At 40.4% G+C, this 72,089-nt stretch overlaps 2 protein-coding genes across 2 annotated transcripts; one reads left to right on the top strand and one right to left on the bottom strand.

Moving 5' to 3' along the window:
* Positions 1-3,130: 3,130 nt before the first annotated feature.
* Positions 3,131-30,290, bottom strand: LOC112111325 (transmembrane protease serine 3). Its single transcript, XM_024206706.1, is given in 13 exon segments — positions 3,131-3,253; positions 5,752-5,904; positions 8,580-8,722; positions 9,820-9,915; positions 12,351-12,520; positions 14,427-14,592; positions 20,142-20,185; positions 21,034-21,159; positions 23,057-23,180; positions 25,031-25,147; positions 26,336-26,446; positions 28,960-29,104; positions 30,273-30,290. Coding segments are annotated over 13 exon segments (1,536 nt in total).
* Positions 30,291-32,654: 2,364 nt separating this feature from the next.
* On the top strand, positions 32,655-70,471 carry LOC112111332 (ubiquitin-associated and SH3 domain-containing protein A). The gene is made up of 14 exons (XM_024206714.1): positions 32,655-32,767; positions 36,479-36,532; positions 38,694-38,880; positions 41,354-41,552; positions 43,988-44,157; positions 45,208-45,416; positions 57,646-57,772; positions 59,857-59,965; positions 61,528-61,650; positions 62,608-62,700; positions 63,867-64,011; positions 68,599-68,705; positions 69,213-69,319; positions 70,334-70,471. Exons 1-14 carry the CDS (start codon positions 32,655-32,657, stop codon positions 70,469-70,471), a joined length of 1,881 nt encoding a protein of 626 aa, XP_024062482.1.
* Positions 70,472-72,089: the final 1,618 nt, after the last annotated feature.

The following is a 72,089-nucleotide window of genomic DNA, read 5'->3' as shown; positions in this document are numbered from 1 at the left end:
TATTCAGGTCAGTTTCAGCTCCCTAGAGCCCTGTAAAAGGTTGGTTGAGGCTTCTCTGCCCTTTTTAAAAAATCCACTATGCAGTTCTTGCATCTGTGTTCTCAGGCTAACACAGAACTAGACAAGTGAGAAGTAATTCAGCACAAGCCCCCCCTCCCCCCCACACACCCCGAAACATTTTCAGGATCACCTCTGCAAAAACATGTGTATGAAGGGTTTACCAACATAGAATAGGAATAGTATGTAAAACCAGGTGCTTGTCTCAAAACTCCCTTATTTGCTGGAGTATCAAACGTGTACATTCTTATCTTTCTTTCTTTTTTTTTTTTAAGGAAAAACAACAGCAAAACAGCTGTCATTCATTAACCTAAAAAAGAATCAAACACGTGTGTCTCATTTTCTTTTGAACATCTTAAGCCAAAAAAAATGAATTCTTGATGGGCCAAAGGCAAGTACAATTTTCCATTTTATAATTACTAGATCATGGTAGCACATTTTTAACCTTGCCTCTTTTGGTTTAATGAAGTCTGTGGTTCTCTCCTGCCATCCACTGATGATGGTGAAAGATTTTTTTGAAACATGCTTCACATTTAACTCTAAAACCAGTAATCAGTTTGCTGAGACTGTAGCCTTTTTTTTTTTTTTAAGGTGTTGCTGTCTGTGTATCCTTACACATAGCATGTCACACCAAGTGTGTCATATATCTAAGGGATACGTTGACTGTAATGTAATCCTGTGTCAACCCCAGTTCTTTCAATTGTGAGTTACCAATTTTTAAGTTGTTTAATCAGCTTGTTTAATAATGTAACAAATATACATGTCTTTAGTACAAAGATTTTCAAACACCGAGGCACTTATCAGGAAATTATAGAGAAAACCTAATTAAACTGAAGCCTCTTCACCCCCAGCCCCCTTTTTGGGGGGGGGAGGAGGGGGGCGGGGAAGGGTTGTGCATATTTTTCAAATAGCCATTGGAGTAAAAGTCATAGAAGTCATGGCGAGAGGCAAGAACTGAAAACATGCCAGTACGGTATTTAGATGTTTTACACATATACAATATGGTCCTAAAATCATCCTGCAAATTAGATTTTAACCACAACTGCAAAACTGCACATGTAAAGACTAGAAATTCAGTTACCTCGTGGAGAATTTTCAGTTACTAGAATTATTAGACCATATCTTGAAGTCTTTTTCTCAGGCTAGCCCCCATCCCTTAAAGTCAACCCCCTTCCCACTTAACCCATCCTTATATATTTTTTTTCATCTTTACATCTCACTTTCTCTTTCAAGGATTGTCATCTGAACGTTGTATTAGTATATATTTTTTAATTTAAAGGAAAACTGCAGGGATTATTATATGATCTTACTTAGGCCTGGTCTACACTTACCCCCCAGTTCGAACTAAGGTACGCAACTTCAGCTACGTGAATAACGTAGCTGAAGTTCGAAGTACCTTAGTTCGAACTTACCTCGGTCCACACGCGGCAGGCAGGCTCCCCCGTCGACGCCGCGGTACTCCTCTCGTATAGCTGGAGTACCGCAGTCGACGGCGATCACTTCCTGGTTCGACTTATCGCGTCCAGACAAGACGCGATAAGTCGAACCCAGAACTTCGATTCCCAGCCGCCGAACTAGCGGCTGGGTGTAGACATACCCTTAGTAAATAAGAATAGTTTAAAAGGAATTTCAAAGCAGTTTCTAGAAATATATCACTGTCTCAGTTCAGTGAATGGTACTGGTATGTCTCTTGGTGTTTGCCATTTTAATAATACATCAGACTGATTAGATCTATTAGAATAACCAAATGAGAAATTAATAACAATTAAACCATAAAGTAACTTTGAAACTCTGATTCACAATGAAGTCTGAATTCTTTCCGTCCTAATTTCCCACTAAATGTCAAAATAGCAGCTTACAGTTGTTTTTATTTCTGAAACTTAATATATTTTAATTGAATAATTTATTATTCTTTGTAACTAAATGCGGTCTTTAGAAATACTATTTCTGCTGCACTGCAGTTTTCTTTTATGTACATTTAGTCCTGGTGAAAGTTACTAGAATAGCCACCTTTGAAATTAAAGTATTCGGTGCATCCACAGCACAATATGGGCAGTGACAGTTCAAACTCCCTCACATTGTTTTACCATTGTCTCTCAACTTTGACCTAATCTCCACAGGTGACAGGGTAGTTCCGATTTCATCCTTTTGCTCTCTGCTGAGATGGCCAGGAAGGGTTTTTGTGATGTGGATAACTATCCGCTGGCAACTTGCCTGTGACTAGACCTCATTAAAAACATACCGTCCTGCAGTCAGCCATCCAGTGGTGGTATTAGCTTGGACCAGCTTTGAATCAGTGACTAAAACTTCTCTATATCATTATCATCTACTTGAGCTATCCAGCCCCCCACAACTGCTTTCTAAAATAAGAAATACCTAGTTTGCTATAATTTTACAAAGAGCGGATATAAAATACTGGGTATTTTGTAACATAACCACAAGAGGCAGCTGTTTAATAGCTTGTAAGTCAGGAAACCACAGCAGCACTTTATATGCCTTTCCCCCTCATAAGCTGGTTATCTTCGTGAGACCGATTCATGCAGAATGCTATTTTGGGTAAGGTGCACAAACAATACAAAACCTACCCCCTCTCTCTGGAGAGAGCTTTTGTGGGCTATCTTGTGTAATTTCTATATATTGTGACTTTGAAACACTAGATATATTTATAGATGGTCATAGATGGTCTGGGTTTACTTAGTCCTGCCTCAGTGCAGGAGGCTGAACTAGATAATCTCTCAAGGTCCCTTCCGGCCAGACATTTCTGTGGTTCTGTACCATACTGTGTCACAGCATATGCTGTGCTATCGTGCTGTATGGCATGTTTTAGTTGTAGCAACATGTGTGTTTAATTTAATAACCCATCAAAAAGCAATAAAGGAGACTCTGATAAACTATCTTCAAGACAGTCTCAGAATTTATGTGCAAAATTCAAAGCTGTGTTTTGCTGATTTCAGAGCCAATCATTTACAACACCATGAAATATCTGAGTCAAACTAAGGTATATTTTCAGCAAGATACAAGTGGATCTGGCCTAGATCTCTCTTAATAATGAGAATGGAGCATACTTGAAAAATCACCGGATATTTGTTTCTGTCAATTTAGTTAACAAAGAAATCTGATGATAGCTGTGTAGTGGCGTATTTAGCTTGAATGTGCACAGATCTAGGAGGAGAATAAACTTCTTGTACTCTGATCCCTGGAAAGGAAGTATAAAAATAGTCACTGATTTGAATTTCCTCCTCTGCAATTTTTCTGCTAATATCACCCAAGTCAATTTTTAATCCCGGTAGCACTCTGTATTATCGGTCTTCTTGCTGCTTTTTCTTTACATGAGACATGTAGGTGCCAAAAAGCATACATGCACATCATCCCAAATCCTACTTGCCTTTTACATCTGAAAGGGGCTGAATGCAACCAGAAGAGACCATTGTTCTTTTTCATTAAATACAGTAAGTTCTGAGTACCAATGAAGAGATGATAGAAAGTAATTGCTGTTAATATAAAATACTATATAAGAGTCCGTGGGATGGGTACATGATTCTGTGGAGCAGGAATTTGAAATCAAGTTTCAAAAGTTCAGTGATTCAGTGCTATCTTCAGGTTCGCAGTTCTTCTCTCTGAAAATAAAAACCATTTTTGCATCTTTTAAAATATTCATCTTACTGCTTCATGAAATGATTCTAAAGTCACATGATTTCTTTAATCCACATGGCACAGTAAATGACTGCTGAAATTACCTCTAATTCTAGATCGTAGTAAGAACTCTTCAGAAAAATATGCCCTGCACTGAAAGAAGGTACAGACTAACTCCCATTCTATTTACTGAGAATCTGAACAAACAACATTCTGCTCACCAAATGTCATTGATACTTTTGAATGCTTTAATTCAGTGGTTCTCAACCTTGCTGGGGACTGAAGGTGGGGGACAGAACAACTGGGGCTAAATGTGGGAGCTCTGGTGCTGTATGAGGAGGCTGAAGGGCACATTAGTAGGGCTGATGGAAGTACTGTGTATGGGTGCAGGTGGTTGGTATTAGGTGCTAGGCAGGGTTTTGGTTTTATTGCTAGGGTGGGGACACTTCTCACTAATTCAAGTTTAATTGGCAATGTGTAATATTCCTCAGGGTGTAACTCATTCAGGTTAATAATAGATCAGCTACATTCTGACAAGGCCTGATGTGGTTTCATTTCCTCCCCATTGGGATATGTCATTAATAGGGGTGAGGGTGCGGGGTGGAAAACCTAGTCTTAATGTTGAGAAAATACCTTATTAAACAACACAACTGACTCTCCTCAGGTAGTATAGGGTTATTTCATTATGACTACAGCCGACAGAGGTTTAGCAAAGCATGTGTATGCCTCTAGAAATCTGAGACCGAGTCTGACTGAGTCTAAATGAAGTTTTGCATTAGAAAATGGAATGTACATGCAAATGCCACATCCCTAGACAGTGCATGGCTTCTGGCCTTGCCATGTTTAGCCCTTTAAAGGTATCGTCTTTGTGACAACTTGGGGAATCTATGTGCAACTTAATAATTCTGGTTGATTTTATGAAATTGCTGGATCATTGAATCCCTCTGTGTATGCAGAATCCACCATCTGCCATCAGGGCTGTAGCACTTCTCTCCCAGACCAGGGACAATGTAGGTTGTTAAACCTTGATGATGCCCCATTCAAATGGGAACCCTTAGGAGAATGGATTGGATGAAGCTGTGAAAAACAGCAAAGGGGGACATTGGGAGCACAGGAGAGACAAGCTATCCACTCTCAAGTGTTCAGGTGTGTGGTACCCAGTACAGCCCACAGCCATCCAAAGCTGCAATTGTGGGGAAACTCCTGTGCTATAGCATGGTCAGTGCAGATGGAATCTTCAGGGAATTTAGCTGCTAAAATCTGAGGTCTCTATTCAGCATGTGTGAACTATGATTTTTCTAAAGCTAAACTATGATTTGGCCAAATTTGGGCAGAATTTTACAGGGATAGTAAAAGACACATCCCTGACACAGAGGCCACTCCTCTGCAAATTTCAAGTTCCTTCTCTAAAGCATGGGCGTGATCAAGCAGTTCAAAGAAAAGGTCACCAGAATTTTTTAACTTGAGCAAAACAATGATTTTTTCCCCCTAGCCTTGTTCTCCGAAATGGTTGAACTGTTTTGGCTCAAATGTTCCAAAAAATTCAGCCTGAGGCAGACACCCAGCATGGATAATTTCAACTCAAGCAATTAGAGATTGGCAAAGTTATAAATTACTGAAAAACAGGGTCTTATAATGGAGAGTGTTGGGCAACCTTAATCGTAGGCAGTGCTACCACCCCCACCAATAATATATCAAGCTATTACCGAGGCACAATTATATCAGATTTAAACAAAGTCCAGAAACTGGTAATCCACTTTGTAAGAAATTATAAAAGTGAAATATATACTTTATTGCTAAAGCTTATTTTTCTTTTTGAGAAATAAAACATCTTCACATCATCAGCTACCACTAGCAATTGCCTGGTAGTCATCCCTAAGTGGTCATCCCTGCCGTTCTCTTTGTGTCTCCCAGATACAACTAAAATGTTGACTGACCCAGTAAGATAGCTGCACTGCCTGTACAGGCGTTGTTGGAGTCCTCTCATTCTGAGCAATAGACCTACTTGAAGGAAGAGCAAAATCTGATTATCAGACAAAAGATGGGAGGGGAAAAACAAACCTCCATTTGTTCATGTATCCAGCCAAGAAATGAGGTGGTACGGCTGTAGACTCCTGGTTTATTTACTTCTGCACAGCCCATCCCAAAGCTGGTAGTTCCTACCAGCTTCCAGGTGTTCATATCTTTACAAGCTAAGGGTCCCCCGCTATCTCCCTGAAGGACCAAAGAAATAAAACAAATGGTCAGCATCTCCAAAAAAGAAACAATTAGAGGAGCTATTTATTTTGGAGTATAGCAAGTAAGACTGGTTAAAAGAGTTTCTTAATTCCTCTCCCTTCTGAATCTTACGAAAAACATACACTACTGGGACTTTGATTTTCACAGACAAGTGGCTTTTCTATAGGGTAGACAAGTACACATGAAATTACCTCTCTCTTTACTGTGAAAAAGTGTTATCTGTCATTTCTCATTCATATGTGCAAAGATGTAGTAGGTGTTAGAGCTGGTAGGGAATCTTCCATGGGAATGATTTTCTCACAAAAAATGCAGTTTCCATGAAATCAAAATTTTCCTATGGAAATTTTTTAGTTTGTTGAAAGTTTTCATTAGGAAAATCAAAATGGCATATTTTGTTTTCAGTTGGTTCAACTTGAATCAAAATATTTTGAGTTGTTGAACAAACCCAATGTTGAACAATCTTCATTTAGAGTCAGTTCAACATTAAACTGCATTTCCCTATTGTGATGCGTTGCCTCATGGGAATTGTCATTCAGGCCCCCAGTCTCTCTTATGGGCTGAGTGTCCTGACTGGATTATATCTCCTATGATGCAACGATGTTCTCACTGAGCGGCATGGTGCATAATGGGAGTCGCATGACTACAGGAGCCATAACAGAAATGTAGTCAGGCCAGGGAGCTTGGCCCATAGAGAAGAATCTGGCAACTTGAACTACAATTCCCATAAGAAAATGCACCATAATAGGGAAATGTAGTTTAATGTTGAACTGACTTGAAACAAAGTATTTTGGGTCAGTTCAACAAACCAAACTATTTCTATTTGGGAACACTGAAATGTTTTGTTTTGATGTAAAATGTTGAAAGTGCCAAATCAAAAATTTTCAGAACTTCTTTGTTCTTTGAAAAATTTTGATGTTTCAACTTATTGTCCCAATTCAAGACAAAAACAAATATTGAAAGATCAGAATTTCTCATGGGATGGCAATTCTGATTTTTGCTCAGCTCTACTAAGCATTCACACTACATTCGACAGTCAAATCAAAGACTCCCAGAGCAGATGTCAGCAGTGTTCAGTGCTCCTACGATTGTGGGGCACTGTCGCCCCATGATTTTCTCACTGTTTAATGGTTTGAGAAGTAGAAGCCCTGAAGGTCTTTATCGGGTTGGAACAAAGATTACTTGAGGATTCTTTGGGATAGATCGATAAAGTGTCTATTTAGAGTTGCATAGGGATTGGGTATCTGCTTTTCCTAACTGTTCATGGGAAATCCACAAATATCAATTTACATGTCGGTATGCTGAGGCCCAAGAGGACCTATCGTGAATGATTCACTTCTGGAAATGCCATCCATGAAGTTGCATTGCTGCACCTGCCAACCAGGGCTGCCTGACCCAGTGATTCTGAAGTACTGCTTTCCGGGTAGAATTTCCTGTTTATTATGGTCATGTCTAGGAACTAACCAAGATTGAAGCCCCATTCTGCCATTAACTGTATGAACACAGAATAATAGATGTGAATAGTCAAATTCCTGATCTACAGTGCTACTAGTATGTCCATGGTTCGACAATGATGACAGCACTTGAGGGCATTCTAACTATCCCATATCTATTAAGCCCATCTCTTTTTCTATTTAACTCAACACTGTCAACAGTTCCAGAGGGAGCTCTTTACGTCAGGGGATGCTACTTCCAAACATGAATATTCAGTGCAAACAGCAGGGCTAGTAAACTGGTACATTTTATCCCTCTCCCTTGCCTTTCATTTGTGAGCTTCTTAGGGCAGGGCAGTATTACTAGTATTACTCTATATTTAGACAGCACACAGTAGTACATTGTGGGTGCTCATCATCATCACTAGGGCAAATCCCAAAGGGATGTACCCTCCTTGCAGATCAAGGGCCATCCGGATCAAACTCTAGCTAGGTCCTTAAGATAGCCTGGCTGGATGTTCAGTTTATGTCCATCACTGGTGATCTTACTGCGCCAACAAAGCTTTCGGTATCCCTATGATCACTGGCCACATAGTGGCCCTCTTTGGTAAAGACACTTTGTAATTTATTGTTTTTGTGGGTGCTACCATAATACAAATACTTAATGACTTTTGATCACTAACCTGGGCTGGATTTGAGCCAGTGATTTATAGATATTGTGAAAGACTCCATAGTTCATTACCAATCCTCTGAGTTCTCTAGTTTTAGTTTTTTCCAAATCTAGTTTTCTTCCAGATTTACACATTTCCATTTCTCAAATGCTCTTGTTGCTGTATGTTAACCAAGGAGTTTCTGCACCTTGCAGCTCTTATGAACTGTTTTAAGTGAGAACTCTTCACCTTGCCAATGGTTGTGAGCAGGGCACAGAGTGGATGGCACCATGCTTAAGTACATAAGAGAAGATTGAAAATATCTTAAGTACATTTTTCTTTGGAACTGTAAATTTACCTTGCCCTGTAGCCGGTAAAGTACACAGATTAAAAGAAGGAAGGGAGCCATACTTTATGAATGCAAACAGTCACAGTATCTCTTATACACACATAGTAAATATCTGCAAATATTTCCTGAGAAAAAGTAAGGGAGTTGTCTCCTGATAATGTATTACTCTTATTTTTACAACCAATGTTAACCAATACAATTGTAGTTAAGAAACTTCCATACCTGGCAGGTGTCCACACCTCCCTTTAAAAAACCTGCACAAAGCATTGAAGAAGTTATGATTCCCCCATAGACGTCCCTGTGATTGCAAACCTTATTAGAAATCAAAGGAACACCAGCAAAATTCATGGTCTCTGAAGTATCACCTGTTTAAAAACATAGATAATTCTCTTTTTTTAAAGTCCTACAGTTTTTCAGTGCTATTATTTTCTTGAAACCAATGTCTTATAGTAAAGAACAAAAGTTTAAGGATATGAAGAATTAGCAAGACAAGGATAAAAGAATATGGTTTAACCTTAACATGATAATACACAAACAGGAAATCTAGACGTCCTGTCACTTGCCTACGTTACCCAATAACGAGCTACAGCATATAGCCATGAAAGTTGTGCATTATGTGGCTCTACAAACTTGACAACTGATGATGATATAAAGAACTTCAGAGCTAGTCAAACTATTCATTACACACAATACTTGTTAATTCAGCCCCCTGTTTAGTTAGCAAATTATTTGCAAATAAGTCTAATTTTCTTTGAGTGTATACATAATTGGTAACTATTGACCAAATTGTTTGGATAAATCGTTTCCACAATAGGTGTTGTTCACAAGCCTTTTGCTTTGACTGTTTGCTGTTCACGTTGTGTGGTTGGTTGCCTCTCTCCCTTCCTCTGATTTTCCTAGGGCACCTCTCACCTTGGCTTTACCTAGGTCCCATAGTGTTTCTGCTCTCTGACTGAATGATTGAAACATTTTAAATAATGTGTGAGTATTCAAAAACATTCACTTTCATGGAGTGATTCATCCAGTGGTTGATGAATATGATGACGCCCATGATTCATTGTAAATTCACATTTTCTTTGTTATCCAGCCAGCTCTAAAGTACATCAATGTAGACAATGTACATTTGGTTCTTGGATCATGCTGTACTTCCTCTACTTGAGGTTAGAAACAATGAAACCAATCAAATCAGGTAAATTAATAATACTCTGGGTAGTATTTGCTAGAGATAAAATTCAGCCCTGTGCATAACCCTACTTTGAGGCTTTAAGTGTGCATATGCCTTTTTTGGACCCTCTGCATATGGGTGAATTTTACCCTAGATTATTGCTATATTTAGGAATAGCTTTGATTTCCAGATTTTTCTGAAGATTTAATGCTGTACACTGCAACTGCCAAACACTGTACTTACTCCAGATGACTTTTTTTAGAGCATATAATTTATAATGGACATTAAAATACCCACCTCCTTCTTCTGTAGCTCCCCATCCTGATATCCAGCACATTTTCCCTTCTGGAAAATGTTCACCAAAATTAGGCAGACAAATCGGTTCTATCAGGCCTATTTAAAAAGAAACAATTGCTCTTAAAACACGCAGAGGAAGACCTACATGGGGGCAGAGTGGTACTTGTGTTCAGATGTGTATTATTCCGTATATCTGATACTGACCTCCTTGGTAAAATGCTTTGAGATCTACTGATGAAAAGCGTTATATAAGAGCTAAGTACTATTATTATTACATATAAAGTAATTGGGTCAGATCCTCAGCGGGGGATATGTCTTGAAATGTTTAAAACAAGTGTAACTTCAGAAAAGCTGTAGCTGCACTAAATGGGCATTTGATAGGAACAGCTCTAAAGTTGCTATAATGCCAGATCTGGAAAGGTTTTTTTTTAATTATTATTCAGCCTTTACTTTAATGAGAGTTTTATGCATGAGTAAAGGCTTCAAGATTTGTCTCAAAGTAAACATGTAATGAAAATCAATCCATCTAAAAAATAGAATAGTCTCCTCCCACGTGCAAAATCCAAAACAGCATCTAAAAACAGTATTATACCATTTCATTTGCTAAAGTACATATTTAGTAACTTATGTAGAAGTTATGGGAGCACACCACTGCCCTCTACTGCCTAGACTGCCAGGGCTCTGCAAGGGCTTTTATCTTTCTTCAGTCAGCTGAATATATAGGGTTAGGATTTGGGGCACTGAATGTTGTGCAATTTATTTGATGCACTTTACCAGTGACTGTGGTATCACTGTATGTCTGCAGCTGCAGATCACAACATGTTTAAATGAACTGGCAGTAAGAAAGGGAAGTTCCATTGCACAAATACCAGTAGCACTCAGGGGCTCACAAACAGTTCAGTTCTCCAGCATGAAATTATCTCTGTGCAAAGCATCTGGCCACAAGTATGTAGCCTTCCAAGTTCCCTTTAGATACATTCCAGCTGTTCTGATCATATTGTGAATAAATTTCAGAGATAGTCATGTACTGCAGAATGCTTATAAACTTGATAGTATCCTAATTTTTTTAAAAAAAATATGGTAGTTGAGATTTTGAAAAAAAACTGAAGCTTAATTTTTATTTAACCACAGAGTAGATATGGTTTCTAAAGACGAGCCAACTGGGGAACTAGAAATCATGGCAATGAGAAGTGAGAACATTTGTAGAACTACTAGAAGAAAGGTGTCCTCTTTGGGGAGATATTTGTAAGTTATTTGAAAACAGCACAATGCTCTTTTTACCAATGGTTCTGTATTTTGGGTCACCAGCCATGTCAGTTGAAGTTGGCATCCTGATCTGAAAGTAAGAGTGATGTTTGTTTTGTTTTTAATTTAAATGCATCACTTTATTTTAATTGTCTTGACTTTTCTTTGAAATATTAATACTCTTGAAAAGTGCCAGATTCAAAGTCTTGGGCACTGCACACCTCCATATATTCACAGACATTAGTACACCAGGGGCACAGGCAGCATAAACTTCATACTTTAGTCTCAACTGTGAGCTGGAAGGGTGAGAGGCGAGCTCATTTCTACCAGGGATGGAAAACTAGTTTGGAAGAATAAGAATAAATGGTTCAGATAAGTAGCTTCCTCCCTCTGTGTGATTTCCAACAGCCCACATAGCTTTGATATTCATGTGTTAAAATGGTGACCACTGTAAGAAGTATATAAATGGACTGGCTATGTTTTTAAAGACTAGTTTGTGTCTTTTAATGATATTAATTTCTATGTGAATTAGATCTATTAAGTCAGTGGTTCTCAAACTTTTGTACTGGTGACCCCTTTTACATAGCAAGCCTTTGAGTGCCACCCCCTCCCCTTATAAATTAAAAACACTTTTTTATATATTTAACACCATTATAAATGCTGGAGGCAAAGTGGAGTTTGGGGTGCAGGCTGACAGCTCGTGACCCCCCATATAATAACTTCACGACCCCCAGTTTGAGAACCCTGTATTAAGTAGAGGATATCTCCTAGTATTAGGTATTTTGGGACTAGTCCATCTATACTGTGAGCCTAATCCAACACCCATTGAAATCAGTGGGACTTTCTCCATTAATTTTAATGGGCATTGAGTCATGGCTTATGAGATGATAAAGTGTGAGCAGACAGTTCTGCCTTGCAACTGCTTTGAAGTAGAAAGGAGTTTGCCCTTCAAAGTTCAGATCCAGTTTGGATCCAAATCAAAACTTCTCCAGAAGTTTGACTCGGGGTTCCTAAATAAGGCCCATTATAGACATACGCCTGAGCTGCAGTGTTTGGATGTGGATTGGATCTGAACTTCCTCAAAACTCATTGGGGATTCCCCATTGAAGACAACAGGAGTTTTGCACTGACTTTGGAGGAGCCAGGATTTCTCCCTAGTGTTCTGATTCAAGCCCATCTGTGCTTCAGAGGCTTTTCTGGTCTGTATCACTAGAAATTACTCCTAGCTTTTAATTTAATAAAAAAAAAAAAAAAGAGAGAGAAAAAACAAAGGGGAAAAAAATTACCGTTGAGAGCAAGTGGTGCTGCCAGCTTCATCAGTGCAATGTCATTCCCCATTGTCTTGGGTTTATAATTTCTATGGTATATAATTTTTTCCACTGAATATGGATTAACTGAAGTGTCTTGTTGAGTCACAAAGCCCACCTGCACGCTCCATGAGCTAGGCAAGTACAAACTGAAACAAAGAGGCAGGAGGGAGAAAACTTTAATAAATGTCAAGTTTTAAAATTGTCTACTGTGCCTGCATACAAAATTGAATAGCTATAGGACTTGGAATATTTATAATCTATGCTACTTTTCTAGCTGTCTGTTAATATCAGCCATGTTTTAAACTTCACTTCATAAATAAACATATGTACAGTCGTAGGCGCTGACTCCATGCTCCAGCTCTGGAGCACCCACGGAAAAAATATAGTGGGTGCTCAGCACCCACTTGCACCCTCCAATTAGCTCTTCCCCCCTCCCAGCACTTCCCGCCAGCCACGTTCAGCTGTTCAGCAGCGTGCAGGAGGCCCTGAAGGGAGGGGAAGGAGCGAGGGCAGGGCACACTCAGGGGAGGGGGCAGAATGGGGTGGGGCGGAGCGGGGGTGGGAAGAGGCAGGCGGGGCAGGGGTAGGAAGGGGCGGCGGTTTGGGGGAAGGGGTAGAGTAGGGGCAGGGCCTGGGGCGGGGGGTCGAGCACCCCCTGGCAACTTAGAAAGATGGCGCCTCTGCATACAGTGACTAGCTGAGTACACATACACATATGTGTATATATATATATATATACAAGTGCTCGAAAGGCTGCACTGGCTCCCTATCAGTTTGATGCAGTTTAAGATCTTGATTCTCTCTATAGACTTATGCGGTTTTGCATCCTGCCTACTTGAAAAACCACCTCTTTCCCTGTGTGACACCAGAGTGGTTGAGACCAGCTGGGGTGCTCAAAGTAAGTCACTAGATTTATTTAAGAGGGTAGTAGCAGGGCATTTTCAGTGGACGGACCTTCATTCTGGAACTCAGTTCTGTCACTGGTTCACCACCATTCATGTCTGCTGGCCTTCAAGGCATGCGGTAATTCCAATCTAATCTTCCAGGATTTAGCCTGTGATGCTAATTATGGGTTAGCTAAATTGCTGGATGGGGGCGCAGGAGACATGTGTTCAGTTCCTGGCTCTACTATGGATTCTCTGTGAAATATTGAACAAATCACAAATCCTTAACCTGTGAGTTCCTAGGAGTAAGGATGGGAGCCTTCCGATGCTGGCATGCAAACAAGATCTCTCACTGGGAGACTATTCTCATTACACATAAAGAAGGGGAACAGGTTTAATGTTACTCTAAGAAGAAAAATCTAAGCAAGTCTTTACCCATTTACAGTTTGCACACTAGACTGTAAGCAGTCCTACAACTAACTGATTTTGTACAAGCTAAAATGGTCTCATAAAATAATTTGGAGATTGTGAATATAAGAATGGTCAGGTACAAATTCTTCCTAAATTATTAATTCATGTGCCATACGGTTTCTCAAAAATTTTTCAAACTTGAGTGCCTAAAGTTAGGCACCTAAATGAATACTTAGGCTTGGTTTTTCAAACATACTAAAGATGACCTCACTGTTCAGAAGAACATGACTTCATGCATGTTCAGAATCTCAGAAAATCAGGCCATTTATTTTAGGATTGATTAGATACTTAATTTCAGGTGTCCAAGGTTAGCCATTTTGGCCTACGGCCTGATTTGTTCAGAGGTACTATGCACCCACAGTTCTCATTTATATCCAAAGGAGTTTGAGCGTTCAGAACCTCTGAAAATCAGGCCCAATCTCCCAGATGTGACCTCAGATTTTGATATCACAACTGTTGGACCATTATTAGTGCTTGCATTTTTTCAACAGGTGCCTTCTTTATACAGTAACATGTGAGATACTTTCACTGGAGCAAGTGAAATAAGGATAACACTTCACTCCTGTGCAGAACTGTTCTTCAATGTCATTTGTCCTTCTGTTTCCATTATCCTTCCCCTGCGTGAAAGCAACTATCCCTCAAGTTGTCACAGCCTGGTATATGAAAGTTAAACAAGGTAAGTAGATAAGATACTTACTCCTAAACACAGTGGGCTGCTGTGACAATCCACCATGGGGTGATGATGGATCCTCCACACAGATGGAATCCTTGAAATTGAAGGCTGACCTGCCATGGCCATTGCCAGGGCGATGATGCATTTCCACCGACTATACGGGAGGAGTACCTGGACCTAGTACCACACTCTGCATGGATGGGAAGAAAGAATGGTTGGGAGAGTATTATAAACATGGTAAGCACAATCCTATCTGTGTCAAATGCAACTTTATTCCTTACTTTCTGAATTCCAGCTATTCTCAGTCCCTTCCATGTCAGACAGTCTTCGCAGTTGATGTTCCCCATCCTCCAACTGGAGGCGGACCATGTCTTGGCTCTGAGCCTGGGATTAGGACCACACCTCAGGAAGAACTCCCCAGAATTCTGTGCCTCCAAGCAGTACACACAGCAGACTCCAGGGCTCCCTTTAGAGCAGAGCTTTCACAGGATTTTTAAAAGATTTTAACTAAATGTCTCCCAGTAGTTTTTTTCTCCATCATTGGCTTCAAGGTTGTTCTCCTTAAAACTGCTAAACTCAAAAAACCCCAAAACAAACAAACTACCCCCCCCCCCGTTCTTTTGGTTTTCTCTCCCCTCAGAATGGCAGACATCCAGCAGACCACAGGAGGTCAGCTCCCAGCTGGGCTGTGGGTGAGATCCAGGCTAAGGCAGTAGAACAGGCCACCGTGAAACCAGTTTCAAGCTCTCCTAAGGGTGAGGTCCCCACCAAGATAGTAGAGCAGGCCACATCAAAGCTCCCTTCACTGAAACCAGACCAAAGTCTGCGTTGTAGAGCATTGTGGGTAAAGTTCAAAGTCCCCACTGCCTCTCCCTCAGGTACTGGACCCCTATTCCCACAGCTTGCAGATGAAGCAGGAAAGTTTCATTGGAGCCTCCTGAATTTCAAGGGAAGGCAAGGCTCCCCCATCACAATCAGGAAGAAAGAAACGCCTGCTCATAGACAGGTCTATGCCCAGGTGATTGAGAAGGCCACAGGACATCCCCCTTCCCACAAGTGGTTGTTAACATAACATATTAACTCTTTCCTTTCTGTATTGTACTGCTTTGTCTTTAGACAATAATTTTGGCTAAGCTTGATTAGCTGGTCTCTTAAACATTCTTAATAATGAACCACAAGTATAGTCTAGCAATTTGCTATACATTTAGCAATAATAGAACCAGTTCTGTGGAGAGACAGATATTTTGGTAAGGTCACAAGATTCTTTATGCTACAAAGAGAAACCGTGACATACCCACAAAGTGATAAACATTCCAGCTGGAAATACTGAAGTCCATCATTACAGCATTATCTTCCCAAAACTTCAGAATATGAAAATAAACATCCTAGAGAACTACCGAAGATACGATCAGAGAGTATCACCCAGAGATACTTTAGCTCAGTAGTTCTCAAACTTTTGTACTGGTGACCCCTTTCACATACCAAGCCTTTGAGTGCGACCCCCATTATAAATGAAAAACACTTTTTAAAATATATTTAACACCATTATAAATGCTGAAGGCAAAGCGGCGTTTGGGGTGGAGGCTGACAGCTCGTGACTCCCCATGTAATAACCTCATGACCCCCTGAGGGGTCCCGACCTCCAGTTTGAGAACCCCTGCTTTAGCTTCTGCTACAACAAATAATATTTTCAATACAGAGTACTCCCTTTTTGGATTCATAATGTCTACATGGTATTCACAAATGCCATGTCATCCCTTCCTTCAAGTGAAAGAGATACATGCCTATCTTTGTCCAATAACCTTCTCATCATTGCTAAAAGCCTTCAGAAACTTGACTTTGAGCAAACAAGTGGAAGAGCCAGTTACAGCACTCACAAAATTTCAGCATCTATGGGATTTCAGGCATAGCGGTCGGTGGGTTTTCAGTATAGGGTGGTGTTAACGTGACCGTCACTTATTTGTACTGTGGTGTCTAGGAAGTGGACCTTCATCCATTCTTTGTACATGCCCATACCATCACAGATTCCTCTCTTGCAACTTCTCTCTGATATTGCAAACCTTGGTCTCAGTACTAATTACATCATTTTGTTCATGGTCCAGCAATGTCCCCCTCTCACTGCCCTCAAATATCTCATTTCAATGGTGTCAAGTCTTCTCAAGTGCCGCTCTTTGGTCACCCATGTCTCTGATCGGTACAGACGAACTGCTCTTCCCCAGGTTTTGTATAGTTGTCCCTTAAGTAGTCTGAGCATCCATTTATTACAAATCACTTCACTTATCCTGCATTAGACTTCCCACACATGCAGCAGCCTTGCTTACAGTTCTCTGTCAATCTCTCCATTTGCTGTTAAACAGCCCCCAAGATACTTAAATGCTGAAATCTGATTTAGGCCTTGGTTCTTGATGTTGATATTCATCTGTCTTGGTTCCTGCGGCGGACTTGGCACCGCACTGCCCCTTTGTGGCGGGGGCGGGGATGGGGTGTCAGAACCTCGCCACTCCCAAGTTTGCCTGCTCGCCTCTCTGTGGGCAGCCCAATGCGTCCTAATGTTCTCTCTCCACGCAATCACCCCTTGGGCGGGGTAGTGTGCCCTGATGGCCAGAGTCCATATAAATTGCTCCCAGCATTGGAGCAGTGCGGCCCAATGGCCAGAGTCCATATAACTCTTCTCCAACGCATCATCAGTGATCTCCAACCCATCCTGGACAACGATCCCTCGCTTTCACAGGCCTTGGGAGACAGGCCAGTCCTCGCCCACAGACAACCCGCCAACCTTAAACATATTCTCACCAGCAACCACACACCGCACCATAGTAACTCTGACTCAGGAACAAAATCCATGCAACAAACCTCGATGCCAACTCTGCCCACATATCTACACCAGCAACACCATCACAGGACCTAACCAGATCAGCCACAACATCACCGGTTCATTCACCTGCACATCCACCAATGTAATATATGCCATCATGTGCCAGCATGCCCCTCTGCTATGTACATCGGCCAAACTGGACAGTCCCTACGTAAAAGGATAAATGGACACAAGTCAGATATTAGGAATGGCAATATACAAAAACCTGTAGGAGAACACTTCAATCTCCCTGGACACACAATAGCAGATTTAAAAGTAGCCATCCTGCAGCAAAAAAACTTCAGGACCAGACTTCAAAGAGAAACTGCTGAGCTTCAGTTCATTTGCAAATTTGACACCATCCGCTCAGGATTAAACAAAGACTGTGAATGGCTAGCCAACTACAAAAGCAGTTTCTCCTCCCTTGGTGTTCACACCTCAACTGCTAGAAGAGGGCCTTATCCTCCCTGATTGAACTAACCTTGTTATCTCTAAACTGATTCTTGCCTGCATATTTATACCTGCCTCTGGAAATTTCCACTACATTCATCTGACGAAGTGGGTATTCACCCACGAAAGCTTATGCTCCAATATGTCTGTTAGTCTATAAGGTGCCACAGGACTCTTTGTCGCTTTTTACAGATCCAGACTAACACGGCTACCCCTCTGATACTTGAAACCAATGGAATGCAATCTAGACCATCTGGCCTTTTGGCATATCACAGGCCAGGTGTGAAACCTAATGATGAACCTATTTGCATCCAAGACCCGCTAGAAAACCAAAAGAAGTACTACATGAGGAAGAGACATTCAAAAACAGCGGCTATGGTCCCCTTATCTCAGAAGTAGGCTAAAAGGCCTCCTTTATGTCTTCCCACTCCCTTCCCCTGCCACCGAGAGTAAAGATGGTAAAGGAGATTGTGAAGGTATAAGCCACTGTGAAAATAATCACCTCCTCATTAACTCTCAGGTCCTGGTTCTCAGACCTGATTTAAATGTAACTGGAACGTCTTCTCAAACTGCCAACACATGCACAAACAAAACACAGTGCAACCAGGACCTAACCTAAACTAAAATCCAGTCCTGCCTAATTCATCAGCTGAGAGGAAGGAGCTACAGTCATTCTAAGAAGGTAACCAACACCCTTCTACCGTCTTGGCAGAAATTCTGTCTGATGTCTATGTATCACTTGGGATTTAGATGTTGGTGTTACAAGGGACACATATCAGAGCAAAGTAAGCTGAAGCAAAGGACATTCTAGTATTTTTACAAGATGGCCTGACCATGAGGCTCAAGAACAATTGTTTTTGGAAAGACAAGTTAGTGACTGTGGGCATATTGCACTGTAAGAAACCCATGAGAATCTCTTATTACCATCACATAAACTGATTCTTGAAGACTAACTACTCTTATCAGTTCTCTAGCAATCGGCAGATTCATGTCATGATCTTAATCTGTGTACTACATGTCCTAATTAAAACCATATTTCAGCTTCACAGTCGGTAGGTCTCTTCCTCTTCTCACTGAAAATATCTTTTGGCTATTTGCCACCTCTTTGACAAAGGGGATTTTGGAGCTTGGCGTGCACAATGAAACACTCTGTCAAATATGGTAATTAAGGAGGCCTCGATCCACAAGATTATCACCCCAAGGTCAATGCAATCTTCTTCATATAATAGGAAGCGGTATTGTTGCCCTTCTGGTTGAATCCAAACATCTTAAGGAGGTAGAGAAGTTAGATATGAGCAGAGCCAAGTAGGGAATAAGGATATATAGCACAGGCATTCAAAGCCTCAGGTACAACTCTTCTCATTACTATGCACTCTGAAAAGAATAGTGATTTTGTGGAGTGGAGAGATCACATTCATCTTATGCAGAGGTCTGTAAGAGTACTGCAGAATCTTCCATCCACATTTTCTACAACACTATCAGGGCAAATTCCTTCTCCCAGATGATGCAGTGTTTGATAGAATGTTATGGAAAGGGGTGCCCCAATAACCTTTAAATTTCTTTTCAGTTCCTCCTGGGTAAGTTGAATCCTGCCTCCCTTCCAAGAGATGATTTATTGCTTTCTGCATCCCACTGTGAAGTCTGACATGGAGGGGTCTGGAAAAGGGAAAATTCTGTCTTACCTGTGAATTTTCATTTGAGGGTGCTCCATGTCAGACAGCCTGACCCTCCTTCAGAGGATTGCATTATGTCCAAGTTTTTTTCTGGCTATTACTCACTTTATAAGTAGTTTGGAAAGGGAAGGAGGGTGCTCCTCTAGGAAATCCCTAAATTTCATTTTAAGACTGCTGCAGATGGTTTGAATTGAATAGCACTTTTAAACTTGTATAGTATTTTTCAGCTTTGGAAGCTGTTAGAGTGAACACTTCCTGAGGGGCGGTTGCACACCCATGCTTAGAGCGAAGTCTGGTCTGCTTCTATTTCCCATGGAAATGGAGAAGGCCCCACTCTAAAGACTCTCTGATATGAAAGGTCCTAGAATGAAAATTCACAGGTAAGACAAACATTTCCCTTTTCTCCTCCCCAGTGACAATTAGCTGGAGTTATAATATCCATCCACTGACTGAACACATTCAGTATCCTTAAATATTTGCTTCCTTGCTTGTACGTAAATCCTCCCCATATATGCTCCTGTACCCCATCACTTGCCTCCTCACCCCACATCTTCATCTCTGACCTTCTATAATTCCTTCCTTGAAACTTTATTTACAGAAGGCAGTTCTTCTTGGACATCACAAAAACACTACTCACTGTTTACAACGTGGCAATATACTCCTGGATTTTCTTAGATTCATTCCCCACACATTAGCCAACTGAAATGAATCTAATTGAAGATAGTTTTTGATCTGTTACTTTTAACTTTCACAAACACTTACCCAAACATTTTAGGATGATTACATTGCCTGAAGTACACTCTTCTCTAAGATGAAAAGACAGTAATATTAGTTCCTAAGCATGCTCTTTGGTTTCTCAAATTTCTGGGATATATATCTGGTTTCATATTTAGGGTCTAATTAAAAGAAAAAACACTGAATGTTGTATGTGAGCACATATATATATATATATATACATGCAGAAATACCCTGTGTGTGTAGGTATGTGCATTTGTATGAGTATATAGATCTCAGAATATATCTACAGATGAACGAAGGGCCTGATCCAAAGTCCATGGAAGTCAATTGGAGTCTTTAGTTTGATTTTAATGGGCTTTGGCTCAAGCCCCTAATACACATGAACTCTCATTCTTTGGGGAACAAGTAATGAAGCTGCCACTGAACCTGGGTCTCTGCTATCTGACAGTATGAAACACTTATGAAGGCCTGCATGCCTGAGAAAAGGTGTAACTTATTGAGAAAATAAGCCAACAAACTTAATCTATTAACAATTCTTATTCTGTTACTTAGGGTATGTCTACACCCAGCCGCTAGTTCGGCGGCTGGGAATCGAAGTTCTGGGTTCGACTTATCGCGTCTTGTCTGGACGCGATAAGTCGAACCAGGAAGTGATCGCCGTCGACTGCGGTACTCCAGCTAGACGAGAGGAGTACCGCGGCGTCGACGGGGGAGCCTGCCTGCCGCGTGTGGACCGAGGTAAGTTCGAACTAAGGTACGTCGACTTCAGCTACGTTATTCACGTAGCTGAAGTTGCGTACCTTAGTTCGAATTGGGGGGGTAAGTGTAGACCAAGCCTTAGACCATTTCTATCAACATATATACTCTGATTTGCTTAGTAAGTTTCCTCTATTTAACTAAACAATCTGAAACATACCTTAAGTATGATGCATTGTGTAAGGCTGTCACTTGTTCAGCTGATGACCAATGACTGACAGAAACAAAATATCTTTTAAACTCCTCTTCGATTGCAGCCACAGGCAGGTAACCAGAACTTATGTAACTGCAAAAAAATAAAAAAAATAAACTCAGCTTGCTGATACAGAATTTCCAATAATACTTTTAAATGATTCAGTGGGGGTATTACTAAAAGATTCAAAGTAGTAAATATGATAAATAAAGTCTGATACTAACAGCATATAAAGCAATACAGTCATCTCTCACAAAGGAGGCTATTTGCCTTATCATGCCTGCATGGAACTGCCATTAATACATATGGAAGTTACACACACACTGAGAACCGAACAGACTCCCTAAATTGGCAGAGAAAATAGGTTTTACTTCTAATTTTGTACTGAACTTTTTATCTTTAATTGGTCAGTACATTTTCTGTAACACTAACATACATTTCTTCTTCTCCCTCTAGAATAAGACATAGTTTTTATAGTAGAGGAGGTAAAAAAATTGTAACGAGTTTTTTTTTATTCAACAAATTTTGCTTTTCTTTCAGTTTACAAATTTTCCCAGAGAAGAGTGTGAATTTTTTTTCAGATTTTTTCAAATAATTCTTGGTCTGTAGATCACTTGTGACTAGCTCATTCTGAATAGTTGTTACTGAAATTCAAGCTGTTTTGGTTATACTTAATTGGACACTAAGTCACTTGATATTTATGTACCGATCAGATATGTGTACATTTTAGAATCAGTTTTCTGGTGCAAATACTCACTTATTTTCAAATTTTACCTTTAATAAATATTCTCCAATAGTCACTTAAATTTTTCCATCAAGTAAACACATTTGCTAGGATATTCATGGGAACACAATCAAGGTGAGTTACTTTAAATTTTGAATCAATATTCCATGAAACTCTTTTGCTGTATTTTCCCTAGTTCTAGGCTGAAGTTTGTTGCATGTGATCTGGCTGAATAGAGGTGGACAGTATCTGCTGCATTACAGCTTATAGGAAATATCAGTTCAGTGAAAAAACATTTTGTGGTGAAATTTGAATCTGGGGGTGAACATTCCAGCAGCATGGCACAGCAGGCTCTTATTTCCTTAGGGCCACATCCTGCTGTCTGCTGTGCAGGTGTGCTGGGGAGCAGCACAGAAGCATTAGCAGCTAATAGGAACTTGTTACTGTGCCGGTTGGTACATCACAGCCCCAAAGGGGCATTGTCTGACAAATAAGGGCATGAGCAGATCCCTAACTGGTTAGCTTGCATGCTACCTTCTATCATATCTGCCAGCCAGGGACCCTGCTCATGAGAACGTAAGAATGGCCATAGTGGGTCACACCAGTGGTCCATTTAGCCCAGTATCCTGTCTTCTGAAAGTGGCCAATGCCAGGTGCTTCCGAGGGAATTAACAGAACAGGGCAATTATCGAGTCATCCATCCTCTGTCATCCAGTCCCAGCTTCTGGGAACACCAATTTGCTCCCCAAGGTGCAACACAGTTGCATATCCTGGGCCATCCTGTCCTATGTCAACAGGAAGTATAGCTCTGACCACTCCACTATCCCCTTCCTAGCCCCAGCAGTGTGGCTCCTATCAATGAGAGGAAGATTTTCCTATTCAAGCAGTCTCTTTGGTGCTGGTCCGTCCACTCCGTAGTATATTTTGAAAATAAAACTTCCCGACTTCACCTCTTTTATGTTGAATAGTGAAGTAGTATTTTATCCTAATACCTGTGATCATTTGTTTTAGTCATCTTTACATTAATACTAACACTGTGTAAAAATCAGAGTAGATTCCTTATACAAGATAACTTAAAGCATTCTGGTCACATTATAGAGAATGCCATTAAAATGTCAGTACTGAATTGTCTCCTGCAAGAATGAAGCTGGTCTGTGCAGTAGATAGAGCTTTCTCAGGCGGTGTCCAAGCCTGGCAAGTAGCACTTCCCACCATAGAAGTTTATTTAAAATGTCATTTAGAGACTCCGACATTTTTATTCAATACCTTGAGAAACCTAAGCGTTTACATGTAGCATTTCCATTCTCATCGTTCCAGTCATCTGAGCAGACAGTCCTCCAGGAACCAAAAGTAAACACCTGAAGCACTGCCTTCTTTCCACTCAGCCTGACTGAGGGATTCAGAAAAACACAAAAAGCACCAATAAGAAGTTAATAAAAACCACTGAGAAATCTATCAAGTGCAAAACAATGTAAGCAAATCACCATGGCTTCTGTATCTCTTGGTTCATTCTGTCTGTATTACTTGTCTCTTCTGAACACTTGTTTCTTTGAGATAATTCACCTGTATCTTTTTCCAAATAGAAAATTGATTTTCCTTTACCTTCTTCACTACTTGACAATATACCCAGCGACACCCAGCAAATGCAGCTTCACCAGTGCAGCCTGACGTACCTGGCAAGTCCCCACATAAATGGACATGGATTCAGAACGTTTTCGCCAGAATTCTAGCAGTAATAGAGAGATTAATGGCCTGACTTTCAGAGTTTCTTGGCAAGTGAATGCCATTTGAAATCAATGGGAGCTGCATGTGCTCAGAACCTCCAAAAATCAAGCCCAAGCTGAGTAGCTTTGAAAAATGTAATTAAAAGTAATTGTTGCTGTATTAGCAGCATGACATAGTTGTAGGAACATAGGATTGGACATGTCTGATCATCACTTCAAGCCTGATCTCCCAAGGATCCCTTTGTGGAGATCTCTTTGCATTATCACCTCTGATGGAAGGGATCTTGGGGACTGTGAAGGGAAAATGGAGATACAACTTTGGGAGCTGCAGTGCTCTCTCTACTGGCCACCTGCCATGAGCCAGCACAACTTCCGCTGGAGCAGCGCTTCTAAAGGCTGGGTTCTATGGGCAGAGTGGGCCCAGAGGGAGATAATACAGCTCGGAGTTTATTTTTTTCCTGACCAGATTTTCAGGGAGAAGTCCCACATACTGTGTACAATTCTGGTCTCCCATGTTTAAGAAAGATTAATTCAAACTGGAACAGGTGCAGAGAAGAACTACTAGGATGATCCAAGGAATGGAAACTCTACCTTATGAGAGCAGAGTCAAAGAGCTTGGCTTGTTTAGCCTAAGCTAAAGAAGGCTGAGGGGAGATATGATTGCTCTCTATAAATACATCAGAGGGATAAATACCAGGGAGGGAGAGGAGTTATTTAAGTTAAGACCCAATGTTGACACAAGAACAAATGATATAAACTGGCCATCAACAAGTTTAGGCTTGAAATAAGGTGAAGGTTTATAACCATCAAAAGAGTGAAGTTCTGGAGCAGCCTTCAAAGGGGAATCAGTGGGGTGGGGGGGAACCTAACTGGCTTCAAGACTGAGCTTGATAAGTTTATGGAGGGGATGGTATGAGAGGACTGCCTACAAAGGCATGTAACTGATCTGTGACTGCTCGTAGCAAATATCTCCAATGGCTGGTGATGGGATACTAGATGGGGAGGGCTCTGAGTTACTACAGAGAATTCTTTTCCAGGTGTCTGGCTAGTGGGTATTGCCCACATGCTCAGAGTCTAACTGATCGCCATATATGGGGTCAGGCAGGAATTTTTCCTCAGTTCAGATTGGCAGAGACCCTGGGGTTTTTTTGCTTCCTCTGCAGCATGGGGCATAAGTCCGTTGTAGGTTTAAATTAGTGTAAATGGTGAATTCTCTGTAACTTGAAGTCTTTAAATCATGATTTGAGGACTTCAGTAACTCAGCCAGAGGTTGGAGTCTATTACAGCAGTGAGTGTGTGAGGTTCCATGACCTGCAATGTGCAGGAGGTCAGACTAGATGATCACGATAGTCCTTTCTAGCCTTGAAGTCTATGAGCCTAATAGATCAGGGGATGATCTGTAGAACACAACACCTCCCCTGCTTCATCCATTCTTATCCCCACATTTTGCTATAACATGGCACACGCTCTGCTGCCAAGAAAAGTTAGTAGTGACTCATAATAGAATAAAAAATACCGCAGCTGTATTCATCCTCTCCTCCTTTACAGTTAAAGACACCATCACACCTTGCTGATTGCTGGATACATTTGAAGGACGATCTGCATCGAAACTTCCCAATGCAGTTGTACTGGACTGCCAGGAATTAAAGAGAACATACTAACATGATCACATCAGGATAGTAATTTGTGTGCTTGAAGTATTTTTTTTTCTTACTTTGATTATATAGTCCCACTTTTGTGTTGTTTATGAAAAGACAACCCTTGTATTCTGGGAATGTTGAAATACAATCTGGAGGTTGCTACACAATGCTGTTAAATTTATGCATTAGTAATGGCAACTACACCTCTACCCCGATATAACATGACCCGATATAACACGTATTTATATATAACGCGGTAAAGCAGCGCTCCGGGGGAGCGGGGCTGTGCACTCCGGTGGATCAAAGCAAGTTCGATATAACGCGGTTTCACCTATAACGCAGTAAGATTTTTTGGCTCCCGAGGACAGCGTTATATCGGGGTAGAGGTGTATAGTGAAACAGCATTGTTGTCAATTATGGCTCCTTTCCAACTTCTCTAATCCCCAGTTTATGTTTCATTCTAGGGAGAGATTCTGGGTCTGGTATATATGACTGGCTCCACATCAGCAAAGAAGGAAAGGAGAACCTCCTCAGAACTGCAGTGCAGAGTTGTTTCCTCCCATGTGTATCTCAGCCTTGTAAGTCTATGAATTTTCTGGATGTGAAGGCGTCGCTATAGCACTAACAAATTCTGCGTCTGCACTTGTGCAGGTGTGACCTTCCAGTTGCAACTAAGCTCATTCTTTTTCCTGGTCTCATCTTTTTGGGTTGGGGGAAAGGATGTTAGAGCACTCAAACACAGTGATGTCAGTCTTTTGTTAGTATATAAGAGACATACAGGACAAAAAATGACATTGTCTGAAGCCACATCCAGTCTCTATTCCTCAACCACACAGGCTGCTTAAATGTTTGGTTTTTGAATGGGGATCATTGTGTCGAATCACTGACGTCTGTGTTTTCAGTCAGTTATGTCTTCAATTACAGTATTTGCCTTGAAGGTTTCTTACTGTTTCAGGTTTCCCAGTGTTGTGAATGTAGGTTATGCCAATGGTCTCTCTTGTGTGCCAGATCAATTTTGTTCATACAGGTAAATAAAATTTCAAGTCATCACACCAAAAGGATTTTTTACTTCAGTAAACTATTTTGGTGGCAGTTTAATTCCATTCTCAGTAAGAGACTCATGAAAAATTAAGTGCTTGAATGGTTAATTGAGAACCTAATAAATAACTAATTGTACTCACCACCCAGGCCAATGGCAACTGCTAAGATTACTACAAGTAATAAAACAAGGATAAATGGAAGAAACCTTAGTGAGACTAAAACATGGCACTTCGATGATGGCTGGATAGCTCCTAGAAACCAAAAAGAAAAGTGAGAAACAGCAGCTTCTATGAAATAAACACACTTGGATTTTTAGTGAAAACATTTTTTAAATTTAAAGTAGACTCAAGTAGTAACAGCTCCGTTCATTTCATGGCATGGCCTGATCCTTTGAGGTGCCAGCTAACTTGTGTAAAGAGTTGAGAGCACTCGGAACCTTGCAAGGGGTGGGCTGCACATTAGGACTGGACCCATAGCCCATTGAAAGCAAAGGAAAGACTCCCTTTGCCTTTGATGGGTTAGAATCAGGCTCTGAGTGGTTAGGCCGGGGTAGGCAACCTATGGCACGCGTGCCGAAGGCGGCACGCGAGCTGATTTTCAGTGGCACTCACACTATCCAGGTTCTGGCCACTGGTCCAAGGCGCTCTGTATTTTAATTTAATTTTAAATGAAGCTTCTTAAACACTTTAAAAACCTTATTTACTTTACATACAATAGTTTAGTTATATAATATAGACTTACAGAAAGAGACCTTCTAAAAACGTTAAAATGTATTACCGGCACGCGAAACCTTAAGTTAGAGTGAATAAATGAAGACTCTGCACACCACTTCTGAAAGGTTGCCAACCCCTGGGTTAGGCTAAGCCCCAGTGAACTCAAAACTTGACTTCTAAACCTTCTGATTTTCATGATCAGGAAGATAAAAAGTATATGTCTCTCTCTAAAGAGTGAAATGACTCTGAGAAAAGAAAATTCAGAATTGTGTGTAGGATAAAGTGTAGGATCTACTCAGAATTTTAGAATAGATTATAAAACTCTCAGATGGAGGGGAAAAAATTCTCTTCAAAGAATTAATGGCTCTGAATGTCACTTTTATGAAAACTTCTGCCAAAAATGTCTTCTGAATCTCTCCTGTATCAGCTTAGTACTTCTGAGGCTCACTGTTACCATCATCTCTGGCTGAATGCTACATTGTGTGCTGTATTCAGGACAACTGAAATCCAGTGAAGAGGAAGGAGGTGGTATGGCTCCACTTGTGACAGTGAGGAAGTAAGCCTAGCTGCAGCACACTGCATTCCCTACAGTTTGAAGAATAAAGATTCAGAGCAAAAGACTGGAAGTGAATAAGAGATGCTAAAGATTGAAACAGAGGCAGGACAGAATCAAGGGAAGGACAAAACTGGCCAGTGTTTTGGAAGAGTTGATAGACAGGCCCACATATAAAGGAGATGGTAGAAGAAAGCAAAAGTTCAGGGCAAGAATAAAGCTCTAATTTTTTGGCTTTTGAAACCAGGCTAATTGGAGCAATAGAGTTAGAAATGTAGATGTAGAAAACTGCACCCAAAATTAGAAGCGATTTTTTGCAAATTTGAGCCTTATTGACTTGGTCAAAGTCACACAGTAAATCAATGGTAGAGGCAGGAATAGAGGCCCAGCCTATTCCTGTGAAATGGATTAAAGAACAGGAATCCATACCAGTGGATCAACAAGAGAGGCAACAGTTTCCACTGAACATAATGGATGGCTTTGTGTAAAAAATATATATATATAATTATTCTGGTTTGACATACAAAGGCCAAAGCAAATGTAAATAATAGAAAGGTGCCATTTACAAATACAGGAGGTCTTCAGTTTTGATTCATGCAGCTGTGCCCACCCTACCCCTAAACTTACCTTTGAATTTTGGATTTGCAGAAACTTGAAGCTCAGACAAAACTGCTGAGTTTCATCCAGTTTCATGTAAAATCACAAACAAATCCAATTTCACTCAAACCTGTTCAGTAGAAATTGAGCGAATCTCTTAGACAAACAAAATGTGAAATCAGGTACATTTTATCTGGCTTCTGGTGTCATAATGAAGATTTTGCAGAGCTGTCATAAACAGTCTATGCATAAATTAATATTGCTTTACCTATGACCTTAGGTCTGATTCTGCTCCCATTGAAGTTAATGTGTGTTTTGTCACTGGTTTCAATGGGAACAAGATCAGGCCTGTAGAATGTAACCAAAATGCATACTATGCTATCCGTGACCTACTCTACTGCATTGCCTTTTTCTAATGATATGAATTTCCAGACTTGGAAGGTTTCATATAAAACATTCAGAATTGTGTCATATCTGAAGTAAGAAACAAATAATCTACAACCTGGATGAAACTTTATGAATAATGCAGCCTTGCAAAAGTGTCATGGAAACATATCCGCCCAGGCAAAAAATGTCCTCTCCCACTCTCACCCTGAGGAAGCTAGTGAAAAAAATAAGTGCTACTTTCTCACCAATAAAAAAAATGTACCCTGTTTGTGTAAGTGTCATTTTGCAAGGCTAAATTACTACATAAACCAGGGGTAGTCAATAGGCAGACCACAGGCCAAATCTGAACAGCCAGATGCCATTGAAAGGACCCTGAAATCTTTTTATTTACTTATTATCATTGTTATTATTTTTTTCTCTGGAGTCTGGACCTTCACCAATACATTTGGATGATGACAAAAAATCATTGATTACCCCTGACTGTACACATTACAAATGTATGTAGAATCCCTACCAAGTCCATTTGCACTGGGATCTACTTTTGCTTGTTGTATGCTGAAAAATCTTTTGTAGAAAAAATGAACTTCAGCTACTGGCAATTTGTCTTCAGTAACAGAGGTGATTTCAGGATTTTCAGTATTGGGATTAGTCTCCAGTACCTGGACCAACAAATAACAGAAGTCACTTTTAAAACCAACTGCTCTTTCTCCTCATACCATGCCCCAGTGCCTTTCTACTGGTGATGATTTTTTTTGTTGAGGGGCCCTGCTTTGCGCACACTTTTGGAATGAACCGCTGATACAAAGCAAATCCAGGGACAGCTTTCAGGCCTGCTCTCTGTTTGCCTAAATATGGCCTCATCCTGTAAAATGCTGAGCACCTCCTGTTTGTTACTGAGGAGCTCCTGCAATTCCCATTGACTTCAGTGAGAGTCGGGGCACTCAGCAACTTGCACAAATGGACCTCTAATTAGCAAGCATTGACCAGCAATTTACTGAAACTAAAATGTTGCTTGAGTCTGCCTATAACCACAGTTATTTAGAGTAATTCATTCACCACATCAAGAAATTCTGACAAGTTCCTTCTTGAAATGTCAAAGCATTTTCCACAGGGTGCTTTTTAATTGCTACTGTAAGTACTGTAAAGGAAAGTACAAGTTACGAACTGTGCAAAGCCTGCTCTGATCTGTCGGACTTCCCATTTAGCTTATGCTGAAGAACCTTTGAATGTTGTATGCAGATCACAAACTGAAATTAAAATGTAATTCTGGGTAAATAAACCTTATGTTTTAAAATTAACATGAAGGTATAGGATACAGATAGGATACAGCAAACTTCGGTATCTGGTCCAGTAGGCTCTGTATAATCAATGACATAGTGGGTCTGATTCTGCACTCACACTGGTGTAAATCGGGAGTAAATGCATTAAAGTCAGAGGAGCTTGTGTGCTGTAAATCCAGAATATCAGGCCCAGGAAATTTTTGCCTTAGACAAAGTATAATTCAGCTTTGTCACCAACTTTTAGGGAACATAGAATATCTTTTCACCATCTAGCAAGCATTACCTATCAAAATACAACTTTTCTCTTATTTTATCAGATATACTAGACATTCCTGGTAACTAAAAATGTCAAGAGGCATTATATAAACTGCTGTTTTTAGGGCAGAAATAAGGAAAGAGCATCCTTCTGCAAATGATTTCTGAACCTAAAGAATACCTTCATTGCTAAATGTGATGCTGCTCTGGAAATAAAACAGCATTAAGATGCATGACATACAGCTACAAAATGTTAGAATCATTATTTACTCTGGCCTAGGGTGTTACTCACCTCTTCTTGAGACGTCATGGTTAAAAACAAAAATATGTTGTCTTTTCATTATAGTAATAAGCCAGAGGGAAATCTAGTTGTTATTAAACCAGTCCACTCAGGAAATATTTTCATCAAACCACCCAGAATTGCCGGCTCAACTACTGTAGCAAATGACATTATTACTGTAGTCTGTGTAATTCAACCTGGTCGTAGATATCAGGTAGCCTAGGATGACAAAGCTATGGATACCAGGAAGGCAAAAACTCAGCAACCCTTTTAATCAGTGTAATCAGGTAAGGTAATATTGTGGTATTTGTAAACCTTTTCATGAACCTGTCTGAGAGGAAACTCTCCAAAGATTAAGTCACAGGTATGCTTGCTTGTTCCATTTATACTAAATAAAGTGGCTGGAGAAAAGCATGTGCCAGAATTCTGGGCTCTGGTGAATGAGCCCCTCAAACCTAGTCAGTTTGGCAAACCAGGCCCTTTACCTGGTTGCATTGCTCTTTGTGAATTTGGTGTGCTCATTGCTAAATGCACCCACCAGGCATGAGGCAAAGAGCAAACCAAAAGAGAGTTCCCAGGATAGATCTGCATTTTAACTATGAAAGAATTCCACCTCCATAATTCTGAAAATTGTGCACTTGAGCCAATGGGAAAATTCCACCTGCTCTAAACTCAGAAGCTCATGGAGCAGCTGAAATGAAAAATCCTGGTCAGAATAACAGTATAGTCATGATCTTGTTTTGATCTTTTTTTTTTTGAGGGGGGGACAGGAGGTTGTGAAGCGAGCCAAAGAGCCATGCTGGTATGTATAAGTGAAGACAGGGCTACTGAGAGACTGTGGCTTCTCCAATGAGAGTGCTAATATTTTAGAGTAGGTTTGTGGCATTTACTAATGATGGGAGAATCTCGAAAGTTTCAGAGGAATCTTATTCAGACTTGGCTCTGCAAGATGGGAGTTGAACTCTTACAAGAAAAGGAGGTTGTACAATATTTCTGATACTTCCTCCTCTTAGCCAGGACAGCTTTGTGACAAGAACAGCTTTTATTACCTTATTTTGGCAGTTCTGCTTCTGATCATTGCAGGAATTAGGAAGCGGAGGCATTTAAAAAAATGAGAAAAAAAGAAAGAAAACTGATCAAAAAGGTTCAGTCTGAGGCAGGAGTGAAAGCAGAATTGGCTTGTCTACACATGGAAATGACTAATATTTCTCTTTTTTCCTAGTGTACTGAGCAAGATCATGGGTTTGACCCTCAGCTGCCCTGAGCTCAGTCTCGGAAGACCTGGGTTTGATTCCCCACTATGCCTGAGGGGAGGCTGTTAGGTAAACTAGTCACAACTCCCTGATTCTCAGCCACTAGGACCTGGGGTAAGTTAAAATTTCCAGGGTGAGGTGTGGAGGCATCTTCAACTGACATAAGGGCCCTCGGGAACCTTACAGCAGTGGAGAATCAGGCATAGCAAAGGTTTGCTTTACCATGCCCTCTCCTGTTCCTTGATAACCCTTTTCCTCTCCCAGCCCCTGATATGCACCCTGCCCCCCACTCCTTGTGCCAGGAGGGACATAGCAGTACAGGAGGCAGGGGAGATTCAGGGGAGATTCCCCTCACATGGGGAATTTTTCTGGGCAATCTCTGGCCATTTTAAACTTGCTTTGTAGTGTGTAAACTGGAGAATCTGACATCCTGTCTCTCCCTGCTGCTGGGTCATCAAGGGAATGCTTTAGTTTATCCAGTACATCATTGGTCTTAGTGCTTTATTGCCAAGAGCAGCACAGGCTGGAAGTACAACTTTTCCCATACTGCTTAACCTGTGTGCTTTGAACCTGACCTGGAGGGGCCACCTTTAAAGGAGAAATCATATTTCAGCCTCCATGCTCATTCAGTTCTTAGCCTCTTTGATGGAGATGCCAACAAGGGGCCCAGTTGTGGTGCTGGCTCTGTGAGGAGGAAATGTGTCCACTAAGAACCGGGTTCAGACCACCAACTGATTTCACGTATGCCACTGAACAACCAATGCATGACAATAGCTCATGCTCACTGACTCATTACTGCCTTGGGGTGCATTTAAAATGATCTGAAAGTGAGAGATTCAGTTCCCTGCAATTAGCAAATTTGCACTGACTATGCATTGTGCTATACTGTGGACATATACTAGGTTAATCTTATTTTGCTACAGTCTATGGCGAGCAGACAAAGACTGCATATATTTCTTGCCTTTCAACCACCCTAAAGTAAAAGTGCAAAGACTAACATGCTATGAAAACAGGATATCAGCTTTTGTCAAAAAGATCACAAGGGGTTTGAGGTTTTTTATCTTAGCAGCCTCTCTCTCTCTGTCTCTCTCTACTAATTTCTGCCTGTACTGAACATACATTCACAGGAGGAGTGGAAGAGATGGCAGTGGCTGAAACACAACTATATTCGAAGGTCTTGAACAAAGTCAAAAACAGAAGCACCTGCGCTTTACTGGAATCCCTCTTATCTATGGGATTCCCTGCACATATAGCGTGAGTAGTATTTTTAAGTTACTTCAATATATTAAAAAAAAATTCTCATAAAAATTTGAACATAGACAGCTTGCATTTTTAACAGAGAAAACAGACAACTGCTTGACACAGATGTTTCTGTATGTGGATAAGATATCATGCTTTGGGCTTAATTTATAGCATTTTGTGGCGTATTGATTTTATCCTAAAAAGAACCTACTGTGCATCCATTTTTTAATATCTAAATCTAAAAACTATCCACTTTTGGGTTGAGAGATTGTAAAACTTGTTAAACACTTGACGTGCTCAGTTATCTCCCACAGTATTACCAGAAACAAGTCACATTTTTCATTCATCAATTTTGCTGTAACACAGTTAAGTTTAAAGACACCTTTTAGCCTATGCTGGCTTCTACGACACAGCAAAGGCATCTTACCACATGTAGGACATTAGAGACTGGGTTTACTTTTCACAAAACATCATTTTCCTGTTTATAAATATCATATAAAACTATTCAACACAACTGTCATTTTTACTCTTTTTATTCCATAAAGAATTTTTCTCAGTTTAGGATCATGTTAAAAAATTACATGCCAAAGGGGAGAGGGGAAAATAGTATCTCCATGAAAACTACGAAAGCGCCAAATGCTGTCCTCAGTTGTACTGGCAACCCCTGTGAGGGAGCAGTGTAACTGGGGGCAGAATTTGACTCTGCATTAAAGAAAAATTAAGTATGCAGTATTAAGGTATAAGTAATACTCTGCAGTATTAAGGTCACTTGTTTCCTAAACATCTTCAGATGAGATAAGCACATTTTATGTGAGATTTTCAAAGGGACATGGGGGAATCTAGGGCCTCAACTCAGTGGCAGTTGGGCAGTTTAATTTTCCTATGTGCCTTTGAAAATCTCACCCTTCAAAAATTTACTCCCTTTCCTGCAAATTCTTAACATGTGTGTGTGTGTGTGAGAGAGAGAGAGAGAGTGAAATAAGGATCCATCAATGTGAATTTAAAACTGACTACAATACATCTTCATAACCTGATTTTATATATATATATATATATATATATATGTTGGCTTCTTATTGAAAATAAAACCAACCAGTGAAGCAACTATGTCTGAAAAGGTTCAGTATCAAAAGTATTGAATTAATTTTCTAAAGAGCCCTCTATTTTTGGGTGCCAAATTTAGACACGTTGGGCCTGACTTCACACGTACTGAGTTCCCGTTGCTCCCATTAATGTCAAATGAAATTTTGGGGACACAGCTCTTCTGAAAATCTGGCTCACGGTCTCTCCCATCAGGCATCCCAAAACTGAGACACCCCAAATGAGTGGCCAGTTTTGAAAATTTTTGGCTCTGAGGTCTAAATTCTTCAAATCTTCTTTAAAGCACAGTGGTGCTACCTATGCAGTGTATTTGTGCTTTCTAGTGTAAAGGAAACAGTTAGATAAATAGTCAAAGTGCTGAGCAAGTTTGGATAAAATTTAAAAAGTAGCCTGGATGTTTGCCTAAAATTTGAACTGAACAACTTTCTCGGCTTAGAAACTTTGGTTATTATTTTTAAAACTTTTGCATGTGTTTTCAGTTCCTGATTTCAGCCATTCAGCATTCCTGGCCTGGCCAAAACCAGGTTGTGTTGGAAATATCATAAGATAGCCTGATCTTACATGATTCAGAGCTGCAGTGCCATAATCTCTTTTACACTAAGGCCCCTTCACATCTGAGCAGTTTAAAGGTGCATTAGTGTAAATGGGAATCAGGCAGAATCTCAGCAACACATTAACCCCCAAGTCCAGGCTTATACAGTACTAATTGTTATTAGCATTTCCAGACAGGGATCTGGTAGTTTATTCTTCTTCTAAAACAGTACTTTAAAATATATATATATAAGAACTCTTCTGCTTTTTGTTTGAGAGAGATTTGTAGACATAGGATCCATTTTTGCATTAAATTGCCTTATTGTCTATTATTTGCTTTGTGGAAGTCATAAGCCAGGATGCCACCATGCATGGTGCTATACAAACACAAAAAAACCCCCAGTCACTGCCTCAATAAGCTTACTGTCCTAATATGAGCTGAGACAACTGGTAGATACAGACTGGCACAAGGAAACAATGGGACAGTGCTGATTTGGTATAATAGGCAGAGGTCTCAGCACCCCAGCTGCCTAGCCATTTGTCAATTTTTTATAAGCCTAATGGCAAAGGATAGTTTTAAGGAGGAAAATGAAGGAGAACAATGATTTGGCTTTGTAGATGTTGACCGGGAGCGTTCCCAAGAGTTGGAGGTTGCATGGGAGAAAGAACAAAAGCTCGTTTGAAAATTGACGGAGGCTGGCATTGGCAAAGAGAAGGCAGGAGTCGACCTCTTGATAGTATATGGGAGATGATAGGTAGGGTAGGGATAGCTGGTGAAGGGCCTTGGAAGTGAAAACAAGCTGCTTATGAGTGATGCTATGGAGAAAGGGGAGCCAGTGGAGGGAGGCAAAGAGAGGGGTGACATGGTCAAAGCAACCAATGATCTTCACAGCAGCATTCTGAATGGATATGAGTGGGTAAGACTGCATTTGTCAAGGCCAGAGAGAAGGATGTTGCAGTAATCAAGACACGAGATGATGAGAGCCTGGACGAGAGTGTTAGCGGTGAGGATGGATGAGAAAGGCCATACCTTAGAGATGTTGTGCAGAAAGAATCAGCAAGATTTGCACATAGTTAGGACGTAAGGTCCTAGAGACAGGTCTGAGTCATTCAAAGTTGACACCCAGTTTACTGGCCTGAGTGACAGGAAGGATTGTGGTGGTGTCCACAGTGCTCAAGAAAGAAAGTAGCGGGGAGGGCTTGGGGGGGAAACATTAAGAGTTGTATTTTGGCCATGTTGAGCCTTCAGTAATAAAAGGACACAGCACGTCGTATGTAAGTAATACATTTAATTATTTATTTACAAATCCACATACAATTTTCTCCCTGGGGCGAGGAAGACAGAAAAAAGTACATGAAACCAGTCACACTGTTTAATGCGCTGCTGGAAGGGGCACAGATATCACAGGGCTGGATGCAGTATAAGAACTTGAACAGAAGGGAATTAAATGTTACAAATTTGGCTTCAAGACCCCAACAGGCAGAAAATCTTGTTTCAAGTGTAGCAAATGTTGTCTCTTGGGTGTAGCAAAAGAAACACATGAGTCATAGTGAGTTTCAGCATTGTGGCCAGGCTGAAATGTCCAGTTCCTCTGCTGGACTTATTCCCACCTCCCCCACCCCAAGAAACTCAACACTTGGTCTCAAAGATGTGTATGTGCAGGAACATACTGCCCTGATAGAAAAAGATACTGAATTCGGGTATAATTTGGTTCCATAGAACGGTAATTACGTATTAGAGATCGACCTGAACCAAAATGCCAGACCTGAACCAAAATCCCTGACCTTGTGGCTCAGATCTGTCTCTCTAATGGGCAGAAACAAAACACTGACTCCTTTGGGAAAATTTGGATCCAGATTTCCAGATCCCAAGTATAAGAGTGTGTGGATCTAAGGTTTTGGTTCTGCCCACTATAGTGTTTGGAGCTGGGATTTTGTTTGGCCCCATCTCTAATAATAATGTGGGCCCATATACTGTACAAATCATGCTTATACAGTGTATTAAGGAAAAGTTTCCAGAACTCAAAGGAGAATTTGCTGTCTTACTGCATCTATTCTTTTCTCCTGGTGAATCCACTTTATTTTTCTTAGGCAAAAAGCTTTGGCTGCTACTGGACACAAGACAGCAGACGAGGCTTCAAAGTGGTAAGAATGAAATAATTTACGGTTCCCCCAGGAGTACTTTCACATGAAACCAAATGAAATGTAGTTGCTTATGGGCTGTTTCCCCACTGGATTTGGATTTAGCAGACTTCATGGTAAAAATGAAATCAAATCTGAGCTCATCTTTATTTTGCTTTATGGAAATAGTTTTATTCGATCATGTTTCTTGTAGGCATAAAATTATTTGCACAGAGTGCAAAGTAAAGTAAGAGCAGAGTTACTGCTTCCTAGACGATGGTTCTATTTTATGGAATGTGAGAGAACATGTGGGTGTGGGGGATGGATACTGTCATGATCACCTAATTTTGACATAGTCAAAGAAGGGAGGATTGTGAGGAATCATAATGTAATAAATGTCTCCAATTTCTCACACCTCCACTTGTGCACAAAAACCTCTCCCTCTCACAGAACTGGATGATGACTATAGATCAGAGAGGAAAGTTTAGATGCTCAGCCCATGAGGCAAAGGTAGAAAAGGAGGTGTTAAAGATCCGAGAGATTACAATTGTAAAGGAATTTGGAACATGTTAAGTTAAAAGGCATTGACTGGAGGGAACACAACTCCAGGTGGGAAAAGGCTATAAAATCAAGCTGAATGGCTAAGAGTTTGCGGTTTTAAAAAATAAGAATCCAGCATAGGCATGACCATGGGTATTGTCAATTGCTACTCTTGGGTCATCTGAATTTTTTCTCCAGCCTGAGACACTGATGATGGAGTATGGAGATGTTGCTGATGCTGATTTATTTTGCAATTTAAATCCCAGATCTAAGGGTATGTCTACACTATACCCCTACAGCGGCACAGCTCCAACACTGCAGATGTGCCAGTGGAGAGTCGTAGTGTAGATGCTTCCTACGTTAATGGAAAGGGGGTTTTCCATTGATGTAGTTATTCCACGTCTCTGAGAGGCAGTAGTTACACTGACAGAAGAATCCTTCTGTCGACCACACAAGGGATTGGTTTGACCCAGCCACAGCATTCAGGCCACAAAAATTTTTTCACAACCCTGAGTGACGTAGCTAGGTCGATCTAATTTTTAGATGTAGACCAGACCTGAGTCAAATCTCAAACCCACGCTCTCTGCTGATATTTGTGAGACACAGAAGAGATATAAAAGAGCACCCAGCAGCAGCAGTGCCTCCTACGAAGCAACTGATGTTGCTCCAAATGGGGCGATTTAAGGCAAATACAGTTAATCATCCAGATACAAAGGCTTAGAATGAGAACATTGCACAATTGAAATATGCATTATTGTATATTCCTCTTTGTTGTGTTTCCAGCAAGGCTGAGATGACACAAGTTATGACTTTTACTTAGAGTTCATACTACAAGGAAGGTGGTTCTGGATTTTTTGGATCTGGGTCCATCTGTTGCAAAACATGCTGATATGTGGCATGTACTTCTGACATCCAGAGTGGTGATCAAGTGGTGGATTGCATGTTCATCCCAGCGCATATCCAGTTCAACACAGGCTACAAAACAAGCTCCATCAGAAATTATTTCATGCTGTGAATTGAAAAAATCAGAAGCAGATCATGCTGCAATTCCCAAAGCAAAATGACTTGTTACAGATTGGAGCATGACTTATTAATTTCAGTTGATGTGTTTTCTTTTTTGTTTGTTTTTTTTTGGTGGGAGTGTTTTGTTGTTGTTGTTGTTGTTTTAACTAGAGATGAATAAAAATGCCAATTGTTTTGTGAAGGATTTTTTTTAAACCTATATTTGCAAAATTACCTCCCAATTCCCCACCCCCCATTTTTTGGTGGTTTCCTCCCCCTGCCCCTTTTCCTCCCTTTTCCAATGGCAAAATAGAAAATGGGGGAGAAAATCAAACAAACAATACCACAAGTTTTCTGTTTTCAAATACTGAAAATTATGTTTTCATTTTCAAATTAAAAAAAAAAATGAAAATTTTCATTTAAAAACCAAAAGACTTCATCCTATCAATAAATATCACAAGGGGAACTTTTTTGACCAGCTCTAGTTTTAATCTGTTCTTATTTCATTATGAGTTTCTGCTCATGTAGCAACGGTTTGTTTTTCTTTCTCTGCTTTTATTGTGGATGTCTTCAACAGAGCGATGGAGGAATGTGTACACAATTGTGCCTTAACTTACCCTGTGCGATGCACTCTCAATTTCAGGTTGCACTCTCACTGTAATGATCCTTCTTTGGATGATCCAATCCCTCAGGAATATGCTCTCTATTTATGCCCAACTGGACCCTTGCATGACAAACTGCAGGAATTTTGGAAAGAGAGCAAGAACCAATGTGCAAGAAACAAAGCCCATGAGATTTTCCCACACATAACTCTTTGTGATTTCTTTACGGTAAGAAAGCCTTTAACAATTCCATTGAGCACAAAAAACATGCTAATGTCAAATTCAGATTGAAATCTGGGCTCTCTTGATCGTGTATTTTCACTTGCTCTTACAATTATTTTGCACTAATAATTCCTTGCATAATTGTAAAAACTCAGCTGTGATTGTTTTCTATGTGCAAGCAGGAGCACAAATGATAGTGTGCAAAAATTATATGGATGAGGGATTCAATATGCAAAGGTCAGTGTGTTCAAATAAATGCCATGTTTTGAAAATCCAGCAACAGTATCCCATCACAGAGTACGCTGGGACACAGGCTAAGGTAATTGCATTTATTCCCCTCTACATTTACAAATATCAATAAAAATATTCGGATGGTGGATATTGAGGAATGATCAGGCCAACAAATGTTATGGACTGGAAGTAGGGATTAGAGGGCGATTTTTAAGTCTCATGAGAGCAGAGGGGCTGGATTTAGGCTTTTTTGAGGTCTGATCATTTAAACTCTATGTATGAATATGTCAGTGCAACTGCATACCTAATCTGTACATGCAGCTAACATGGCTGTGTTTGCGAATCATGTATTTGTATGTGCAAGTGGTCAGTACTATCTCTTTTTGCCTTCTGAGCATGCAAATTAGGCAAGCAGTTGCATATGCAGTGTGCACAAAAAAGCAAACCCTCAGACATATCATCTACTTAACATCCTCTGTGCATTCATTTCTCACTGCTTTTGGATGCTGACTGGAAGAACAGTAGTTGCTCTCCGTTCACTGTTGAGAAAGTTCCACATACTAAAAATAGCTATAGAAAACAAGTTGGTTCTCTTTGCTTTTTTCCCCTGCTTTGGCTGGTGCTGCATTTGCTCTCCTGCCCATTGTAGCTCACGTTCTATACCTTAGTATTGCCATGGAGTAAAAACTTCAAAAGTGTGTAAGTGACTTAGGAGCCTAAATCCTATTTTCAAAAGTACTTTAGAGACAGATTTACATATTTAGGTGCCTACAGATGCAGATAGGTATCCAGGGGGATTTTCAAAAGCTCCTAAGCAGGAAATTCACCTAGATGCTTTTGGCACCAAAATATCTTTGTAATGCCTAAACTACACAGGGGGGTAATTTTGCACTGAATTTTTGTGCACTAACTGCTGCATATTAGATAGTCGCAGTAATTACATACACACAGTCAACTGTTTTCTGTTTCAATATAATTCAGTGTGTCTACACCTGTTGTCTACAATGTCTACATTATCTATGATGTATCTTGTCCTTTGGCAGTTAGTAGCCTAAGTCTAAGGCTATGGCTACACTACACAGCTTTTAGTGACACAGCTGTGCTGCTACAGCCACGCCGCTAAAAGGCACACAGTGTAGCCGCTGTTTGTCGGCAGGAGAGAGCTCTCTTGACGGCAAAAAGATTCCGCTCCCGACGAGCAGCAGCAGCTTTGTCGGCAGGAGAGCGCTGCTGCCGACAAAGCTCTGTTCACATCGGCACTTTTTGTCGATAAAACTTTTGTCATTCAGGGTTGGTTTTTTAAACCCCTGAATGGCAAAAGTTTTGCCGACGAAGTTCCAGTGTAGACAAAGCCTAACTGAAAATCAATGGGACTTAAGATCCTAAGTACCTAAGTCAGTTTTGAAAATGAAACTTAGCTTCCTAAATAACTTAGGCACTTTTGAAAATTTGAGCTGTGATCAGGGTGTTTTCTGAATCTAAAGATAAAATAATCTAAATAATACGCCCTATGAATGTCGAGATATTCTCTACAAAATGAGTCTTAAACAGCGTAATGAGGTGCTGCCTCCCCTCCCCCTAAAGGATCAATGTGTACACTTCAGTGGAAGAACGGTATGGGTATCACTAAAACTATATTGATCTGTAAAAGTTTTAGAGACCTTGCATTGCTGGCGAAGTTGCACGTTAGCATCCTTGCAGCACTTCGCCATTCGCTTTGTCAGAGATCTACTGAAGCAATATGGAAAGTGCAGTGATGGAGCAATTGGACAAATGAATTATATTCATTATAATTTCATACTCTATAATGCTGCTGAGACTACAAAATAAAGAGAACAAGTTTCATAGCAAAATGTCAAACACCGTGGTACTAGTTGGCCATTAATAACATTTTATAGGAAATAAACATTTATTAGTTTGCAATGAATGTAGTGCTCTTGAAAGGTGTCAGATGTAAAAGTCTGAATTAACCACAGAAAGTATGCATAGGCAGCAGCCTTTTCAAGCTTCCACACAATGTATCTCAACCCTGTTCTAGGTGGAATATTTCAAGGGATAAGAAAGTAATTTAATCTCTGTGAATATTCAGTACTTGTTCTTTCTGCTGTGACTGCCAGTCGGAGTGCCAACTAATACCGAACTATGGTAGTGGTTTTAAAGTTTGGATACTGCCCAGTAGGAATTGTTTATGAGGCAGTAGGTGCCACTGATGGTTTGTAATGCATGCTCCCCATATTTTTTCTTTTAGTGTGAAGATCGGAAAGTGGAATTCTTGCATGAAGCCCTAAAGAAAGTTGGTGACAGGTTTTTTAATTTGTTCCCACCTGCCATTTCTCTATCACTACATTCGTCTGTCAGCTACCTTGGTTTCTTCATGAATGATGCCCATGCAAATGTCATCAAAGAGTTTGCTGTGGCTTTTGCTACTGAGGCTTCGATCTTGGCAGGTACCGTCAATCTCAATTGGAAACTGTAGTAATTTAAGTATCTCCTGAATTTCTGATGGGGCTCCAATCAGATTCTGTTGTTCGCTTCATGCAACCATCCTGCCCCAAAGTTTTGAAAAAAATCATGCCTGGGGAAAGTGGGCCCTGCTTTCTCGCTTATTTTACACATCAGACATAATGTATTAGCCTAAGATACCTCTTCTTCCCAAAAGCCAGATGCATAAAATGGCAGTTAGTAAAAACACTTCATGGTGTTCTTATTATCTTTGAGAAATCTAAGCAAAGCCTTCACTTTGTAACATTCTGTAGGCAATTACTGAGTAGAATTATCTGTAAAATATATATACTGTGTATCTCTCTCTATTTAGGCACTTAACTGTGGTCATCTCCATGGTTTCTGAGGCAGGCTTGATGTCTGTTCAGTGTTGCATTGCTAAACAGCAGTTTCAGGTCAAGGGGTTACCTTAGTAGGTGTCATGGGGTTTTTGTAAAAATAAATTAATGCATACATTGGAAGTATTAATGTTCTGAGCCTCCAAAATGGAAAGGGACAGTGAGTATAAAAGGTCACCACCCCTAACTTGAAGCCTGGCACATAATTTAGGATAATGGTGAGTTTTATGATCATGGATGAGGAAAGGAGAAAACAAATGAGTCCAGAAGGAATACATCAACCAAAGCCTTATCATGTCAGATCCTCTAGCTCTATACTTTAGTTACGGCAGTGTGGGAAGGTGATGGGACCCTTTGGCTTTTGGTGATGTTCAGGTTACTATGGTGATGCTGTGAAGAAAGGGAGGCAGGAAGAAAGATAGGCATCCAAACAGATCTGTAAATGTCTGGAATTCCTGCAATGCCCACATAGACTAGTCAGCTCTCCTGGTTTGTTACTGAGTCACAGATTTCCCTTCAGGGACCTGTGCTTCGGACTGATCCTTGAAAACTGCATGTCTGAGACATGAAATATTGAAATAGAAGTTTACTACATTGATGTCACAGATCAAATCAATAAATATTGCTAAGAATACCAAAGAGTACATTTAAGCATCTGTAAGTGTAATTAAAAAGACAAAAGGCCAAATGCTGGGTCCATCTTACACTGCAATAAGAAGAAGAAGAGGGAAAGGTAGGGATATATTCAAAGCAAGGTTTCTTATGCTGGGGAAGGGAGAAGAACCAAAGACTCTATGAAATCCACTAAGGACTTTGCAATACAGCTTTGGGATGTGCTTGGATGTTACAGTGATGAGTACTATAGATATCCTTATAATATACAGACAGTAATGGGTGCAATAAGGCTCGATACAAAAGAGGTCAAAGCAGGGATCGATCTGTATATTTGTCTGTCTTAGAGTTTTCCTTAGCACTCATCACATCAGCGTACAAGTGTTCTACAGATAGGTGCCATGGATTTCCCACCAAGCAATCTCCATAGATCCTGACCTCCTTTCTCCTGCCCCTGGGATAACAGAGGTTACTGCAGGCCTAGGGCTCCAGTCACTCAGTACTGCTCCTGTATGAGGAAGGGAAAGAGATAGCTGGAACCCTTAACCCCAAAACTATCTCCTCATGGGAGGGTGAAAGGTGGACTGTGGGGGGTGGGGGGGGCCTGTTTCAAAGCCATTATCTAAGCAACCTCTTCTTGACCATGTGTCCCATTCATTCTCTCCAAGCTGTAATGCCATCTCCTCCTCACACTCAGTCAGCTTGCTACCCTAACTGGGAGGCACTGCTTCCCCATATGCAGGGGTGCTGGAACAATTTATATAATGGGGTGCTAAGAGCCATTGATCCAAACTGTAAACCCTGTATATAATGGAAACCACTTCAAGCCTGGGGGTGCAGCAGCACCCCCAGCATCCCTAGGTCCAGCACCTATGCCCAGATGTCATCTTCCAGCACTCTGATTTCTACGTTTGGCAGTCAGGACAGTTGCAGGGAAAGGAGAGGAGTCAAGTGTGCAAAGGAGTTTGTGGTGGGGCCATGAGGCCATGGAGCGTAGGCACTATGCAGCTGCATCAGAGAGAGAGAGAGAGAGAGAACACCTCTCTCAGAGTCTATGGAGTTATATTTAACTGCAGAGCCTGAGTGGACTGCGCACCAGCTGATGGCTTAACACCAGGATTTGGTTGATGGTATTTTCATTTCTGAGAAGTAATATTTTGTAGAAGAAAATAAGGGAGTATTCATTGGTGAACCAGAAAGAATTAAATATTTTTTTTTTTAGAGCAAGGGTGAACTGTGCACATCACCAGATTAAGAATGTTCACCTGGAAATAGTGTAATAGTCTGAAAGATTGCCTTTGATTACTACATTGTTTCATATACTGCGCAGAAGTCTGTGGAATAAAATTCTGCATCATGGTGCTAAATAAACAGCCTAGATAAACTTCACCTCATTTTGTGACCTTGTAGGATTATTATTTTATTCCTAGATTGCCGCGTGAAACCCTGCACAAAGCAGCTGCACCTTACCCTGGCTCATAAGTTTTATCCTCACCATCAAAAGACTTTGGAACAATTGGCCAAATCTATCAACCCGGGACAGAGCTGCCTGTGGACAGCTGCTCTGTATTCTAGAGATATGCGCTTTGTAAATTACCAGGTACAGCGTTCAACATTACTGAGTCTTCTGTAGTCATGTATTTAAAAGCAGATTTGTTTTTTATTCATGAAAAAAATATGCGTGCATAACTCATAGTTTCAGTATACATTACAATGCAGGGTGCTTCTTTTGGCTGAAAAATTGTATTCTCCAATCAGTGGAAGATAACTGTGTGACATTGTATGGCTGTTGATATGCAGACCAATCAGATCTAATTCCAAACTCAAACAGGAAAACTTAATTTTAGACTATTATGGAGTGTGAACATAAGAAGACAGAAAATAAGCAAGAAATATTTGAAAGTACCAGCATTCTTCCAGGCAGATCACTGCATAACAGTAAAAACATAAGTTAGTTGACTGTACCTACCTTGGAAAAACCTGTAAGGGCTGAATACCCTAATGTAGAGCATGACTATATCCCTGATGATTTTCTGCTCAAAGGATTCTTGATTAAAATTGGTCAACATTTTTCAACTTTTCAATGAAGTTTTTTCATTAAAAAGTTTAAACCTTTTCATGACATTTTCACCATTTTTCAACCAGATCAGTACAGCATATTATTATTTGAATTACGGACCAGGACCCTATTGTGCTAGGTGCTGTGCAAACTAAGCACAAAGGCAGTCCCTGCCCCACAGATCTTACAATCTAAGTATAAGACAAGAGATAACAGCCCAGAGTGCAATACTATGAAACTTACAGTGTGATTTTTTTTCATATGCCAGATAATTGTAAATTATGGAAAACATACCTACAAATATTTCTATCTTTTTTAAACTATTCTACACTTGTTACAGAAAATAAGATTTTTATAAACAACAAATGTCTATTTTTATATATATTATAAGAGTCCACTACACTCTTTTTCTCTATGATAAAGAAAAATGTCATTAAAGAATAAGCTACAGTATAAAAAAATAGAGAAACAATTTATGGCTCACAGTTAAGCAGCTCTTCTCTGAAATGCTCCATCACTTATAACATTAATGTTCTGGAAATAAGACCTGACATGCATTTGAAGACGTTTTCTTTTTTAATCCCCCACCAGATCTTGCAAGCACTCTTCCAATACAAGCCTCAGAACATTGATGAGCTAATGCTGAATACTGGAGATTTGATATATGTTGACCGATCACAACAATCCGATGTAAGTGATGGCTGGGTGATTGGTACCTCGCACCGGACTGGCTGCAGAGGATTTCTTCCTGAAAATTACACAGAAAAAGCCAATGAGTCAGATACTTGGGTCAAACACAGGTTAGTAAAACTCCTCTCCGTAATTTCCGGCGATGTACCTACATAGTACTGTTCTATATTCACTCCCTTGTATACTATAACACAGTGATAGAGGTCTTTTGACCCACCCTGTTGGTAGGTATTGGAACCCTGCAAAGATGCTGATTGATTCTTGCTGACCCATTACAGGAAGTGGGTGCCTTAACACTACCTGGGAAATAAGGAGGTGAGAGTGGTTCTCTGGGCAGAGCTGGCATAGGGTCTGATACACAACATAGCATGCAGTATACACATTTATAGTGTAGTGGCATCCGCAATTATACAGATTAAGCAAGTGAGCATCAACAGTCCTCAAGGAGGAAACAGGAGAAGGGGGGTTGGGAGGGGGAAGGTTTGAGCTTGGAATTTATGTCATGCTGTCATTAGTTTATTGCGTCTGACGAAGTGGGTATTCACCCATGAAAGCTTATGCTCCAATACTTCTGTTAGTCTATAAGGTGCCACAGGACTCTTTGTCGCTTTTTATTAGTTTATTTGTATTTAAGCCAAGCTGCAGGAAGTTTAATTTTGACCCTATACAGCGTGTGGATGAGTTGTGGAGCTCTCTTTTCCTTCCTTTTCTTTTTTCTACTCTTGTTTTCTCTTAGTTCTCTCTCTCATGCCATTCACTATATCCCACCTCTGCCTCCATAACTTAACAAAACAAAGACAAACAAACAGAACTAGAGACCAGGCCTATCTTCACATTGTGTGTGGGATGCCTCCTTTCCCCCATATTTCACCTTCGTTTTTGATCTTTAATTTTCTTCAGAGCAAGAACTATGTCGGCTTATATGTTTGGAAAACATCTAGGATATTTTGGTTACTATCTCAATCTAAATTCATACATAATAACTGTACATTGTACATCAGTTAAATATAGATGACACGAGACCTCATAAGGAAAGAAATGAAAATTTAAGGCATCCGACAGTACCTACCTTCTACTCTTCCACCCAAGGAGAGACTCCTCATTTCTAGAATAACTATCGTGCATCACAGATATTGCATCACAGCCTTAAATCTGCCGCAGTAAGGATGTCAGCCTTCCAGTTCCCCCTTTCCTAAAATCTCCACAACACACAAACACATCAGACTCCCTCATACACACACATACCCCAGTATTGCTTCTACACAGTTTAGTGAAAACACGTACACACAAAGCCTTAGCTGATACACACCATAGTGTTCTTGTGTCTGAATTTCCCTGGTTTTTTAATGTTAGAAAGGATCTCCAACATCGTAGTGGCTCCGGGACACTTTCAAAGAGACCCTGTTTTTCATGAAACGGGAGCCACTGCTAGATGGTGAATAAAAAATTTAATGTTACTAGCCAGTGACTGAAGTACTGGGGGAGGGGGATGGAGGGGGGGAGGTTAAGATTTTATTAACAACCATAGGAAATGAAAATCTATTTTTAAAAAAATGAAAACTGAGATTCAAGGGAATTCCTTTAAAGTAAAAAATATTTGTCAACTAACATTGTGATGGAGAAAAAACATTATGATGAATATTTTCCATAAATCAAAAATAAATAATAAACTTTACAAGTAACAACTCTCTTCGATGCTGTTATAATGTACAAGTGGGCCAATGTTCAAGCGCCAAAAATCAGTAATAAGTTTGGCAAGAGATATCTGAAAAATTGAGACACAAAATCTAAACTTTCTTAAATGGCTGATATTTAATTAATTATAACTAATTAACATTTTTAAAATTAATAGAAAACTTTATATCACTGAACAGATTACGTACTGGAAATTTGGTGAAGGTATACTGTATTCTTCATATAAAACAAAGAGGCTGAATCCCTGCTTTAAGTGGAAAGAAAAGAACCCATCCTTAACCGTGGTGGCACTATTACATCTCCATAATAATAATAATTTAGGTACCTAATAGTTTCACTGAATCTGCATGAATGACTTTAAATTATCAGTTTCAAATACACTTATATTTATATGAAATTCAAAATGTTATTGTACAGGAAGGTCTGGCAGGATATCTTAGAATTGGTTTTTGTGACATGGACCGAATGCTAGTAGAAAACAAAATCCAGGTTCTTTCATGCTGTCTTCATTCAGCATATTATAAAATGGAGAAATCCATAGAGACCCCATGCATAGAAAAATGTTGGAGATTCTATAGCTGAAGTTCTCATGTGAACACATCTTTTGGAGCTATTAAAATATAGACAAGGATCATCTTTCAGGAATTTCTGCTAGCAAATCTTAGGTTAGAGGGGGAACACACCCTGAAGAATGCTCACTAGAGCTGTGCCCTCCAGCCGCCCTGGTTTGACCCCTCAAACTGCAGGGTCTCTAGCATGCAGAATTTTTGCATGAGGGCTTCCATGGACTTCAGGGCAGGGGACAAATATGCACTGGAACTGTAAAGTCTCCCACTTCCATGCTCCCTGTTGCATTTACTCACCAGAGTTCCCCTGTGCCTGTGTCACAGAAGAGGAGTGTCTGTCCTATCAATTCGAGAGTTCATGAGTCTCTTTCATGAGTGCAGAGACCAATCTGTGTCTTATACATAAGTGATTGTTGCTCAGTTATAGTCACTCTACACTGAAATTTGGCATTCAAAGCCTCAACCCAGGACCACTTTTCATACCAAATTTGGCGTGAGTTATTTTTAGAGGGCTTAGGAACAATAAAATAAAAGGATTGTGGCTGCAGATGTTTTTGGTCCCTGTGTAACTTAAAAATCTTAGTGAATTTTAGAAGAAAATATTCTGCAATACAGATCGGCCCCTTGGCCTATGTTCTGCTTATTGCATCTTCTTTCCTCTTGTTTTTCATTGTTAGAGGTTACAGTAATAATTAGAAATGAGGAAATGTGGAGGCTGCTTCCCCACATAGGTGCCACCTTGATCTTGATGATTTTACCTCATTTCAAAAGCATCTGCCTCTGTGCTGCATTTTGCTCTGTAGTTGCAAGCTCTGCAGATGGTATTTATAGATAAGAGCTTAGCTTTCTACACAAAAAGCTGCAAAACAGTCCTTGCTGTATCCTTGAAGGGAGGGAGCTAACTGTGTATCATTTCCTGTTTGACACATTTCAGAGGGTTTACACGCTCTCCTTGCCATTAATTAATATCTGTTTAACATTATATGGGACAGTTCGTAGGTCAGAAACAGCATGGTATGGTAAGTGTATAAAATAATTTGGCACAGGAAGCATACCCATGGACTAAGAACTCACTTATGTCCCTCCTGGAGCTACACAGTCCTTAGATCTGACTATGTAGGAAAAGCAGGTCTACTCACCTACTTGTTCCACCCGGGGCAGTGGGTGGGGTGGGATGAAGCCTTAACCCCACCACCCTTCACTCAATGGCCAAGTAGCTGAGCCAGCATGTGGGGGACATGAGCTCTAGTAATTTGGCGCTGGTGTAGACCAGCAGTAAATTACTATTCACCAGGAAAAAGGAGGAAGTAGGAAGAGATTTTTTGTATTAGATAGGTGTCTCTTCAGGAAGCACAATCCTCCTGCAGTTATTCCTGAGATGTGCAGCTTAGGGCTTGTCTACATGGCAAGTTACTGTGCGGCAAGCCAGGGTGTGATTCTGCCGTGCACTAGCTTGCTGTACAGTATTGTCCTGTCTGGACACTGCTATAGTGCACTGAAAGCCCCAGAGTGCAGTTCGGCTTAACCCACTGTTCATGTGGTTGCCTGAATCACAAACTAGCTGACTGGAAGGTTTGGTACAGATCTGGCTTTACTGTAATTTGTGAGTCAAATTTTTTTAACATTCATTCCTTGTACTGAGACTGCAGCTAAAAATATATACATATGGCCCACATCATCACATCATTGCATAGTCTATTGGCCTATTTATTCAAGGGAGCAGATTTTTTAAAAATATACATGTTTGGGGGATTTCAAGTATTAGAAAAGCGTAAAAGTGCATCTTCTGAAGTCTCCTTGGTTGGCACATTATTATCGCATCCCTTCCATGGGGCAACATTGCAATGTTAGGCTGAATATTGGGCTGAGCCTTAGAACCATCTAGAGCCTGATGCAGTCCTGAAGTCAGTGGAAGTGTTCTCATTGACTTCAGGAGGTGCAGAATGTGCTGCCTTCCCACACGCCACATGCCTGTACCAGCTCACAAGATTACAGCGGTGGACATGTGGAAGCTGCTACTTTAACCTTCATTGAATGCATATGGTATGACGGTGTTGTTATTGTTATGCTGAGAGGTACTGGTGACTGCATCATTCAGAAACCTCTTTGAGATTGGGTATGAATGCCCCCCTCTTTGAATGTAACTGTCAGGATGAGTTAATGAGAAGCCTCCCAACACAGGCCATGTCTACAACACTGCAGCTGTGTCGCTGTAGCACCATAATGTAGCTGCTTCCTACATTGACAGGAGGGGTTTTTCCACTGATGTAGTTAATCCACCTCTCTGAGAAGTGATAGCTAGATCAGTGGAAGAATTCTCCCATTGACTTAGCAATGTCTACACCGGGGGTGGGGGGCTAGTTCAAACTTACTGTGGTCCTCCAGGTGCAAAATTTTTCAGTCATGAGTGACATAATTAAGTTGATCTAATTTTTAAGTGTAGACCAGGTCTAAGATAAATGGGGGTTGTGAACCTGCCCAGGAGTTTGGAGTGAGAGGACAGAAGGGGTTTGCTGAGTATTGTTTGTGTTGTGCGTATGAGGGGAGGGAGAACAAACAGAACAGAAGGAGAGGCAGAGGCAAAAAGCAAGAAAGCCAAGTAGTAGCGAGTGAGTACAGTGTGACCCAGATAAAGAGAGCTTTGAGGTCTGTTGGCTGAAGAGGCTTGGGGATATAAACTAAGAAACAGCTCCTTTTGTTCTTGGTTTCTCCTGTGTTCAGAGAAGTAGGACTTTGTACACTCTTGTACATAAACAAGACTGCATCAAAGAAAATACTAGACTCCATCAATTCTACTTTGAGCTGGAACATGGCCAGGGCCCTGAATTTTGACTAGTCACATGGGTCAAAAAGGGACAATAGTAGTAGGATCCAGTTTCCAAGGATACAGATTATGGTATTCCTGTTGAACCAAGTTGGAACAAATAATGGAGATACAGTACCTACAGAAATCAGAAATGGCTACTACGAATTAAAACAAGGCCTAAAACAAGAGCTGGAGATTTCCTAGAAAGGGCTTAGAGAAAATTTGCAGGTTGAGATAAGAACCTTGTTGGAGGAGCAACTACAAAGTGCCCAGACAGATTGGGAAACATGCTTAGGTTGGAATGGTAAAATGGCTTGATAAGGTGACCAACAGTCTGACTGCCATACACCAGAAGTTTTTCCACAAAATAGTGCAGATCAAACAGGCTTTGGTCAATTTGGAACTTGCTAACTGAGATGAATTGCAGCAAGGACTTAAGGAGTTGAAAATTTGGCTCCAGAAGGAAATCTAAATATCACAGGCCACAGTGGCAGGCAGCCATCTGGATGAGGAATTGAGCCAGCCAGAGGACTTGAGTAAGACCACATATTTGCAACAGATTTCTACCCCGTTTGTAATCTACAGAGGCCCAGAGGGGAGAGTTCAGCCTGTCCCAGGTCAAATAATGCAAAAGGGAGGGGGAAATTCCCTAAGACACTTATTTGGCTCAGTTCAACATTATAGCTCAAATCAATGGCTGGGCAGATGGACAGAAAAGGGAGGATACTAGCAGCCAATGTGGGTGACTCAGGTCTGAAAGTGCTGCAGAACTTACCTGCAGAAAAGAGACAGAGTTATCCAGACCTGGTACAAGCCCTGGTCATGTAGTTTGGAGCTAGCCATTAATCTGAGCTGGCCAGAATGCAGCTAAGAGGTAGAAAGAGAGAAGAAACCCCATCTGGCAGAGGACCTGCAGAGGCTTGTGCTCCTAGCATACCCAGATAGCAATGTGGCCTTCCAGGATACATTGACGATGGACGAATTTATAGATGCTCAGCTGAAATTGGACTTGCAGATCAAGATCAGTGAAAGGAGACTAAAGACACTCTGAGAGCTGGTGGAATTTGCCACGGAACTTGAACATTTCTTTGCAGCAATGCACCAGTAGAGGAAACAGCTGATAGTGGGGAAGATGGAAGTTGAATGCCAAGGGCCCTGTAAGTACCATTCTGTGTCTAATATATATGATGAAAGAGGGGATTCTATTCTGGTTCATGTCTGTATTGAACTATTAGAAAAACTGATCAGTTTGGTTTGTAAAGAAGGGAAATTGGCAATAATACAAAAATTAAATGAAACAATCGGTTAAATGCTGATACTGATAAATGCTGACAAAATTGGCCACCAAAAAGGACTTTTAAAAATTTTATGCAGGCCAAGACAGGCTGTCACCAGTGTGTAGTGAAAGCCTCTCTCTCGGTTCAGGAAATGGTGGAGCACCAAGCTGAAGGGGCAACAGTTGGTGGAGGTACAAGCATCAGCCCCACAGTTTTAGCTTCAATCTGCACAGTTGAACAAACATGGGGGTTTGGCTATTGAGTGTGTAAAAGGATCTGCAAAATGCACAGTGGTGATTGACACTGGCTCAAATATAATAGTTATTAAACCAGACCTGTTAAAAAAGCTAGAGAACAGGGGATCCATAACTGAACCCCCTACTTGGTCTCAAATGGAGACAGTGACTGAGGCAATGAAACCTATCCAAAAACTGGGAAAACTGGGTTTGAAGATTGGACCCCTGGAATTCGAGCCAGAAGTCTGGGTGGCTGAAATAGTGGCTGAGCTAATTGGATTTGAGCTTGGCTTGGATTTGATTATGGCTAATAACTGCATAATCAGTGCCAGGAAAGGTGTCTTACAAATTCAGTCTGTGGATGTTCCCTTTAAAAATGAGACAAATGGTTTGGAGGCTGTTTGTTTGCAGTGAACAAATTGGCCTGCCCCGGGGGTCAGAAACCATTGTATCAGCTACACACTGTGGTAGCTTTGTAGCACAGGAAAGATAGGGAGTCGTTGAAATCTATTTTGAGACCCAGCATCTTGGGGGGAATCTTAGCTGCTAATGCTCCTGTGAATCTGAAAGAAGAACTGATCCCCGTTTGCTTGCTGAGTGCTTCCGACAAGCAGCAAATAGCAAAACACGGAAACCATTTCAGTGGACAGCAGGGTGAGCTTTAGCATTGTCACAGCTGAAAAAGGCTGTTGGGACTGCCCCTTTCATATTGGACACAGATGCTAATGCTTACTGTTCGGGGGGAAGGAGTAGAATTTCAGGTTGGCTGCCCTGCCCCCTCTCCTTTTGAATCTGAGAATGTAGCTGTGGAAGTTGAGGCTGGAGCCTGGTCTACATTTAATAGTTAGGTCGACATAGCTGTGGTGCTCAGGGGTGTGAAAAATTGACACCCCTGAGCACCATAGCTATGACAATCTAACCCCTGGTATAGATGCAAAGTAGGTCAACAGAAGAATGCATCCATTGGCCTAGCTACCATTGTTCAGGGAGGTGGAGTTTCTATGGCAATGGAAAAACCTCGTCTCTCACTGTAGGAAGCATCTGCACTTTGGCACTACAGCGGCATAGCCTTGCTCAGGACTGGCCCTAGACCAAATGGTGCCCCAGGAAAGGAGCATCTTTGGTGCTTCCCCCCTCCCCCCCCCATTTGTTAAACTTTTGAATATCTTATTTTTTATTGTATTTGTAGCCCATTTCACAACTTGGATGCACGATTTGCATGCATGCTTTATCCCTGTCATATAAGATGATAAATGTGCATGGTAGAATCTGTAAATCTGTATTTATTCATGCCATATATAACCAAATAAAAAAATCATTTCCTCTATATTTATAGAAACTTTTTAATTCTAAGAATAACTGAAATGTAATAACATCAAGAAATTGAACTGTGCACCAACACTGGGTGAACCACTATTAAATCGTGTTACAGTAGGTGACAGTCTTAGAATTTAACCCTAGCCCTTTAGTTTAAAAGGTCGCTTTTCTCACCTTTGCCCCTGTGAACTGAAGCACAGCTTCAGAGAGATCCAAAGATTGTCCAATGGCATTTTCAAGCAATAAAATAGCAAGCAATGTCAGTCTCTCATCGGCCATCGTCGCATGAAGACATGTTTTAATGAACCTGAGCTTTGAAAAGTAGCGCTCGCCACTCACGACTGTGAACGGCAGCACAAGCAGAATCCTCAAAGCCATCCACACATTAGGAAAAGTGTCCTTCAGCTTTGCATCATGAATGAATTGGAGAACTTTGAATGGAGAGTGTTTCCTGGGTGGCAAAATGTAATGAATGTTGTCTAATTTGACATACAAGTCTTTAATCATTGATGTATGAACATTCTCCATGTTTCAGCGTCCAGTGAAGGTCTGTACAATTGTTCAAGAGTGTTTTCCTGTCTGCTCGCAGCTACAAAAACTCACACCTCTATTCGTGGTGCTTCATTTGTCTGAATCTTTCTTCAATGGACACTTGAGCAGTGTCAACTAGTGAGCAAAAATTTGAATTTTTCTTCCAAGCTTCCCTTCACTTCATCTCTGCCCTTGTAACGAAACTGTCTCTTCTTCTGATGAATGCAAGTTTCCTTGAAGACAGGCTCAACTCCTAAGTTTTCTGCTAATTCTTTGGCAGCAGTGATGGCATCTTCAAATCCGTTGTCTCTGTAGACCACAACAAAATCAAGGTAGCTTCTCATCAAAGTAGTAGCGGTTGCGATGTCCATTGACTAAGTTTGTAATGCATTGCTTACAACATTTACTTGGAACAGGGTATCGTGCCAAACCACAGTTGAGACCAGAAATTGGAAGTCAGTGATCTGGTTTGCCAAGCTTTGCACCTCATGTCGGATTCAGGCCTCGGCTTTAACTCGACTGCGCTGGTTCCATCAGGGTGTCGTAAACCTCAGTTACTTGGTACCTCAGTGACCTTATGCTGTCAATATGCCTCTCCCAGCTAGTGTCACTTAGTGGCTTCGTGGTCAGATTTGTAACATTGCCCATGAGGATCTTCCACCTGATACCTGATGCTGAAACCAAGATGTATATCCAGTACTCTGAAGAGAGATACTGAATCTAAAGAAGTTGCTGCATCTGAGACAACCAGGTTGAGAGAATGGTGGCCACAAGGTACGAAGAAAGCTCTTGTATTCAGCACAAGGATCCTTGTCTAGACGCTACTGTTTCTTCCCTTCATGTTCACACCATTGTCATAGCTTTGGCTGCGGCAGTCCTGAAGCTTTATTTTATTCTCATTCAAAACGTTCATAAACAGTTCTGCTAGGCCTTTTCCAGTAGAGTCATCCACAGACCGGAAACAGATGACGTGTTCCTTTATTTGGATACAGCCATCCTCGTCATCAACAAATCTTACTGTAAATGACATCTTTTCTCTGTGGCTAATGTTAGGAGTGCAGTTCATTATTACGGGGTGGTACTTTGCTTTGCCAAGCTGCATCAATATGTTATCAAGCACCTTCCTTGCCATAAGGTCACTCAATTTGGTTTGAATTGTTTTGTTGCAGTAATGGTCCATTGCTTTTCTATGAACTACTAGACGTTGGTGTTCACCCATGACATCATCGTATTTCCCAAGGAGCTCTACCAAACGGAGGAAATTACAGTTATGTTCAGTGAACAACTTATCTGACAAGCCCCAGAAAGTCAAATTATTCTTTGCAAGGAAGAGGGTAATTCAGATCAGACACTCAAGCATGTTCCTCCAATGCTGGGTTTCTACATTAATAATGTACTGGTTTTCTGCATCTATGCATTTATTCAGCTTGAGCCTGGATTTGACCTCCATCCATTTAGAATAGGCTGTAATATGGCCTAGTGATTTTTCATGTTGCTTCACAGCATCAGCTAAATTATGCCAGTAATTGTACCCAGAAAGCACAAGCAATGATTTGGCATTCTTGTCAAATATTTTGCAACAAAAACAGAACATTTTGTCAGTTAATTTTGAGTAAACTAGCCAATGCCGAGTCAGTTTCTAACCATACTCAAGCACTCTTTTGCAGTGCAACTTTGAGAAGTGTCGCTTCTGCTCATTTAATGGAAATGTCATATCCTTGATTTTGTCTGACCCGTTCAAAATTGTACAATCAATATTGGCAACGTTTAGGATCACTGGCCATAAAGCAGGATCTGATGTATCAATTTGTGATGTGCAATTTTTCTCACTGCTGTTTCTGTCATCATGCGAGGCTGAATCTTCTTTATCATTTCTCTCCTTTTCATGTAAACCAGATTTTTCTTTGTCATTATTCTCCTTTTCATGTGAGCCACATTCTTCTTTATCATCACTCTCCTTTACGCCACTGGATGATTCTCCATCACTTTCCTCACATTTCCATTCCTTATCTTCAGGTAAATCTGCTAATTCCTTAGTAATCCATCATTTACGCTTCACTCCTCAATTTCTTCTTCACTGGGACGATTGCAGCTGCCTAAAGTCTGGTCTATGTTGTTCTGTTTCAGATATTTTCCCATCAAATTTTCCCCTTACTGCAAACTAGATTGCAACTGAGATTTTTTCTTCCTATACTGAGCTCCTGAAGACTTCTTTGTGGGCATCTTTTTTGTACAGAGGAAAATAGACAGTATTAGGGAGAGCAAAAGTCTGTGTTCTGCAGTCTTAGAAAATCATCAAACATTATGTGTAAAGCATGGCAAAAGAAGAAACAGTATTTCTTTTATATTGTTGTGTAGATATAGGCTCACTAGATATCTCGGGCATCTCATTAAATATGTCCTTTATTAATCGGTACTTACACTCTTAAGTCTTAAAACACAGTACACGTTCATAATTACACAATAAAACAAGGTTCACAATATTGCAGCGGGGCTCTCACTTCAGTTCAGTTTGTTCTTATATCTCACTCACTGGCTGACTGGCAACGCCATGCTCCTGATATACTCGTGAGGGCATGGCTGACAGCATTCTAGGAGGTTTGAGGAAAATGTAGTTCTCAAAGTCTGGAAGGTTCCACAAGATTCTACAAGGTCCAGAACATTTTAGGAGGTTGGTGAAAAATGAATCCACATATGGAATACCTGAAACATTTTACTTCATACATTCTATTTTCCCTTTTGTCGTTAACAACTAAAACTGCACCCCAAGTCCAGCGCCACCCAATCCTGGCACCCCAGGCGGTCGCCTGGGTTACCTGCCCCTACATCCAGCCCTGGCTGTGCTGGTGTAGTGTCATTGTGTAGACATGGCCTGGAAACGTTGTTGTAGAGATCAATCCCACAACCCCCATTCAAACAGAATGGGCAGGGTCTGCTTCAGCCAACAAATTTCACAGAAACAATAGGGATTTCCCAGGTGATTGAAGGAAAGTCAGTCAGGGAGTAAAAAAATCCCGAAGGAGGTTGGGTGGGAATTAAATCAATTTGGGTTGATGATGTGAAAACAGCGATCATATGTAGATAGTTAACCTTGTATCATTGTTAGTTTGCTAAATTATTTATTTGCTCTCTCTTTGGCATAGGTCATACAGGGTGTCGTCATTTTGAGTACCATCAGAATTATGGGCAGAGCTAAAACAGGAGAGTTATGCTGAGAGGTACTGGTGATTGCATCAATCACAAACCTCTTTGAGATTGGGCATGAATGCCCCCTTCAATTAACATAACTGTCTGGATGAGTTAGTCAGAAGCCCCCCACCTAAGACAAACAGGGACTGTGAACCTGCCCAGGGTTTGGACTGAGTGGGCAGAGTGTGTGTGTGTGTGTGTGTGTGTGTGTGTGTGTGTGTGTGTGTGTGTGTGTGAAAGCCAAGCAATAGCCAGTAAGCGTAGTGTGATTCTGGAAAAAGCCAGAGAGTGATCTTGTGGGTCTGTTGGCTAAAGAGGCTTGGTGCTATAAAATAGGAAACTGCTCCTTTATTGTTGGTTTCTCCTGCATTCAGAGAAGCAGGACTTTGTACATTCCTTGTACATAAATAAAACTGCAACTCCCTCAATTTCTGCTTCCAACTGGAACATCTCCAGGACCCCGAACTTTGACTAACCACTCAGATCAAAAGGGGCAATGTTATTTATTAACCACAATCTGGCAATAGCCTGTCACTTGTATTAGTACTGTGGGATCAGACTTTTTCATATACAATTTTGCGAAGCATGTCAAAACTCTTTATGGTTCTGCTCCCACTGAAGTGAATGGGAATCTTGCCTTTTACTTCCCTGGATACAAGATCAGGCCTTAAAAATCCCATCTCTCTATGTGCGTCTGTCTGTTGTTTCTACTTTTCCCACAGAGAATACACTTTCACTCCAGCTTCAGGACTGCTCCCCAAGAATGAAAATGAACCTAGACGTAAACTGAATGGTGAAGTCCATATCCCAGTAATGACAAAGAGTGTAACCCAAACGCTTGCTTTCCAGGTAATAAGTCTTCATTTCTTACTCTTTGACAGGTGCATAAATATCAGTGCAGATAACATGCTTATACAAATACATGTTTTTAAATGAACATTTAATATCATCCTCTAGTTTCATCTCAATATTATCTATAGAGAAATTGCTTTTACATTTCTTAATGACTCTTTGCTTCAGCCAGTAAAAAATAACAAAGCAAATGAAAAAAATATAGTTTTCAAATGTCAGCTTTCTTTATGTGCAAGGAGTAAACAGATCCTCTAATTATAAGCAAGGCTTGTGTCAAACTCTGGAGATACGGCTTGTGGAGCAATGTGCAGATATTGCTAGCCATAGGCGTTGGGCCTAATTCTTCTCTCATACCAGTCTGAGGCCTGCATAACACCACTGATTTCAATGGATTTACACCAGTGTAACTGAGAGCAGAATTAGGCCCTATGTTTGTACTTTCTTGGCCAAACTGATTTTATTTTACCTTATCTTAGATATTTATATGCCTTACTGTAGGATCTTAGATCCTAGTCTGTAATTTCTTTGTGTTTTTATATATATCTACAATAAATAGGTGTGTAAGACAATAGTAGAGTAAATTAGTTTAAAGGGTCACCATCAACACTGACAGATTTACATTTTTAACCCCTGCCCTCAATATTAATAGGGTTTTTTGGGGGGGAGGAGGAGGTGTTTTGTTTTTGTTTTTTTACAATGTATCCCCAGTATTTATTAACAGGTCGCCCAGCAAAGGGCAAGAATTTGACTAAATCTCAGCTTCTCAGATGGGCTACCCACTTGGGTGCATGGGCTCTGATGTTCATGTGACCTGGGTGCATTTGTGTGCATTGCACCATTAGTACATTCTGTCTGCAGCTCCTTTCTTGTGACCTGGTAGGGGCCTGAAATTTGCAAGAACCCTGCACATTAGAAACAAAGGTTCTTAGAAATACTAATCCCCAGAAGAATGTAGCTAGCAGCCAGAATGTAGAGGATGTCCTCCCAAAACCAGACCTCATCGTGTTCCCTTCAGCACCCTGAAAATATGATTACTTCCATGGGCATAATATAATGCCTCCTTGACACCACAGCTTGTGTGCTCCTCCTCCCTTCTCTCACAGAGCCCAGCTCTGGGTTGGAGTCCTGATTTGATCCACAGTATGTTTCTTACAGTAGTTCACGTGTTCATTTTGAGAGGCCCTATGATGGAAGTTGCTCCTGCACTCAAAACAGAAAAGCAAGATTGCAAAACCCTGAATCATAATCTTCCCACTGCAGTTTATTAATATCTCTTCCTAAGAGTACTGTATGTGTACAAAGCAAATGGAGATGTGACTATAGCACGGGTAGACACACCCATGCTAGTTTTAATCTAGCTAGCGCGGGTAACAATCATAATATAGACATAGTGGCACGGATTTCAGCTCAGACTAGCTGCCTCAGTACAAGCCAGGGACCCTGAGTACATACTAGGGTTGTTAGCCCACGCTGGGGACCCTACGGCCACATCTTCACTGCTCTTGTTACCTTGTGCTAGCTAGATTAAAGCTAACATGGGTAAAGCTAACTCTGTGTTACAACCACTCCTCCATTTGTGTCGTAGATATACCCTCAGACGCAAAACAAAATCTGTTGCTGCAGAGATATAATAAGATGCAGTGTACAGTGGAAAATTTGAATGCAAATCTGTCTGTATTGTAAGGATTCCAATTCTCCTCATCCAGTTTGCTGTGCCTATGCTAGGATTTTAACATGTTAGTTAAAACACCTTTTTCGTAGTGTAAACATGGTCTTATAACCTAATCTATAGCCACTGAAATCACAGTACTCTGTCCATTGATTTCAGTGGACTGTAGATGAGGCCTTATATTTCTGTGGGTCTAAGCACCTCATCTGTAAAATGGGAATAATACTACTTCCTTTCTCCCATCCTTTGTCTGTCTAGTTTATTCAAATGATTGTAAGCCTTTCAGGAAAGGGACTGTCCTTTAGTATGTGTGTACAGCACATTGCAGGCCTGATCTCAGTTGCAGGTTCTAGGTGCCACTGCAATAAAATTAACTAATAACACTAAAATATAAATGGGTCACTGCATCCAGTTTTCTCAGACTGTTGCTCTCAGAAGAGGCCTGTTGGTGATGCGCCATGGGGAGAGAGTGGATCATGTTTTTGGGAAGTCGTGGATTCAGCAATGCTTAACTGCAGATGGTAAGTAAAAGAACGGGAGGACTGGCCCTTGGCAAACCAGACTGAAAAGAAAATATTGTACCATGATGGCCGTGATGCATAAAGTCTAAATTACTACTTGTAAATGTCTGCAAACCAGACTGAACTTTAGTGCTGAAGAAAGCAGCTATTCAGAAATACCCTTCATACACAAAAAGCCTAGTAGTATCATATAGTCAAAGCAATACGGTAGTACCTTAGAGTTACGAACACCAGAGTTACAAACTGACCGGTCAACCACACACCTCATTTGGAACCGGAAGTACACAATCGGGCAGCAGCAGAGACAAAAAGAAAAGGCAAATACAGTACTGTGTTAAACATAAATTACTAAAAAAATAAAGGGAAAGTTTAAACAGAAGGTTTGACAAGGTAAGGGAACTGTTTCTATGCTTGTTTGATTTAAATTAAGATGGTTAAAAGCAGCATTTTCTTCTGCATAGTAAAGTTTCAAAGCTGTATTAAGCCAATGTTCAGTTGTAAACTTTTGAAAGAACAGCTGTAATGTTTTGTTCAGTTACAAACATTTCAGAGTTACAAAAAATCTTCATTCTTGAGGTGTTCAGAACTCTGAGGATCTACTGCATTTGCTATAGTCACTGTACTTCCCATGTAGTCATCCTACACAAGTAATACTGTACAAATAGAGCTCAGTGAAACTACATTTTTGTCTCGAGTTGATGTGCAAAACATGAATTTTTCACCAGCATTTTCAGAAATTTAAAAAATTGATCAATGACCAAATTTCCCTATTTTGTGTGGATAGACATAGCTTTTCAACATTACAATGTTGATCAAAATCATGACGCTGTGCTAGTCAAACCCAGTCAAGAATAACTGGAGCAAACAATGAGATTTTTGTAGAGAAATGACAAAATGTTAACACTGGCATAGGTGAAAAGTCAAGGTTGACGGGTTTTTTGGCCTTCAAAGCATGATTCTGAGGTGAAACAAAGTTTTATATATATATATTTGGGGGTGAGAGTGGCGGAGGAATTGTGTTTTGCTCATGGTCTCTTGGGTTATGTTGGAAATCAGACAAGATGACCATAATGATCACTTCTGGCCTTAAAATCTGTGAAGTATTTCCTTTTCTTTTTTGCTATGAGAACATTGTTTTTTTATAACTTTGGCAATGGTAAAAAAGAGTTTCCACTGCTCTGATGTGAATATATGTCTCTGGTGAATTTTACAGAGCATTTGTTTTCTCTGGTGTTCTGCTACTCTGGAACTCAGAGGAGATGTGTCATTCTGTCAGAGGGTTCTCCTCCTTGCTGTCTTTCCCAGAACCCAATGAGACTGGGCCATAGTGAATCAACAATTTCCCGGGTTTGCTTTGGTGAATGTAAAGTGCAGTATCCCTGAGGTAATATTAAGAAATCACTCACTCCCTTTTTTCACCAGGGAGACAGTTAGGGTCAGGTTTTCAGAAATGGGTTGCCTAAAATGCAGAAGAAAATTATTATGCATGCATAACAGAAATACGTACGTATGTATTACTATGGCCTTTATATATAGGGATGAAATGTTTTGTTTTGTTTTAGGAAAATACCACAGAGCAGATCTGAATTTCCCTGCCAGTCTGCCAAAACGAAGAGACGGCATCAAACATTTTGAATATGATCCTCCTTTATCATGCTGTGGTGTTTTCCAATCTAGACTTGTAGGTAAGTTAGATATTATTCTAATAGGAATGAAAAGGGGTGGAAGAAAGACTTCTGTAATCTGTGAAAGCGCACGCTGGCTTTACCATAGGAATGCTTCCTGGCAGCGTAACTGGTAGAGTTCCTTTATGGGCAGCAGGAAAGGGACCTTGCTCTTTCATGTGGGAGCTGTACAGCAGGGTGGGGAGCAGGGCCAATTTCTCATGTAGTGCAAGAGCCAGCCTGCCACCTTATGGCAGGGAAGGGTCAGAGCAATGTGCCACAACACCGTACATTCTGCTTCTAGTCTGAACCGGAGCAGTGAACTGTAGCCAGGGCCGGCTCCAGGCACCAGCAGAAGAAGCACATGCCTGGGGCGGCACATGCTAAGGGGCACCTTTTCTTTTTTTTTGGCTGCTTCGGCAGTTCGGGCGGCAGTCCGGGCGGCTTTTTTTTCTTTTTCTTTTTTTTTGCTTGGGGCGGCAAAAATGGTAGGGTCGGCCCTGACTGTAGCCTGTCTGTTGGCTGGCTAGAGTGGGGCAGGACATGCAGTTTCTTGGTCTCTAGATTGTGTGTGAGCAGTTCATACTCACTGTATTGATATTTGAGCTGTATTGGGTAGTCAGATTGAATACATCTATCCATGATGTGTTTCTGTTCTCTGCTTTGATGAGTATAAATCTCAGAAATAGGGTTGTGGTGCAAATACCTGTCTTTCTCTATCTACCATAAGTGTATCTAAGTGCCTTTACAAATTTAAATATTTCTATGACTGTTTTTCTAGTATTCACTTAACATTTCCTCTTCCCACAAATATTCCTGCTGGTAAGCTTGTCCACCAGAATATTTGTGGAAAGTGAATTAAAAAGAGGCATGAGTGCATTCAAAGTCAGTTTATTGTAAAGTTCAAACTAATATCTGTGGGAAATATTTTGCAGTAGTACTAATGATTGTAAAGAGCAACTCTCATGTGTATTGCAGGAGAAGCTCTGCTGGAGAAACAAGAGGCAGTTAGCCGTGTATACTGTTCCCCTGCACTCCGCTGCATACAGACAGCTCAACACGTGCTAGAAGGTAGGTTAGCAAAATGGTTATGTTCTTATACCACACTGGCCATTTCTGAGTCAATCTTCTTCTAAGCCAATGAGAGTGGAGCAGCTAAAATGCTGCATGGCTTTTTGAAAATTTACTTTTGCCTTTAATCAGTGCTGACAGATACTTCTGTCTTGAGCAAGGGCTAGATGATACTGTGAGGAAGTAATAAAGTTTCCCCACTATAATAGTAAAATCATATTCAATTGAATCGTGTCCAATAAAGTTAAAACGGAATCTAACATTGTATAAGACAAAGACATTTCAGATTAAGTAGAATTTAACTTATTGGATAGACTCAAATTGTTATTTTTAACTCTTCCATGAATGATTTTGGTCATAAAATCAAGTGTTTCCATTACGCTCAGGGACAGGTACCCGGGGAAAGAAACCTGAGAGTTTCTCCTGGAAGTTTGCCTTTGCTAACAAGAGGTTTGAGACCGCCACATTATTAAAAACTAGTCTTTTTAAATGAAGACTCCCACGTGATAGGTCACTCAAAAAATTTCTTTTAAAATCACAAAGCCATGGATGATAGGACTCTGTGATTCCAGAACTGGGAAGGAACACTGCGTTTCTGCTGGGAATTCACATCAGTATGGCCTTCTGAGAATACAGAGTAAAACTCAGGTTACCTCTCTTTAACAGGGAGATTTTTCTTTAACACCATTTTTATAGGTTTGGATTTACTGCTCCACATAGGCCCAGTGAGCTACACGGTATATAGAAACAGCATACAACAATTTTCTTCTTGATATTTACTTACCCTCTAACACCTGTGCGGAGTGAGTCGTTGTCTCCATTTTGTTCTCTACCCCGCAGCACCCAGTGGCATCACTCCACAAATAATAGTGGTTTGAGAATTTACACTTACAGTCACTCTGGCAAGAATATAGTATACTTTCTTCTCCTCCCCCTGGGTTGCCAGCTTCAGAACTTTACCAAGTATTGTTTAAGCATGTGGAGTAGGGTATCTAGAAGGACTGAGACTCCATGTAGTCAACATTATGTGTACTTAATAGTCTTTGTTTTACATTGTATTTTTACTTTGTTAATAAAATTATTACCAGGAATAAGGTGCCATGTGCAGGCAAAGCTTAAAGCTCTGAATGCACCTTTCCTTTTTTAAAATCTCTTATTTATTGCAGGGCTTAAATTAGAACAAAAAATTAAAATCAGGGTAGAACCTGGACTCTTTGAATGGACCAAATGGGAGGCCAACAAAATAATTCCCTCCTTTATGGCACTGACAGAACTGACAGAGGCTACTTACAATATAGATCCCAGTTACAGGTAAATGCTGCATGTACAGTATGTTAATGTGTATTTCTGATACCTCTCTTGTTTTTGGCAGTTCTTAAGTCTCACAAGACAGTGTTGCAAAAATGAATGATTCAGGATTTAGACTATTGACTTCAATGAACAGAGTAAGGGCTGAGTAAAGCCTATATTATTTGGTCCCAAGATAGGACGTGCCAATATATAGTTAGTTCTTTCACTACATAATTCACTGCTTTTGGGCAAGGTGACATACTAACGGGTGAATCATTCTTACATGTATATGGATGGGTGAGTGTGTGTGTCGGGTCTGAATCCTGTTCCTATAGAAGTGAATGGCATTGACTTCAAGTTTGCAAGATCAGGCCTATGGTTGATTATCTAAATATTTTAGACTCTCATGATGGACATCCATATTTTTGTTTTTACTTTTAGCTAAAAACTATGAGCCATGATTTGTTAAGTGTGAAAAAATTCCTGTCATGTCACATTTCAGCCAAGAAATAATTGTATTGCATTTTGATGGGGGGGGGGTCAAGTCCTTTCCTTGGTGCTCAGCTCAAAATTGAGTGAGGATTTCAGAATTTGTCCCAATGGGGGCTGATCTCACATGATCCCATAGCTGCCAAGATTCGCACAGTTCCACATGTGAACGTCTCAACAGCGAGAAAAACTCACCAATTTTCAACTAAGTCCCTTTAAACACCAAGTGTAAGGGAGACAGAGCTCATGTCCCAAATACCACTGGAGCAGAGAGTTGTAGGAACCAGGGGCAGCCCAAATGTGTTGGAAGAAGAGAGATGAACAGAAAGCAAGGCATCTGTCATTCTAATTTTATAGGTTGTCGGGATGTTAATGTTCCATTAAAATAGATTTCTGCATTAAATTCTGTGGTATTTTTTGTTTTGCTCAAAAATAATCACTGCACTCAGCAAAGTCCCCTTTTTTGTCCCTGCCTTCTACGATGCAATTCTGTGGTGTGGTGCAGGTTCTGAATGCTTGTAAACCACAGCAGAACAGGAAATGAACCAGGCATTGAATCTATTCTAGCCTCTTTTTGTTTGTTTGTTTGTTCACAGTGCCATGCTGCATTACACCTGCAGTGCATGGCCAAACCCAGAAAATCACTCGGTTAATAAAGGTACCTCACTCTGGGGTTTCCCGTGTCTGGACAAGTAAAAAAGTGTTGTGCCTTTATAGTATTTCTCAACACAGAGCAAAATCCTTAGTTTCAGAGTGAGTGAATAGACAAACCCTTTCATTTTCCTAGGTTCAAAACTATTCACAGCAAAGTTACTATTTCCCCTAGTTTCTCACTTTCCATACAAACTCACTAATCTAAAAAAAAAAAAATCAGTTGATATAAGACTCCATAGAGACAGGCCACGATTGAAGATGGGTAAAGCGCTTAATGGGTGGAAGGGAAAACTGTAAAGTGTTGCAACATTGGAGCCAGCCAGCAACTGAATAACCTAAACAAACTATAAATATGCATTTTGTACATCAATGAAAACAGTGTAGCGTCCTTCCCCAGATGTTTCATGTGCAGCGTGCTGGATAATAACATGAGAGGTCTCCATGTTTCTAAAACAAAACTGGCTCTTTTTTAAGAGAACTGTTTGTAGAGATGCTGCAACTGCAGATAGCATTCTAATCATATGTACACAGACTGGCTTCCTGGTGCCTTTTCCAAACCCTTCCCTGCTGAAACCTGTGCTCCTTCCTCCAAATTTCATTCAGAAGTACAGCTCACGTTTCTATTCTCTCTATCCCCACCCCACGTGAGTGATTATAAGCGACTATTATTTCCTAGCCCCGGTCATCTGCCATAAATCAGTGTTAAAAAAGGTTAATTCCTGTCACATGGCCAGGGTCAAAATCCATTGTCTCCAGTAGCTACTGTTACCATATTCTCTCAATACATGTAACTTTGCAACCCCATTCCTTCCAACTCCTTTGACTCCTCCTGTCTTCAGCATCCTCACTATTATTTCTTTTGGGAAGAGCCATTGCACTTGTTTCTTTTCTATGTTTATGGCCAAGCCAATCGAGGTCTAAGCTTTGCTTTTTAACTCCATTACTGACTCTTGCTTAGTAATGCTGATCCTTGCTATCGATATACAGATATTGTATTCCTCAAATACTCCATCACCATGGGCTCTCCAAATCAGTAGACACCATCAAGGTTTCACGTCACCCCTAGTACTGTTTGCAGAAGATAGCATCTCTAGGTCACAGAAGAGTCAGTGAAGTCTGTAACCTTCCTGAAAGGACTGTGCTTAGTGGTGAGATTTCTGCAAAGTCACGTAAGATATCTCTACCCACTGATTGCCATTTAGATTATTTAAGTAAAAGTCATGACCATCTTCTGGTCAGGACCCTGATCACTCCCCATCAGTGGAGGTACTCAGTCTAAACTAAACTGATCTTTAATGGCATTAAAGAAGCAGCGTTGTCTAATGGATAGGGTGCTGGACTGGGTATTAGGATACCTGGGTTCTGTTCCTGAATCAGCCACTGATCTGTTAGGCAAATCACTTAACCTCTCTCCCTCTGTTTCCTCTTTCACATTTTGTCTTTCTTGTCTATTTAGATTGCAAGCTACTTGGGGCAGGGACTGCTTCCACACATAGCCAATATGTACAGTACCTACAGTATGGAGTTTTGGTCTCACTTGGGGTCTCTTGGCACTACTGTAATACACAGAATGACCTAGTATCAATGACTAGCGGAAGTCATTCTTCCGCTCTACTCTGCTCTGGTTAGGCCTCAGCTGGAGTATTGTGTCCAGTTCTGGGCACCGCATTTCAAGAAAGATGTGGAGAAATTGGAAAGGGTCCAGAGAAGAGCAACAAGAATGATTAAAGGTCTTGAGAACATGACCTACGAAGGAAGGCTGAAAGAATTGGGTTTGTTTAGTTTGGAAAAGAGAAGACTGAGAGGGGACATGATAGCAGTTTTCAGGTATCTAAAAGGGTGTCATAAGGAGGAGGGAGAAAACTTGTTCACCTTAGCCTCTGAGGATAGAACAAGAAGCAATGGGCTTAAACTGCAGCAAGGGAGGTCTAGGTTGGACATTAGGAAAAAGTTCCTAACTGTCAGGGTGGTTAAACACTGGAATAAATTGCCTAGGGAGGTTGTGGAATCTCCATCTCTGGAGATATTTAAGAGTAGGTTAGATAAATGTCTATCAGGGATGGTCTAGACAGTATTTGGTCCTGCCATGCGGGCAGGGGACTGGACTCGATGACCTCTTGAGGTCCCTTCCAGTCCTAGAATCTATGAATCTATGAATCACACACTGAAAGATATCTGCATTCCTCACAGGTTTTTAGTTACTACTTATTCCCTGCTTTCTGAATTGGTGCTTGGATACTATGTTGAATGGGTCCCTGTAAAAGTAGAGGAGGAACGCTTAACCATCTATCTATTGTATCTCTTATTCAGTGATGGTCCCATGGTTTAAAAGCTCTGAGGACAGTCTGAAATTCACTTTTGTACTGTATGACAGGTCTAGTACAATAGCTCTACAATACATCAATCTACTTGCTACCTATTCGCTGCTCATGCTGCACGCTGGTTTTAAATGGGTGAGATAAGATGATCAGATTCCGATCTTCTGTGTGGTTGAAAGAAGTTAGCTGGTATAGTTTCCTGGACCAGAGCCATTGCATGTGGCAGAGCAACATGTAGCTGTGCAGGTCTCCAGCTAACAGGAGAAGTGACTTTATAGAAAGAAATAATGAAGGAAATAAAAACTTTCCTTTGTCCATTTACTCTAGACTTGATGGCAGAACCCTAAATATTTCAGGCCAGATCCTCAGCTGTTTAGTGGAGATACGCTGATTTATAGCAGCTGAAGATCTGGCCCTTAATTTGTAAACACTATATTTTACATGCAGGGGACACCTATAAGTAAAAGAAACTATAAGGTCAGATCTTGAAGGCACAACTGCCCAAAATCCTAAGACTGGCCCAATATTAATAAATATTCTCACTGGTCTTTATAAAGATTTATTTTTAAGTAAAAAGCAAACAAGGATTGTTTAATTTGTTTTGTCAAAGCAGGCACAGGTAGGGATTTTTAAAGGGACACTCAAGCCAAGGGGCCAAATCCTGGAATCAGCCATTTCATTGGTGTCAGTGGGAGTTCTGTATAGATAAGAACTGAGTACGGACTTCAGGGTTTGGCTCAGTTTTTAAGCCTAAAATCCATCCTACCTGGACAATGATTTTTTTTTAATGTTCTTGCCTGGAGGAGCCTATATTTGTATGTTTTTTTCCAAACACAAGCATTTCTGGGGTATATTTCTTATAAACTGCATGATCCATTGTGAGGTTTACTAAGGGACAGATTCTGCTACCCTTATTCACATTGGATAGTATCTTATTCTGTGAGTTCCTCTATTGGATTCAGTTGGACTACTTGCAGAGAAAGCTACTGTTTGGTGTGAGTTGAAGTACCATGCTTCAGATCAGTGCAGTCTCTGAGGTAGAGATGGTGTATAGGTACCAGTTTGTTTACTGATAATGTTGACACTGTTCCAATATACAAACGAATGTTACCTAGATGAGTGACTCCTCTGTGGTTTTTATTATCAGATGTACTTTCCCACTTTCCTCCCTGGTGCCATCGGAAAGTTATGAAGAGTATGTAAGCAGATGCTCTGCAGTTATAAAACAGATTCTCAGTGACTGTACAAGCAACGGTAAATATTTCACATTCTCGCATTCAGTGCCTCATGTTTTCAATGGCAGGATCGAAAACAGCTGTGCCATATGAAATACATTTAGTATGGATGCTTGGTATTGCCCTGTCTTTGAGGTAGATTATTAAACATTATACTAAATTAATATATCTATTATTTAAAATAGAAATAGACAAGACTAAACATAAGGCAGTAAAATACTCCATTGCTAAATCATATCATATGCAGGGTCTTAGTTTGTCAGGATGTGACTTGACACTGTAAGGCAGCTTTTTTTTATTATTATTATTTTTTGAAAGCTTCATTTTCCCCCCAGCAAATGCTTGTCTCGTTAGCTGAATTGCATGAAACATACCAAACAGGATATTTACACCTGCCCAGTTTATATGTCACACAGCTCTGCAAAGATGAACAACACAAAAACAGCCAATAAGCATAACCAACACACAGTGAATTGTAAAGTTACAGTTTTCTTTCTTCCTTCCTTTAATTATTTTGGTGTAACAGGTATCATCCTGATAGTGGGTCATGGCTCATCCCTGGATTCCTTCACTCGACCTGTACTAGGGCTCCCAGCCAGAGATAGCAATGATTTTGCCTCATTGGTTAGAAAGGTAAGAAGTTTTTCCAACAGGAAGCTCTTGCCCACTGTTTTCTCCTTGGTATATTTTCAGTAAGGAACCTACTCAAGCAATGGGCTGTTTGTTTTTTCAATTGCTCACTAACAAGAGTTACTCTCTGATTCTGGAGGGAACTCTGTTCAGTAGTTCTAGCACACAACTGGCTGTCAAGAGATATGAGTTCTACCAGCCAACTGCCATGTGACCTTGGGCATATCATGTCTCTCCAGTGAAGATTTTCAAAGGCACCATGGCACCAGATTCCCATTGAAAGTCACTGGGAGGTACACACCGAACTGCCAGGTGTGCCTTTGAAAATCTCCCCCTAGGTATCTTGGTTTGTCTGTCACTAAGATGGATAACAGTGTCCCTTTTGCATCTCCCAAGGTGTTGTGCGGCCTACGTCAAGAAAGCACAGCTCCCATTTGGAAAAGTCAGTCTGTAAAGCGGTACAGTGGGGTACCATGTTCACTGTGTCTCAGTGAGCCCAAATCATATTTGCTCCATTTATGAATAAAAGGGTGATCTGTGTTGCCAGCACCACAAGCTCATCCTGGGATCTGATGACCAACCTATGCTTTCTGGTTTGTACATAATCACCGGTAACAAAGATTATGTAAGCCAAATTTTCCCTTCCATTATACCTGTTACACTGGTGTTAGGGAGGGGAGAATTTGGTCAGCAGTGTGTTTATTACTGGTGATGATGCATGAGATAGAAAGAACATAGCTTGATCATCAGCTCTCTGGAAGAGCTTGTGGAGCTGACACAAGCTCCATTAGTGGCCAACAGATAGGACTTCCTCATGCTACCAATTCATTTTAGGTCAAGTGGGAGAATATCTTGATCTGTATTCCTAAAATGCTCTCAAGGTACACACCCCTGTTCCACAATGCAAACTGTTTAATTACGCTGTGCTTTCAGTCTATATGATATGTCTTCCCCATTTCCAGTGTATTCAGGAAAGTTCTAATACAAAGTCCTGTTGAAATCTCTCTGTTTTTCCAGATACCTTCACTGGGCATGTGTTTCTGTGAAGAGCTTAAAGAGGAGAATAGATGGCAGATGATTAACCCACCAGTTAAGACGTTAACCCATGGATCAAATGCAGCATTTAATTGGAGAAATGGCATACTGGACAGTTAGAATCTATACTCATTCATTATCTATTTCAAAAAAGAAGAGAAGACAAATATTTTTCCTCCTGGTTCAACACAGGCCAGCGGTCTGCCCAAAATATTTAGAACTTGGGGGAATTTTCCTCTACTACTTGTATGAATTGTCAACGCACAGAAAGCACTTTTGAAGTTTTTGAGCCTGAGTTCTGTTTTTGTTACAGTGACTCAGAAGAAAAAACCTATTAACTGACATTGCAGTGAACGATAATTCATCCAGTGCTGAAGAATGAACTTTTAAAACTCTTTATTTAGACTAACATCTGTAATGATTATATATATATATATATATATATATAACTGACTATAAGCCTCATTGCTTGACGCACTCATGAAAACATATGGTTATATCTTCAAGAACAAAGTACAATCAATAAAGAATTAGACATTTTGTTTCAGACATGTGGACATTTTGTTTTCTTATTGATTGCTTCTAGTTTATCCAGAGTATGAATGGACATGATGTATCATACAGACTATTTATTTTCTTCTGGTGCATAATCAGGTTCCATCACAGGAGCTTTTCCATCAAGCGACTCTAACCATGCAAATATCGCATCATTGTTAATAAATGACTTGCAGAAAAAAAAGTTTAAGAAAACTGAATTTATTGCCTCATTGTTGCTAAAAAAAGATTGTACAATACATTGTCGTAATGGTGACAAGACCATGCTGTGGGTAATTCTATCTGCTGAAGGTTTCCTGAGATGGCTGTCATGTGACAGAACCGCACAGCTTGTTTCTTATTGTTTTACCCCCAGACCTGAGATGACAAGCTTATTGGTTACTCACAAACCATGTACACCATTTCTATCAATTCCTTGTTTGTTTAAAGGGATACAGACCCAAATGCCGACAAACACTTCTTCAAAAGGTTCACATTGCCTCTTTAAACTATCTTCCTCGTAATGCCCTGACTATCCCAAGTGAAACCGGGAGATTTTGTTTCAATGAGAAATAAATGAGGTCCTTATTCCTCTCTTATGTTGTCTGATATAGCTTTATTTTTCATTCTTAGACATGACTCATTCTCTCTTTCTTCCTACAGCTGAGCAAAATTTTTCAGACTAAACTTTTTTTTTTCATTCAAAAAAAAACAAACCCCATATTTGGGTCAATTGAAACATTTTGCTAATTTGTGTTGAATTCAGCAAATTGTGTTGGTTGAAAAAAAAATGAAAAATAATTTAAAAAACAATTTGTTTTGACATTTTTTAAGTTTAAACTTTAAAAAAATTACTTCAATTTTTTTTTAAATAATTAAAAGGGTCAAAAAAGTTGGAAACCAAACAGAATGATTGGGTTGATCCAAAACATTTTTAACGGTTCAACCACCAAACCAAAAAAATCCATTATTTGCATAGCTCTATTTCTTCTTTACATCTCACAAACCCTTAACATTGTCTCCATTGACTTTCTGAATATGCTGCAAAGCCTATCTTTTTTTTTCAGGCTTCTGGGGAAACAGAGGTATGGGGAAAATTCAACGAGATCATTGCAAAAATAGGTGCCAAACAGCCTGCTGCAATTAGATGGTAACAGTCAGAGTGGTCATTAGAGGGACAGAAAAATATTTTCTATATTTAGGA

Source organism: Terrapene carolina, unplaced genomic scaffold (assembly GCF_002925995.2).
Source record: "Terrapene carolina triunguis isolate 2854851 unplaced genomic scaffold, T_m_triunguis-2.0 Scaffold31, whole genome shotgun sequence".
In the NCBI taxonomy this organism is placed as follows: Eukaryota; Metazoa; Chordata; order Testudines; family Emydidae; genus Terrapene; species Terrapene triunguis.
Note: the sequence above shows the minus strand (reverse complement) of the source record. Positions and strands in the feature narration are given on the sequence as shown.

Coding starts and splice junctions, on each gene's coding strand:
- LOC112111332 (XM_024206714.1), top strand. CDS start 32,655: ATGGCAGTGGCTGAAACACAACTATATTCGAAGGTCTTGAACAAAGTC. Junction 61,651..62,607: donor TTTCCAATCTAGACTTGTAG/GTAAGTTAGATA, acceptor TGTGTATTGCAG/GAGAAGCTCTGCTGGAGAAA. Junction 62,701..63,866: donor AGCTCAACACGTGCTAGAAG/GTAGGTTAGCAA, acceptor TATTTATTGCAG/GGCTTAAATTAGAACAAAAA.